Source organism: Scyliorhinus canicula, chromosome 3 (assembly GCF_902713615.1).
Source record: "Scyliorhinus canicula chromosome 3, sScyCan1.1, whole genome shotgun sequence".
NCBI classification, from domain to species: Eukaryota; Metazoa; Chordata; class Chondrichthyes; order Carcharhiniformes; family Scyliorhinidae; genus Scyliorhinus; species Scyliorhinus canicula.
This window is the reverse complement of record NC_052148.1, coordinates 218,538,111-218,610,199: the sequence shown is the minus strand read 5'-3', so window position 1 is coordinate 218,610,199 and position 72,089 is coordinate 218,538,111. Positions and strand designations below refer to the sequence as shown.

The 72,089-nt window shown below is 47.2% G+C and overlaps 1 protein-coding gene across 3 annotated transcripts; it reads right to left on the bottom strand.

Moving 5' to 3' along the window:
- Window positions 1–20,266: 20,266 nt before the first annotated feature.
- fam241a (family with sequence similarity 241 member A) lies at window positions 20,267–60,012 on the bottom strand. 3 transcript variants are annotated; one of them, XM_038792168.1, is made up of 3 exons: window positions 44,284–44,314; window positions 43,280–43,359; window positions 20,267–21,060 (listed from the first exon to the last, which is right to left on the bottom strand). In XM_038792168.1, the coding sequence occupies exons 1-3, from the start codon at window positions 44,297–44,299 to the stop codon at window positions 20,827–20,829; spliced, it is 330 nt and encodes a 109-aa protein (XP_038648096.1). In that variant the 5' UTR covers window positions 44,300–44,314; the 3' UTR covers window positions 20,267–20,826. The 3 variants fall into 3 exon arrangements, 2 of the variants coding, with proteins under 2 accessions (XP_038648096.1, XP_038648097.1); XM_038792169.1 differs by lacking the exons at window positions 43,280–43,359; window positions 44,284–44,314 and adding an exon at window positions 59,779–60,012; XR_005460072.1 differs by lacking the exons at window positions 43,280–43,359; window positions 44,284–44,314 and adding an exon at window positions 57,285–57,554 and having other exon boundaries at window positions 20,930–21,060.
- Between the last annotated feature and the right edge of the window lie 12,077 nt (window positions 60,013–72,089).

The following is a 72,089-nucleotide window of genomic DNA, read 5'->3' as shown; positions in this document are numbered from 1 at the left end:
ACTCTCCATCTTGATAAAAAATTATCTCATGTTATGGTCGCTCATCCCCAAGGAATCTTGTACAACTAGATTGCCAATGATTCCTTTCTCATTGCACAATACCCAGTCTAGGATGACCTATTCTCTAGCTGGTTCCTCAGCATATTGGTCCATAAAACTATGCCATATACACTCCAGGAATTCCTCCTCTATGGAATTGCTTATTTTTCTTTATTCTTTCATGGGATGTGGGCATCGCAGGCAAGGCCAACATTTGTTGCCCATCCCTAATTGTCCTCGAACAGAATGGCATTTTTTAAGAGTCAACTATATTGCTGTGGATCTGGAGTCACACGGAGGTTGGACCAGGTAAAGACGGCAGATTTCCTTCCAGAAGGGACATTAGTGATTGTGACTAATTTTATTTGCCCAATCTGTATGCAGATTAAAATCACCCACAGATGTTCCTTTACCACTTGCATCTCTAATTTAGAGTGTAATGCCATTCCCAACATCACCATTACACCATATACAACCCCTACTAATGTGTTTTACCGCTTGATGTTTCTCAGCTCTACGTGTACAGATTCCACATAGTCAGAGCTAATAATCTTCCTCACTATTGCTTTAACTTCCTCTTTAACCAGCAATGCCAAGCTGCCACCTTCTCCTTTTTTCCTGTCCTTCCTAAATACTGAATACACCTGAATGTTCAGTTCCTATTCCTGGTCAAGCTGCAACCTTGTCTCTGTAATCCCAACTATATCATACCCATGTTCATCTATTTGGATGATTAATTCATCCACGTTGTTGCAAATGCTCCGCCGTTAAGGCACAAAGTCTTTAGGCTTGTCTTTTTAAGATTACTTGTCCCATTCCCACTATTTTTTTTACAGTGGCCCTGTTTGAATCTGGCCCTTGGTTTCTCTGCCTATCACTTTTCTTATTCCCATTTCTGTCTTTTGTTTTTGTCCTTGATTCCCCCTCTGTGCATAGGTTCCCATTCCACTGCCATTTTAGTTTAAACATTCACCAGCCACTCTAGCAAATATTCCCCCTCGGACATCAGACACCGGTTCTGCCCAGGTGTAAACCATCCATTTGTACTGGTCCCACCTCCCCGAGAACCAGTTCCAAATCCCCAAGGGTCTGAAAAGCTACCCCTCACACTATCTCTTCAGCAGCATATTCATCTAAAATATCCTGCTATTTCTACTCTGACTAGCACGTGGCACTGGTAGTAATCCTGAGATCACTACCTTTGAGGTCTAATTTCTCAACTTTTTTGCTAACTCCCTATACAGTAGTCCCCCGTTATACCGCGCTCCGCAATACTGCGGTTCGCGATATACCGCGGGGGGGCTTATGGACCCCAACTGTCAGTTGTGTCAATTTCAGCGGCCGGCTCACTTTGATCCGGAGAGGGAAGCTGCTCTCACTGAAGCAATCAGCCGGCCGCTGAAATTGACACTGCCCACTGCTCTCTCCCTCCAATCCAACTTTTAAGTTTTAATGTTTCTGATTGGAGAGAGAGAGCAGCGGGCAGTGTCAATTTCAGCGGCCGGCTGATTGCTTCAGTGAGAGAGCAGCTTCCCTCTCTGGATCAAAGTGAGCCGGCCGCTGAAATTGACACTGCCGGCTGCTCTCTCCCTCCAATCAGAAACATTAAAACTTAAAAGTTGGATTGGAGGGAGAGAGCAGCGGGCAGTGTCAATTTCAGCGGCCGGCTGATTGTTTCAGTAAGAGCAGCTTCCCTCTCCGGATCAAAGTGAGCCGGCCGCTGAAATTGACACTGTTTTAATTGGATCCACGATGGGGGTTTTAAATTTATTTTAAAATCTATGCTAGCGCTTCCCATTGTGAGTCTACGGGGGTCTGACCTCTCCCCCCGCCCCCCGTAGACTCACAATGGGAAGCGCTAGCATAGATTTTAAAATAAATTTAAAACCCCCATCATGGATATCCGCGGCTCGGATACAAGGCGGGTGGCTGTCTTGGACCCCAACACCCGCGTTATAAAGGGGGACTACTGTATTCTGCTTGCATTGGAAACCTTACAGCAAAGATTCACTAGATTGGTTCTTGGAATGAGAGGGTTATCCGATGGCGAAGTTAGAGTAAATTGGGGCCATTCTCTCTGTAGTTTAGGAGAATGAGAGGTGAACTCATTGAAACGATTCTGAAGAGGGATAATAGAGGAGACACTGAGAGGTGTGTGGTGAATGTGATTCACACTATATATAGTTGCCAATATCACTCCATGTATATATGCTCGTTATCTACCCGTTGTAAGATCAATGCTGTATATAGTTGCCAATATAACTCCGTGTATATATGTTCACTATCCACCATTGTAAGTGCAGTTGCACTATCCGACCACCAGGGGGAGTCGCTCTGGGAGTACGCAAGAGTTTGTATTGGGCTCCTCCCTTGGCTCCGCCCAGGACTCCTGCCCCTGGGACCGATGTATAAAGATCAGTGCCTTAGAGTTCATCTGAAGTTCAACGACGAATAGGCTGGCTCTGTTGTAAGTGTATTAAAGCCTCTGTTCAGATCCAACTACACGTGTTCGCTGAATTGATGGTTCCATCAAGGTGTTTCCTCTGGCTGAGCAATTTAGAATATGAGGGCACAGCCTCAGGAGAAGGGGTTGATCATTTAAGGCTGAGATGTGGCAAAATTCATTCAGACATATAAATCGACCCAGCGTATCAGATGATTCCATTATATCTGCCCCAAAAATCATGGGTGGGATTCTCCGTAGCCTGACACTGAAATCGTGATTAGTGATCGGGCGGAGAATGGATTCTCCGAAATCGGAGCTGGTGCCGGTTTGAAGCTTGTCCGCCATGCTCCGCCCCCTCCAAATTGGTGTCCATCGTCATGCACGCCACACGCCGTTTCAACGCATTGGTGCATCATCAGCCAGCCCACCCGTGATGTTCTGCCGAGTTCCCGATGGCGCGGGCCACGTGTGGTCCCAGCGGTCAGGAGCCCAGCATGTCCGTCGTGGACTGTGTACAGCGCCGCCACACCTGGCCGGGATCTATGCCGCTGGCCGGAAATGTGGGTCTGTAAGGGCTGGGGGAACTGGTGGGGGTTGGCCAGGGGGTGGACTGTGCGGTCGCGGATGACGGGTTGGGTTTTACGGCACGACTGCTGCAGATCGTCAGCTGTGCGGATGCGTGGCCCAGGACCCGGCTATTCTCCAGCCATTTTTGGCATGGGCGATGGAAGTTTCAGTGGGCGCTGATGCCAGCCCCTCACTGGTACCGCAATCGGTGAGGTTTTCACGTCAATGTTTACGTCGTGGATGACCACACATGCTCGGCTGGAGTCAGCATTTGGTCTCAGGAACAGAGAATCCAGCCCCATGTTTTTAATATAAATAATATGTAAATTGACCCCTTGTATGCAACACTTGTGTTGGCAGTCAACCTCAATTCTTCACCCCACAAAAACATACTTACTAGCACCTTATATCTGGTGTAAGGGATCAAGCAGATGATATGGACTGTGTAGCGAAGAGGCGAAGGGGTTTAAGACACGCCAATATAGAGCAGACCAGATGTGATGAACGACAAAGATGAAGATATTTTGCAATGCTTCAAAGGTCGACTTCAGCAGCCATTTATGGGGTGATACACTCGAGGCATTTGGGCACATAATCGAGGGTGACATTTCAGTGCCATACTGAAGATATATTACGCTGTTAGAGGTGTCATTTTCCAGATTAAATGTTAAACTGAAGCCTCATTTTCCTCTCGCGTGAAAGTCATTGGCCCCATTGACTATTTCGATGAAATGCAGGGAGTTTCAACCAACATTATCAAAACAAATTACCTGATCATTTTTACATTGTTCTGTAGGGATACCGGAATAGACCTCAACATTTGTTAGGATACCGGACATGAACCCCAAACAATTTTTTTAATTTGTAAAATTGTGAGAAAAGGATACTTCACCCCAAGAGTGACGACTCTGACCAAGCGGTTTCTTTTATATTAAAACAAACTTCAATTTAAACAGAGAATTAACGACATTAATACCAAATAAATAGGTTTACCATTATCAGTAAAACAGTTCTTAAACAAAAGGAAAAACTTGAACTGACTATCTATACCTGCTGCTAATTCCAATTAAGCAATCCAATACAGTTCAAATGTCATTTATAAATAAAGTTAACAAAGTAGGTTTACTTTGTTGTGTAGAGACTTTTGGACAGAGCTCCTTTCAAGATCAGATTCAGTACACTTCTGCTCAGCCTAACAGTATTTGACAAAACTGCTGTTCAATGTAAAATCCTTCTGTCTTATCAGATCCTATGGCAAACTGCAAAACTACAAATGGACCTGGCTCCTGCCATTAATTACATCATCTGTATCCCACAAATGTGTCACATGACCTGCTTAGCTAGGAGTAAATACAACCCATCATAAATTATCTACTCTCTAGGGGATCTCCAACAATCATAACAATATCCCATTAGCCATTTATCTATAACCAAGTAAGTGGTTGGAATGAACCGTAACATCACCTTTTATGACTCAATTACAACTTTAGCAGAAATACTGCCTGCATGTATTTTAAAGCAGGGCTTTTAATAACATTACTGCAAAGAACATAAAATATAATATATAACAATTTCTATAATCATCGCCGTTCTTTGTGCAATCTTGCTGTGCACGTTTTCTGTATCACAACAGTGATACAGAAACCACTTCATTGGCTCTAAAGTGTTTTGGCGCATACTGAGATCATGAAAGGCTCGATATAAATACAAACCCTTTATTCTCTGTTGAATTGCAGGCATCCTCAGTGTTGGAAGTATTGAATAAGAACAGCATTGTTACTTGGAATCAGAAAATGTGTCATATGAGTTGACCTCAACAAAGGCTTGTACTTTCACAACTCCAGCTTTTGTTGAATGCTGTTTGAAAAATACAATGAGATAGTATACTGCAAGTGTTAGGCAGCCACCTACCCAATTCCAACTAGATATTAACTGGAACTGCACCCTACATTTACAATTAAAATCCAACCACTAGATCTTGATTCCACTGCGCATCCCATTGGGAGTGAGCATACCTCAGAGATGTCTGCGTGTGTTTCCTCCAGGTGCTCCTGTTTCCTCCCACAGTCCAAAGATGTGCAGGTTAGGTGGATTGACCATGCTAAATTGCCCTTAGTGTCCAAAAAGTTTAGGTGAGGTTACTGGGTTACGGGGATAGGGTGGAGGTGTGGGCTTAGGTAGGGTGCTCTTTCCAAGGGCTGGTGCAGACTCAATGGGCCGAATAGTCTCCTTCTGCACTGTAAGTTCTATGATTCTATGCATGTATTGTGAATATGAGAGGGAGAGGGCATATAGCCATTAAATAAATTCTTTCAAGTGGAGTCACTGTTATTATTGTCATGATCCCCATGGAGGCCAACAAATTAAAAGAACCAAATTTACTGAATGACCCTAACGAAAAACCCAATGGACTAAAATTTCACTTACTGTAACTTTACTTTCACAATTAAATCAAAATTAACAGGTAGATTGTGGTCAATATAAACCATAAATTTCACTTTAAATAGCAGATTTAACCAAGATGGCTCTCACAGGTACACTATTCACATATATGGCACCACGTTCAGCCACAAAGTCCTTCAGAACTCTTGTCTTCCTTAGTTAGAGTTCCAGTTCCTTTTTTCACACAGGATTTAGCTACCAATTCCCCTCTGACAGCTGCTTCGAACCAACCTGAGCCCCATGGACATGGTCTTCACCAAAACTGACAGGTTTTTATTAATCGGACTCTTTAAAATAACTGAAGCATCGACACTAACTTCGCTTTTTTTAGCAATGGTCTGTCAACCAGCCTTCAGGTTCCCTTCTTTAAATAACTCCATTCTCCACAACCTGCTTGCATTGATCTGCACTGCAGAGATCAATTCATGGCTCTGTCCTTTGCCTGGTTTCGAATGGATTCCATTTCCCTAGCAACCTGAGATCATAGCCCAATTCCCAGGAACCTGGGGAGGCAGTGGCATAGTGGTATTGTCACTGGACTGGTGATACAGAGACCAAGGGTAATATTCTGAGGGCCTGTGTTAGAATTCCACCACAGAAAATGGTAGAATTTGAATCTAACAAATATCTGGAAGTAAAAGCCTAATGATGGCCATTAAACCATTGTCAATGTGGTAAAAAAACCCAGCTGGTTGCTGGTTCACTAATGCCCTTTAGGGCAGGCATTTTCAAAGTGGGGGTCACTACCCGCAGGTGAGTCACGGGCGGGTGTCGGAAGGGTTGTGGAGCAGTCCATTGCAGCATTGCCGATCGCGAGAATTCACGTTGAACAGCCACAGCAGCCGGCTTTTAACAAAGTCGGCTGCGAGCGCCTTTGAAAATGATGGCTGCGACCAGCTAAAAAAATGAGGGCACACCACACATGTGTGCCCGTTCATCAGTGCACACGTGGCCCGGGAGTGTTGAGAAGTGAACTCGAGGTCAAAGTGCAATCGCATCATGGCAACTGCTAACTACGTGGTGATCACCAATGATGAACAAGGCGATGACCTCGATCTGTTTTGCATCCTTAAACATTACTGCAATGATCTGGAGAGTATTTATTCCTCATGGTTTAATCATGGACAGAACTGAATGTTAGGCAAGGGAAAACATATGAACGTGATTAGCGGGGCCTCCGCAACGTTCACACACATCTTCTACCCTCTCAAAGAGCTGGCTCATCCTCACCCTTGTGAGGTGTGCTCTATATACCACCTTCAGCTGTATCAGCCCCAACCTCGCGCACGAGGTGGAGCGGTTCACTCTCCGGTGCACCTCACAAAAGAACCCCTCCTGCATACCCTCTCCCAACTCTTCCTCCCACTTTGCTTTGATCCCTTCCAGTGGTGCCTTCTCCTCTTCCAAAATAGCCCCGTAAACCACCGATACTATCCCCTTCTCCAGTCCCCCTGTCGCCAGCACCTCCTTCAGCAATGTGGAAGCCTGCTCCACCGGGAAGATCTGTATTTCCTTCCTGGCTAAATCTCGAACCTGCCTGTATCTAAACATTTCCCCCTGCTCCAGCCCATACTTTGCTCCCAGCTCCTTCAATCCTGCAAACCGACCACCAAGAAACAAATCTCTTAGTGTCTTAATCCCCTTCTCCTCCCATTTCCGCAAATTTCCATCCCACTTCCCTGGCTCAAATCTCTGGTTCCGCCGAATCGGCATTTCCCTTGACCCTGCCCCCAACCTGAAGTGTTGGTGAAACTACCTCCAAATTCTCAATGAAGCTATAATTACCGGACTCCCTGAATATTTCCCCGGGGCCATCAGAAGTGGCGCTGTGGCTAGCGCCTTTAATCCTGATCCTGTGCACAAACTCTCCTCCATTCTGACCAACTGGGAATCAACCCTTCTGACCCAGCTCCGCACCTTCTCCACATTCGCCGCCCAGTATTAATACATCTGGTTTGGAAGACCCAAACCCCCTGCCTGCCTTCCCCTCTGTAGCAGCACCTTTCTAACTCTGGCCACCTTCCCTCCCCATATGAACGAGGTAATCATTCCTTCAATCTCTCTTAAAAAATGCCTTTGGCAGGAGAATCGGCAGGCATTGGAAAATAAACAGAAATCGCGGGGCTATATGTTTTTTGCTGACCTTTTAGATTACATTAAAGCATTGAATCGAAACAGTGACCAGTCAATCCCAATGACGGTGGACTTCATCCACTTGAAGAGTTACTGTAATGATCAGTCGGTGGGGGAGCTACTTAGAGTTTACAAACTAAGGTACGAAATCCACACTTTCCTCCTCAAGAAATTGTCCTCTTTGGCTGATTTGTTCATCACTGTCCCTAGATATGTCCTGTCTCACTGGCAGGACAGACCCAGCAGAGGTGGCGGCACAGTGATATACAGTCAGGACGGAGTTGCCCTGGGTGTCCTCAACATTGACTCCAGACTTCATGCAGTCTTATGACTTCAGGTCAAACATGGGCAAAGAAACCCCCTGCTGATTACCACACACCGTCCACCAGGGATCAACTTTGGTTCAATGAAGAGTGCAGGAAGGCATGTCAGGAGCAATACCAGGCATACTGAAAAATGAGGTGTCAACCTCAACACAGGACTACTTGCATGCCAAACAATATAAGCAGCAAGTGATCAACAGACCTAAGGAACCCCACAACCTACGGATCAGATCGAAGCTTTGTAGTCCTGCAACATCCAGTCGTGAATGGTGGTGGACAATTAAACAATGCACTGAAGGAGGAAGCTCCATAAATATTCTCATTCTCAATAATGGAGGAGCCCAGCACATATGTGCAAAAGACAAGGCTGAGGCATTCGCAACAATCTTCAACCAGAAGTGCTGAGTGGATGATCTATCTTGATCTCCTCTGAGGTCCCCACCATCATAGATTTCAGCCTTCAGCCAATATGGTTCACTCCATGTGATTTCAAGAAATGGCTGAATACTGGATACTGCAAAGACTATGGACTCTGACAATTTTATGGCAATAGTATTGAAGACCTGTACTCCAGAACTTGCTGCGCCCCTAGCCTGGACGTTCCAGTACAGCTACAACACTGGCATCTACCCGGCAATGTGGAAAATTGCCCGGGGTGTCCAGTGCACAAAAAGCAGGACAAATCCAACCCTGCCAATTGCCATCCTATCAGTCTACTCTTAATCATCTGAAGATGGAAGGAGTCATCAACAGTGCTATTAAGCAGCACATACTTAGTAATAATCTGCTGACTGAAGCTCAGTTTGAGTTCCACCAGGGTCACTCACCTTCTGACCACATTACAGCCTTAAAGCATGGACAAAAAAGCTGAACGCCAGAGGTGATGGGATAGTGACTGCACTTCACATCAAGGCAGCATTCGACAGAGTATGGCGTCAGGGAGCCCCAGCAAAACTGGAGTCAATGAGAAATCAGGAGGAAATATCTCCACTAGTTGGAGTCATATCTAGCACATTGCAAGATGGTTGTGATTGTTGGAGGTCAGTCATCTCAGTCCCGGGGCATCACTGCAGTAGTTCCTCAGGGTTTTGTCCTAGGTCCAACCATCTTCAGCTGCTTCATCAAAGACCTTGGGCGGGATTTTCCGACCCCCCGCCGTGTCGGAGAATTGCCGGGGGGGAGGGGGGGCGGCGTGAATCCCGCCCCGCCGCTCCGACGCTGGCTGCCGAATTTGGGACCTGGCTCTGCGGGCGGCCTGCGGAGTCCTCGGGGGGGATCTGGCCCGGGGGGGGGGGGGGGGGGGGCCACGGTGGCCTGGCCAGCGATCGGGGCCCACCGATCTGCGGGTGGGTCTGTGCCGTGGGGGCACTCTTGGCTCTCTTTCGCTCCGCGCCGGCCGCTGTAAAGCTCCGCCAAGGCCGGAGCGGAGAAGAAACCCCCTGCGCCCGTGCAGGAATCACGCCAGCGGTTTTGGGAACATGCGCCACCAGTTGGCGCGGCACCAACCACTCCAGCGCCGGCCTAGCCCCCGAAGGTGCAGAGGATTCCGCACCTTCCGGGCAACCCGACGCCGGAGCGGTTCACACCACCCTTTGGCGTCGGTACGGCCCACCCACCGGATACTGGAGAATCCTGGCCCTTGCTTCCGACATGAGGTCAGATGTGGGGATGTTCGCTGATGAGGCACAATGTTCAGCACAATGTTCAGCAACTCCTCATGGCTCCTCAGAGCTTTTTTGTCCATGCTTTAAGGCTGTAATGTGGTCAGAAGGTGAGTGACCCTGGTGGAACTCAAACTGAGCTTCAGTCAGCAGATTATTACTAAGTATGTGCTGCTTAATAGCAGCCCACAGGCAAATGCAGCAAGAAGACAATATCCAGGCTTGGGTTAAGTGGCAAGTATCATTCGCACCACACAAGTGCCAGGCAATGGCCATCTGCAATAAGAGAAAATCAACCCATTGCCACTTGACATTCAATGGCATTATCATCACTGAATCTCCCACTATCAACATCCTGGGGGTCGATGACCACAAACTGAACTGGAGTAGCCATATAAATACTGTGGCTACAAGAGCAGGTCAGAGGCTAGGAATCCTGCGGCGAGTAACTCACCTCCTGACTCCCCAAAGCATGTCCACCATCTACAAAGCACATGACAGGAATGTGATGGAATACTCTCCTTGCCTGGATAAGAGCAGCTTTTTCAATACCCAAGAAGCTCAACACCATCCAGGACAAAGTAGCCGCTTAATTGTCAACCCTTCCACAAATATTCAAACCCTCCACTACCGATGCACAGTATCATCCAGATATACCGTCTACAAAATACACTGCACAAACACCCCAAGGGTCCTTCGGCAGCACCTTCCAAAGCTATGACCACTACCGTCTAGATGCACAAGGGCAGCAGATACCTGGGAACGTTACCATCTGAAAGCTTCCCTTCAAGTCACGCGCCATCCTGACTTGGGAATATATCGCCGTTCCTTCATTGTTGCTGAATCAAAATCCTGGAACTCCCTACCTAACAGCACTGTGGGTGAACCTACACCACGTGGACTGCAGTGGTTGAAGAAGGCAGCTCGCCACTTCCTTCTCAAGGGCAATTAAGAATGGCCAACAAATGCTGCTCTAGCAAGCGAAACCCACATTTTGTAAAAAATTAATTTTAAAAAATGGAAGAGCTTAGGGGGTGAATTTTGGAGCATAAAGTCTCCACTAACAGGGACTCCAGCTCCAACCCAAGCCACTTATAAAACAAGGCAGGGAACCCATCCAGGCTCCGGGCCTTCTCCGACTGCATCGCCTCCACACAATCCATCATCTCCCCCCCCCCCCCGACTAATCGGGGTCCACAGTCCCTGTACCCTCGCCTCATCCACCTCGGGAACTCCAGCACATCCAAAAATTGCCAGATGCCCTCATCCCCCACTGGGGGCTCCGAACTGTCCAACTTCTGATAAAATGCTTAAACACCCTATTTACCTTCTCCGACAACGCTACCAGCTTGCCCCCCGTCACTCATCCGCCCAATCTCCCTCGCCGTCACCTGCCTCCTCAACTGATGCGCAAGCATCCTGCTCGCCTTTTGTACACTGCCCTCACCCTGCTCAGCTGTCCCACCGCCTCCCCTGTCGACACTAGTCCAAACTCCATTTGGAGCTTCTGCCTCTCCTTCGGCAGCATCTCCTCAGGCACCACTGCATAGCCTCCACCAGCCTCAGCCTCTCTGTCTTCACCCTAGTGGCCCTAATTAAAATAAACTCCCCTCTAACCACTGCCTTCAACGCCTCCCACAATGTAGCTGCCGTGACCTCTCCCCTCCTATTTGGCTTCACATAGTTCCAGATAACCACTCCTATCCTCTCACATACTCCTTATCAGCTAATACCCCACATCCAACCTCCACCGTGGCCTCTAGGAGCCATCCCCTCTACCCGCAAATCCACCCAGTGTGGCACGTGGTCCGACACCACAATCGCTCCCAACCACCCCCGCCAGCAGTGCCTTGTCCAGGACAAAAAAAATCCATCCAGGATTACCCCTTGTGGACATATAAGTACAAAAATTCGTCGCCCTCGGCCTCTCAAACCGCCATGTATCTGCCGCCCCCATTCGCTCCACAAACCCCAGCAACTCATTTGCCTTTGCTGGAACCCTCATAGACCTGGGGTATGACTTGTTCAGCCTCGGATTCAACAGTTCTCCCCATGATCAGCTGGTGCTTGTCCGAATTGGTCTTCTGAGGCCTCCCGACTCTGCTGCCGGAACGTGACTGTCACAAACTCCGCCAACTGTTCCGTGGACCACTGAGCGGGATAGGACGCCACAGAGCTCCCCCCCCCATCTTTCATTCTATTGCACTCCTCAGAAGTTCATGGTTTGACTGTTGCCCCATTACACTCCTTGTTTGACAGGGCAGAGACATGCACACCCAAAGGAGATTCTTAGTTGTATCTGTTCTTGTACTTTGTATCAGCAAACAACCCCTCCCCAACCCCGGTGATCGGGTAACAAGGACCAAACAATCCCGCCTCAAGCAGGAGCCACCAAATGTGTGACCACTCACTCCATGGCCACCACCGGAAGTCTCACTTTAGAATCCTAACGTCACCTCAGGAGCTCCAGATTCCAAGGTGACACGCCACTCAGTTTCACTCTTCCTTTTATTCTCTCAGCCCTACTCTCGATTTTTCTCACCCTCTTTCATCCTCCCCGTTCCGTTCCTAACGGGTGGGGCAGACTGGTTAGCAGAAATGTAGATAGTAGCCTGACAAATTGGGGCAGCAGGGTAGCATGGTGGTTAGCATAAATGCTTCACAGCTCCAGGGTCCCAGGTTCGATTCCCGGCTGGGTCACTGTCTGTGTGGAGTCTGCACGTCCTCCCCCTGTGTGCGTGGGTTTCCTCCGGGTGCTCCGGTTTCCTCCCACAGTCCAAAGATGTGCGGGTTAGGTGGATTGGACATGCTAAATTGCCCGTAGTGTCCTAATAAAAGTAAGGTTAGGGGGGGTTGTTGGGTTACGGGTATAGGGTGGATACGTGGGTTTGAGTAGGGTGATCATGGCTCGGCACAACATTGAGGGCCGAAGGGCCTGTTCTGTGCTGTACTGTTCTATGTTCTATGTTCTAAATCAGGTGAATAAATGTGTTTGACAGTGCTTTTTAAAAATAAAATTGAGAGGATCAAGTTTAATTTTTGCTTTGCCTGAATAATATTATAGGAAGAATGGGAGTGAAGGAATCCCGAGGCAGAAAACCTTTAGAAACTAGATGGTTGCACTGTAAACCCACAGATATGCCTGACTTGGTTGTACAGTAACGTGGCACATAATTCCCTAGGTGGAGCAAATTCACAGCACTTGGCTTTGGCAACTTACAAAGTAACTACATTTTAAAATAATATGAATTTATCAGACTTCAAGAACACCTTTCATTCACTGAATAAGATGTTACTTATTTTATAAGAAATCACAAACTACGATATATTTGGGTGGAGTAGCCTTGTGGTTTTGCCATTGAACGTCCACCCAACATGGCAGTTTGGGAACTGAATGCAATGTTTATCTGGTAGCTTGTTGACTGACAAAAGGAGAATTTAGTTTGAAAACTGCTATTTTAATCACTGTAGGTTCTCTGAAAGAGAGGGAGGTTACAATAGAACATAAACAGATCAACTGAATGGACAAAGCTTCAGCAGATGACGTTCAATGTGGGATTTCCCTGATATTTTCATGACAACAAACAGCTGGAAGCTGCAAATAAAGCTCTTTTTACCCAGTAGTAATCCCCCCGCACCCATCTCCCCCCAACTGCCCTGGAGCCAAGACGTCACCCTATATTTTTATAACGTGTTTTTTTTTATCAGCATGGCTAATTTATAAAATCTTTAAAACTTGTCAAAGGCTTTACAACCCTTGCTGACTATGACACAAATACTAGGAGCTTCCTGGTTTACAAAAAGCTACAATCATTATCTCTGAAGACCCCTTCCAATTAAGGGGTAATTTAGCAACACTGCACATCTTTGGATTGTGGGGGTCAGACCCATGCAGACACGCGGAGCATGTACAAACACCAACCCCCCTCCCAGCCAAATGGGAGAGCCAGCGGCTGGATTCTCCATTCTGGAGAATAAGTGTTGGTGCCGTCGTGAAAACTGTGGAGTTTCACGATGGCGAAATCGGGTCCACAAGTGAAGCTATTCAGACACTCCAAAGGGGCTAGCATGGGCATCACGGGGAATGCCACACTCTGGAAGTGGAATGGCGGCGGATTTGCTAGTTCCGTGATTGCCACACAGCTGCAGCCACACTTAAGGGATTCTCCCCCTCCCACACACAAGCATTGCAGCCACCATGGCCACAAAGAGAGCAGCAGCACACTTCCTCGATGCTGAACTGGAGATCTTCCTTGACTCCATGCAGGAGAGACGGCTGGTGCTCTACTCCGGCCCGTTAGCGAGGTCCTCAGGCGCCACCATTCGCCATGCCTGGGCGAGCTGCCGTCTGCGAAGTTGCCTGAACTGACATTGCAGAATAAAACTGTACGACCTCCGCAGGGCGGCCAGGGTGAGTAGGCAGTGATGTGACCCTGGCACCAATCCCCCTAACCCCCCCACACACATGTGACGCGGATTCCCCCTCCGGGGGACGGCCGGACCCCCACCCTGCCCCACATGCCAGCACCCAAGCCAGCTGCAATGGCCGGGTGCCCTGGCCACTGATGCCATCATCTACCCAACCCCTGGGCTGCATGCACCGGACTGCCTAATAGTGCTGATGTTTGTGTTCCCCCCACCCCCACCCCAAGGACAATGCCGCACAAAACCGCTGGGAGCGGGAGAAGACCGGAGGGGGACCACCACACCAGTGTCCCCTCACCGTGCCCGAGCAAAGGGCACTGGACGTGGTCCGCGGCCCGGAGGAGAGGGAGGACCCGTTGGCGGCGCATGACAAAATGAGACCCCCTGCTTAGTTGCGGATCCTCATGACACGTGTGCCCACCCCACTCCCCTCACCTCAGCCCTCCCCACATCACGACTTGGCCCCGTCTGGCTGTCTAACCATACATGCCGTCTTGTGTCTTACAGGACCTGCCGGTGATGAGGCCGCCCCAGCCAGTGACAGAGCCGGTGCCCCCCCCCCCCCCCCCCGGATGGCAGAGCACCGATGGGGAGAGCAGCCAGAACACCAGCCCTCTGCCCGAGACCCAGGATACCCCGGAGTTCAGGTCAGAGGAGGACCCTGACTTTCCGTCACTGCTGTCTCCAACACCTTCCACCATCTCAGTGTGGTGGCACAGTTGTAGAGTGATGTGTTGCAGTCCCAGATGGAGTTGGGCCACTCCCTGTGCTCCAAAGCCGCTAACGTCACACCCTTGTCGTTACCAGAGTGGGGCTCCAGGACTGGCTGCGCCAGGTGGCGGGGGTGGGGTCCAGGGGGATGGCTCCGCTCACACCCCCATCCCATGGAGAATCCTGGGGCCATTGGGCACCCTGGGGAGGAGGAGGTGATGGGGGGCTGTGCCGGTGGCTCCCACCGGGGGGGGGGTGCTGGAACAACCCACACCTTGGCAGACTCCCCCTATCCTGTCCCTAGTGAAGCTGGTGGACAGCAGGCAGAACAGGGCGGCCCCACACCACCCGGGACGCCCGAGGAGCGGCTGGGCCCATCCAGGCCGGGCCGCCCCAGGAGACGTACGCCAATGGGGACACTCGTCGCAGGGCAGGAGTCACAGCAGGCCGCCTCCACTCCTGCTGTACCATCTGGGGAACCACAAAGGCGCAGTGGTAAGGCCATAAAGTTCGACACCAGTTAAGTTGGCACGGGTGCAGGGCACAGCTTAGTTATAGGGGCGAGGTCACAGACTGTATATATTTGTTCACAATAAACACATGTCCACACCGTTCGAACCTGCCTCTGTGCGTGGGGCGGTGAGTGCTGGCCACTGGGAGTGGGGGGTGGGTACGGCTGAGGCCCTGTGGGTGCACCGTGTAAACCCACCCCGACCGTCCTCAGCACCCCCTCCCCAACTATTCAACAAGGCCATGTGATGGACTGGCCAGCTCACATGCAGCGATCGCCCAGGTGTAGGGTGCAACTGTTGGCATGTGTCAGACATTGTCAAACGATGTGGAGCATGGAGCTCATCGCAGAGAGGGCTGTCAGCATTCTCCATCCCATGGACCAGACTTGCTGTCACTGCCAACCCAGTGCACCTGCCAGTAGGGCCGCGGTTATATATGACAGAGGGGGTGTGTATGCGTTGGTCCGGTGGTGTGGGAGGTGAGGGTGTTGGCAGCGCCTGCCCTAGGGTTGCTGGCGCCCCGGGCAAGCTGAACTTCGGCGCCCTTCGGGGGGGGAGGGGGCCGGGGGGGGAGGCCAGAGGGGGGGGGAGGCGGGACCGGGGGGGGGGGGAGGGGCAGAGGGGGGCCCGAGGGGGGGAGGGCCGGAGTGACCACCGGCAAGCCTGGATCCATCCGCCATGTTTGTGCGGGGCGGCCTGAGGGAGGGCGGCCACCGCGCATGCGCTGGTTGGCACCGGCCCAACTGCGCATGCGCGGGACCCGCACTTCTTGATGGCGCCCCCTAGCACATGGCGCCCCGGGTGACTGCCCGAGTTGCTGGTACCTTGAGCCGGCCCTGGGTGTTGGGTAGTATGGGAACTGAAGGGATGTGGTATGGTGGTGTCCGTGCCCCTGGCCAGCAACCCCCCCCCCCCCCCCCCCCCAAGTCTGTGAAACGTGCTTCGATGAGTGTGTCCCGTGCGCTGGCCCTGGCGACGGAGTTGTGCGGCCAGGCCCCATGTCCCGCTCATCGTCCCCCTCCCCATCATCCTCCACAACTGACGAGGCCTACCCTTCCTCCTCCAGCACATCGCCCCTCTGCTGGGCTATATTGTGGAGGACGCAGCAGACCATCACGATGCAGGTAACCCTCCTGGCCTCGTACTGGAGGGCCCCTCCAGAGCGGTCCAGGAACCTGAAGCGCATTTTCAGGATCCCGAAGCACCTCTCAACCACACCCCTGCTCGCACAATGGGCATCATTGTACCCGGTCCCTGCATTGATCTGTGGCCTCCATACAGGCGTCATCAGCTACGACTGCAACAGGTAACCCCTGTCGCCCAGCAACCAGCCCCGCAGCCGGGGGAGGGTGTTCCTTGAACATGTCGGGGTTCACAGATAGTGCCAATATGAACGAGTGTGTACACTGCCCGGGAATCAGGCGCAGACGTGCATAATGAGCATCTGATGGTCACAGACCACGTGAATGTTCGTGTAGCGGTACCCCTTTTGGTTGTTGTACAACGGCCTCTTATCCGCGGTGGCCGTAGGTCAACATGCACCCCGTTGATTGCCCCCTGACACGGGACATCCCGGCGATGGCAGCGAAGCCCGCAGCTGGGAACCCTGGTGGGTGCAGTCCACAGGGTAGTCGCTGTACCAGGCCACCAGGGCATACAGGGTGTCAGTGAATGCATGGATGCACCTGTGCACCGATGCCTGGGAGATGCCGGACAAGTCGGCACTCGGCGACTGGAACGAACCCGTTGTGTAAAAGTTCAGTGCCACTGTCACCTTGATGGCCACAAGGACCGGGTGTCCTCCCCCATACCCATGCGGTGCCAGGTGTTCCATCATGTGGCAGATACGTTGCACTGTCTCCCTGCTCATCCGAAGTCTCCGTCTGCATGCCCGGTCCGGAAGGTCCTCAAAGGACATGCGGCTGTGGTAAACCCATGTCTTCATCCGGCGCCTCCTTGGCAACTTCTCCTCCTCCTCTTTGGCCTGTTAGGTGGATAGCCCTCCAGCCTGAGTGACTGCCACCTGCCCCTCTGCAGCCCGCTCCTCTGCTACAGCCTCCGCCTCCTCTCTGAGCCGCCCCCCGCTCACACTGCCACAGGGCTGCATGCAGGGCAGCGGCCATCGCCACGGAGGCCAACATCGCTGGTTGATGCCCAAAAGCCATAATTCTTTGCAGGGCTTGAAAGACAAACAAGTAATCCTGGCACATACACCCGTGGCCAACCAGGTGCCATGGGATAAACTATGGCCCCGGTTTCCAATGCACGCCCCAAGCGTGCATGCTCCCCACCCCAGACGGTGCCACTGGTCCTGGTGCCCAACCATGCTGCCAGGAGCACCGTCGTATGGCACTGCCCTCACTGGGGGCTGCCTTCGGCATTGCCCTGGGTGGTCTCCCAATGGGTGCTGCCTGTTGGGTGGGGTGGGGCACCCATATGCCTGATTTCACTGCGTGCACCCAGGGTCCAGGGTGGGTAACCAGCAGGATGGCTGCCATAATGGCGGTCCATGCTTGGGCACCACCACTGTCCTGTTGGGGGCACCCCAGCTGCTCAACCTGCGCCCCCCCAGCGCAGCCAGTGTATGAGCCAGAAGCCCGTGGTCCCCCCCCCCCCACACCACCTCCTACCTCCTCTCTCAGCCAGCACGCTCGGATCACGATTTTTTTATACATTAGAAACAAGCTGTGGGAAAATCGGCCCATCCGAGGCGCTGAATCGCTGAGGCCCCAGAGAATCGGTGGTCAGGACCTATGATGTACTGTACTTCCAAGCTGCATAGCAAGCGACGCAATTTTGTCATTTTTGCGGGGCCGGAGAATGCAGATTCGTGATTTCGGTGTCATCTGATGGAGATTCCCAGTTATCCTGCCTTTTTTAGAGCTGCAAAGGTATTCTGTCATCTCCCATCAAACAAGCAGTAGTAGGACCAGAGCCCCTTCCAGGTATAAATTGTACCTATACCATTGTGGATGTCACCTCTTCTGAAAAAGTGGATGATCCAGTCTTCAACCTACCGACTCAGTGAGTCCATCATTGGGCTTTGATTCTGAACGCAGGTGAAACAACAATTCTAATTTTTGCTGTGGGCTTTGCCCTTTACCATTTTGTCCTCGAGCCTATGAACGAAAAGGAGGCCACGTAGTGACCCTCCTCACATTTGAGTGTGTGAAAATAAATTCATTCTTTTAGTTCATCCTATCTCAAGCTTGCTATGGATCACACGAAAACGGAGAGGTTGGGGAAAATACACCACCAAAAAAAGGGGGGAGAAAAACCAAAAAACACCTTGGACAGGATTCACCGCCGGCATCCCACTCATGCCCACGGATTTTTCGACAGCATGGGGTGGCCTCAATAGGAAACCCCATTGGCCAGCTGCCAGGATGGAGCTGCGCCATGCTAAAAAAAGAGATCTGGCGGGATGGAGAATCCGACCCCTTTTGTTTACACATGGGTGATGAGGGGAAAAAATCAGGGCTGCTCAAATTAAACCTCCCTCCTTTCTATATCACTAACCCAGAAACAGTCACTGAGGCGCCAAGTGATGTGGAGTCATTTTTTTGCCACTGTTGAGAAAGTAGCAGGGCAGTTAAACAGCAGTCAGCTATCTGGACATTTTTAATTCAAGGCTTACTGTGAGATAGAGCTAAAGAGGGGTCCTCCATACTAACTCCTGAAGCATGCATGGATTATGATATCAAGACTGCCATCCTAAGTGTTAGTCTCAGAGGCATAATCGCCAGCAATTCTGGAACACTTGTACACAGTATACATAAACCTACATAGAGTCCCAACAACTGAAGCAAAGTGTGTTGAACCGATGGACAAGGCTCCCAAAAATTTAATGCATGCACAGGGGGTTGCACAAACTGATATTATTGGAGAATTCAAAAATTGCATACTCTCCAACCTGAAGATGTCAACCTTCACCACCGGGTAACAGCAGGCAGCCACAATCTCACCCATAAGCCTTGGAAATTGATTAATGCTCAATGTCTAAACCATCAGAGAAATCTGGTGGGATGCAGAGTAACCAGGATGGGTATAGCCAAGAAAGGTTTTGAGGCTTAAAATATTCCTCAATGGGTCTGCATTAACCAGTGTAGAATGAAGGGAAACCAGAAGGTGGCCACTGACAAACAGCAGGGGGGGGGGGGGGGGGGTGGAAAAGAGAGAAGCAGATGGAATCTCAATGGAGTAAGTCATGGGAGCAGACAGGCCACAGGAAACAAAGTTTGTTGCAAACAACTCAAAGTAGCAATGTTTAAGTGAAACAATGTTAAGCGAGTTGCCTAGGTGGGGACTTACGATAGAGGCTCAAACAGAAACTGATTCAATTAAATTAAGCCATACAAATTCTGAAGCCATTTTAGATTAAGTCTGCCAATTTGGAATATAGCAAAAAAAAAAATCTGCACAAATAAAAGCCCCAGGTTCTTGTAATCATGTTCCTTCAAATGTGAATTTCTTTATCTTGCAGAAAATACACATATCAAAAGAGTTTCAAAATAACTTAATTCTGAAGTGCACTTATCGTCCTGAAAAAGGAAATTAGATCAACATTTGGGTATAACTTCATAAACCAGGAGGGATCATACTTGCCAATTAAACAAAAGAAAAGGAAATGCAGGAGGATACTTTTAAACAATAGGGTGACAATAATGTGGAACTAGCAAGGGTAGTGAAAGAATACATCTGAATAGGGTTCGAGAAGGAATTAGAGGGATTCTGGTCAGCAAATGGGATTTTTTAAAAAATGTAAGGGAATATTGTGCTAGGATGGGTGAATTGGACCAAATATCTTTGCTTGTTATCAAACCATTTTTGTTAAGATTTTCCAATACATAAACAGCCACATTTATTACAACAACACTTTCTTACGTGCTATCTTCCCTCCCTACAGATTTCTCTCCTTCTTGCAATGCTGCTAATAAAGTGGGCTGTTTTCCTTAGAAAGAGGAAAAATTGAAGGAAAAATAAATCATGGTGTACTGTGGACAGTGGTGAACTTTAAATTTACAAAATATTTTGTTTTATTTTATATATCCAAGTATTGTAAAGCAGAATAGAGTGTTGATGAAATCAAAACTAACAAGAGAGAAAACACATTTCAACTGATAATTGCTGCGGAGAATGATGCAAAGATAAACCTGACACTTGGCAAACAGTTGAGTAAAAATAACTTTACAACAAATAACAAGACTTTAACTCGAATAACAAGGCAACTACTTCTCCTACTCCATGCCCTGAGCTTTTCTGAACAAAAGATCTTTCCACCTCTTATCTCATGCTCAAAGATTAAATACGTTCAATAAAAATACTATATTTCAGCCAAAGCCTTGTAAATATTGTATACATATATACAGTACAATAATTTTTTGCAAAGGGGATTATAAAAGCTTAAAAATATGGTAAATTGCAATACTTTAAAATTTACGTATATGGCATTTTACATTATTGTATATATTTATAAATATATACATACACAATACAAATTTTGAACATTATTACAGAACATATACAAGGTACAAAACTGAATTTAATGTACATTCTTTTGAAGCCTTTTATTCTTGGATGAAAATAATAACGAGGCAGAGAGCTCCTACTAAACTTAAAGCTTGTAAACCAAGGAAGCCCAACATGACCCAAAAGAACACCATCACGACTGGCTCAACAACACGGGTCCCGAAATGCATCCTCGAGAAGCCTATACTGAGCAGACATTTGTTGAGCTCCCCAAAGAGTGTCCCCATTTTCTTGCAGTCATCAATGGCAGTTTCTTCCTCTTCAACTGGAATCTGTCAAAGAAGAAAAAAAATACTTACAATTCATCCACGTACACAGGCGTTGGGAAGCCTATTTATCCATGTACTCATTGTTTGCCCACACTTATGTTATAAAATAGTGCCGTTCAGCTATGATGCTTTTCTAACAGATATTGTTGGAGAAACATCAGATTTTAATTCTTCAATACCAGCAATAGGTATTGAAGTAATGTGTACAATTTTATAGTCAGGAGAATCTACTATTCTTTGGGACGTGGAGATCCGTAGGAGAGCAATGTGGCAGGTGGGACGGAAGATGGAAATAAAATCCAATACTGGGTTAATTAATAAAACAAGTTCAAAGGATCAGTTGTCACAGTGAAGTAATAATGAACATTGCAAATCTATCAAAGTCATGAAATGCTGGAAACAGGTGGCAGAATTTCAGACTGAAAAAGAAAAGCTTATGCTAAAAAGTATGATCCTTCAATTCTCATTCTTGATTCTGATTTTTATGGTTTTCTAAATATGAATTCTTTGACCTTGGACAGCATGTTTTGATGTGGATGGCACTTGACATCCTTTGATGAAACATCTTCCTCATCTTCAGTTTTTGGATTGCATCCTTTAAAACAGTACCAATCCGATAGGTAAATATTTTGCCTGCTTCGTATTTAACATGTTAATTGTTATTTAAAAACAAACAAGAATGAAAGGTTTATTGGGAAAGGACAATGATATGGAAATTTATCACCACCCCAACAACAGGTTAAGTGTCAGGCAAACTCTAGACCTGGCTACAACTAGTCACAAAAGGCATAGTGATTCATAACATTGATGAGACTCCAGCTACATGCGGGTGAAGGGCTACTTAACATTCAACGGTTGTGACTTCATGCTGTAATCCTAACTTAAAAAAAGACAGTGGGAGTCTTGCATTTCTGCAGGCTGGCAGCAGATCACAATGGGAGGCACCGATTAACAAATGGAAGTTTTAAAATTATTTCTTGTCTTCTGTTGGAAATTAGTGTGCCAGGTTGAGGAGTGCTCCACTTACTGGCCCCGGTAAGGGCTTTCTTTCCAGCAATAAACCCCATCCTCTCCCCCACAGATCTCCTTCAGACCACTCCTCCCACTGATCATTCCACAGAGACCCTACTGCAACGTCCTGCTGCCAACGTTCTGCTCCCTGTTCCGACTGACCAGGTACTAGATCTGCTCTTTTAATGAGGCACTGTTATTAAGATAGTTTGGGCTAACAAGTCCCTGGATTCTCCAGATCAGTCATTTTTAGGGTTGGCGTGTACTGTTCCAGTCTCCATATTAAATTTAGGACCAGTGGGAGATTGAGGGCAAAGTACATTCTCACAAATTGATTAAATATTAATGCTTATAAAGAAATACACAGAGCACTTGTAGAATAACGAATTGTAGAAGATTCCAAGCTGGGCTGCAACAAAGCTATGAAACAATTTAAGCAGGACGACAGGATTTTAAATTCAAGGCATGCGATAACCAGGAGCAATATATGTCAGTGAGCCGAGTGATCGGGAGCAGGACTTGGTGCAATTTGGAGTGGGACAACAGAGTTTGTACAAGTGGAGGAGGCCAGCAGTAGAATAAAGTCGGAAAGTGAAAAACCATGGATAAGGATTTTGGCAGCAGATCGGTTGAGGTAGTGGCAGAGGCGGGTATGTTCCAGAGGTGCAAGCAGGCCATTTGTTGGGAACTCTCTCCCTCGAGGACCTTTCTTCAAGCCAACACCAATTTAACTTTGGTCTTCCTTCTAATCGTCAGGATCTACCGGTCTTGTTCTGCCTGAAAAGCAGCACAGCGCGACCGGTAGATGCCCGGAGTTCCCACTATCAGGATCTACCCGGCTTGCCATGCCTCAAGGTCTAACGTGATCTCGCGAGATGCCACAATGTGAATTTTGCCCTTGTGTGAGTGGGATCACTTTCTGACAAATCTACATGTTAGAGTGGGACAGCTCATCTTGTTTCTAATGTGTTCCACAGGTCTAACAAAGGCGTGGGATCTAACTCCTGCACCTTGGAGGCATCCAAGCAAGTGCCATTCAGTGCTGGTCTCCACAACGGGGACCAGATGGAACAACACTAGAGGGTCTCCCGGGCTTTGGAGGCAACCAGGTGCGCATGCCCTCTGGGCAGGGTGGTACCCTGGCATTGCCAATGCCATATAGGCACCAGCCTAGCACCGCCAAGTTAAGCGGAGCTCCTCAGTGTAGAAAACAAGGCTGAGTTCAGTTGTGTTGGAGAGTTCCCCAGATAGGCGTTCAATAGCGGAGTGTTTCTCAGCGCCTAGAAACACCCGGCTAATCTCAAGTGCTATGGAACCCTGTCCCCATTCGGGTTCCTCGTGCCCAATGTGTACTTCCTGGTCTAGGTATCTATTTTTATCTGGTAATACCCCAATGAAGTGCCTTGGATTTTGTGCTAAAATCACGAGTAATTATTTTGATGCAGTACAAATTGCCTGTTTATTTCATTCCTCGAATTCAACAGAATTTATTCAAATTAAAAACTGTACATTGCACATGGAAACCTACAAATGACTATATTTTGATCTGAAGTAGTTAAACAGTTGGCAGTAAAACATTCTGGCAGCAATTACAATGCTGCGAAGTGTTGCTGTAGGGAAAACCCAGTGCAGCATTGTAAAGCTGTGTTAAACGTGTATCAACAAATTCAATAAACAAGAACACAGTGAAACACAAAAGGATGCATTTTGCACAAAGATGTACTAAGAGTGCAATATTACTAATTTCCCAATAACACAAAATCAGAATGCTTAATAGTCTGATAGTACATGTTGTCCATTGATATTCAGGATGCAATATTTAAAAGAAAGACTCATTATCTCCCCAAATGTCAGGCAGGAATGGTTTTAATATCAGTAGCATGATGCTGTTGAAATGAGATTTCACTGACATCCAATTATAGAGTGGGCATTAGTTACAAATAATTAATGACATGAATCCATTTCTTTAAATACAAAAAGAGAAATTTTAGACAAGGAACGCAATTCTCCAGAAAGATTTCAAGTATGGTAGCGAGTGGGAATTGCAGCGAGCTTCCTGCGCTTGACCTTGCGAAGCCGGCAACACAATTCAATGTTAGTTGGTCCACTTAAGGCAGGGGTGGGCAAACTACGGCCCGCGGGCCGCATGCGGCCCGCCAAAGGTATTTCTGCGGCCCACCAAGTCATTAAAAAAAAAAAAAAAAAAAAAAAAAATTAATTTTTTTTTTATTATTTAAAAATATTTTTTTTTTTTTTTTAAGGTTAATGGGGGGGGGGGTCTTTTGGGTTACTTACTGGTATAGGGTGGATACGTTGACTTGAGTAGGGTGATCATTGCTCGGCACAACGTCGAGGGCCGAAGGGCCTGTTCTGTGCTGTACTGTTCTATGTTCTATATGAGGCGCCCAGAATCATAACCGGGTGAAGTAATTATTTTACTTAATATACTATGCGGCCCTTTGTGAATTGTGAATTTCTGAATGTGGCCCTTGCACGGAAAAGTTTGCCCACCCCTGACTTAAGGCCTCACTGGCTTCACGTTGCAAATGAAGGCGCGCCAGCTAATTCGCTGGGACCGAACTTGCCAGCCCACCCGCTAACAAGGTCGAGCAGGGACAGCACGGTGGTGCAGTGGTTAGCATTGCTGCCTCACTGCGCCGAGGTCCCAGGTTCGATCCTGGCTCTGTGTCGAGTTTGCACATTCTCCCAGTGTTGGCATGGGTTTTGCCCCCATAACCCAAAGATGTGCAGGTAAGTGGATTGGCCATGCTAAATGTCCTGTTCTCCCGCGAGTCCCAGAAAGTGAGCTACAGGGCAGCCAGTGCTGCCTGGGATGAAGTAGATTCGATTTGTTTATTGTCACGTGTACCAAGGTACAGTGAAAAGTATTTTTCTGCAAGCAGCTCAACAGATCATTCAGTACATGGGAAGAAAAGGGAATTAAACAAAATTCAAGAAAATACATAATAGGGCAACACAAGATATACAATGTAACTACATAAGCATTGGCATCGGATGAAGCATACAGGGTGTAGTGTTAATGAGGTCAGTCAATAAGAGGGTCATTTAGGAGTCTGGTGACAGTGGGGAAGAAGCCAGCTCGGGAAAGTGCAACTAGGAGGACTGACCTCCAGTGCCACAAGATGATCAACGGTCTGCACCCAGCAGCACAGGTGAGTTAACACCCCCGTCCCCGCAAACATCCATCTTCCCCCTAATCCATCCTTCCCCCTCCACCAATGCAAACTGCACTGGTGGCTAATGATGATGCCCTCGGTGTCCCACAATCGCTGGGAGAGGGCCCACACTGGAAGAGGGTGCCACACATAAGAATCCTCATGACCTTCAAGGGAGAGGCCCTGGGCGTAGCCGAGGAGAGGGCGGTCACCAAAGCAGAGGTCAGCTCATGCCACAGAGGTGAGGACGATCCACATGGACCCACCCGGATGGACTGTCAAACAAGAGTTGTTAATGCCACATCTCCCGTGCCCCGCCCCACTGACCCTCAGGTCTTCCAGCCGACACCACAGACACATCCGGGGAGGTCCCCTCCACTGCCCCCACGAGACCACCTTGGACAAGAGCTCCGAGGATGCCACAATCGACGCATCACAGCTGTCATCTCCACCTTCCACCTGTGCAGATATACACAGTTCAATGGGCAACATTAGTGGACAGGCGTCTGGGGCACAATCTGGTGAGCACCACACAGTCGCTAATGCACATCAGGTAGAGGCAGGAAAGCCCAAGTGAGACATCAGTTGGAGGGTTGCTGGGAGCAGCTGGGACATTCACAGAGGGAGATGTCAGCAACACTCCAGCAGGTCCATAGCCAATTGGAGGAGTCCCAGAGGCTACAGATGCAGTATATAGCGCCAAATGTGTGGCAGAGGCTAATACTGCTAAAGGACTTAAATGGTGATTATTGGTTTCTCGCTATGCTACAGTGGGATCCAAATTTCACCTACAGGAGTGGGCCGGTTGCATCGCCAATGGTTTGGCGCCCAGCTCGGTTTTCGATTTTTGCCTCTCCCGCTATTCACCGACCTCGTTTTGCTTGAGCAAGAATGCAACGAGGCCAGAGAATTGCGCCCAAAGCATTTACACGCGAGTATCCCATTTATTAATTTCACGATAAGGCGACATGGTGGCACAGTCACTGCTGCCTGACGGTGCTGAAGACCCGGGTTCGATCCAGGCATGTCTGTGTGGAGTTTGCACATTCTTACCGTATCTGCATGGGTCTCTCCCTCACAATCCAAAGATGTGCAGGGAAGGTGAATTGGCCATGCTAAATTGTCCCTTAATTGGGGAAAAAATAATTGGGTACTCTAAATTTAAGTTCAATATTGTCACTATATTGAACCAATGTTTTATCACCTCCTAATGACATGGCTTTACTGTATTAATGCATTGATTAGCAGGGGCAGCTTCTTTTTTCCCCATGTTATATACTTCGCCCAATTAATGAAAAAATGAAAATCAAAATTGCTTATTCTCACGAGTATGCTTCAATGAAGTTACTGTGAAAAGCCCCTAGTCGCCACATTCCGGCACCTGCTCGGGGCGGCTGGTACGGGAATGGAACGGTGCTGCTGGCCTGCCTTGGTCTGCTTTCAAAGCCAGCGATTTAGCCCAGTGCACTAAACCAGCCCCTGTAATGTTGTGAAAACAAACCATTTTCTTCAGTCTCCCACCACAAACTTAAATCCTTCACCATTGACTTGTTCCCCCACTGACATGATTCCCCCATCATCTATTTCTTTTCCTAACCCTGATCTTTCAACTCTGTAACCATCTCCATCACAAAAGACCCATTACTTGTATCTCCGCTCCACTCCAAAATTAGATTGAATATCACATTACAATGATCACCTTGAAACTTGACCTTTGCCTCCCCACCCACTTCTCCACCATCTATACCACTTCTCCACCATCCATAAAATTCCTGTCTCTTCCAGATGTTGCTATCTCACACCAAGTTTACTCGACAACACCCCTCCCACCCTTGCTGATCTATAGTGACTGCCAGTTTCCCAGTATCTTAAGAAATATTCTTGTCCATGTCTCAGTCTCTTCAGCGCCTTAACTCTCACCACCCCCATGTCGACAATTCCCTCTTACTTTATACCCCCCGCTCCTCCCCAGGCCACCCGCAAATCCACCCAACGCGGTGCGTGGCTGGAAACCACAACCGCCGAATACTCCCGAGACGGCCACCCCTGCCAGCAACGTCTTATCCAACACAAAAAAATCAATCCGGCAGTACACCTGGTGCACGAGAGAAATATGAAAACTCCTTCGCCCTCAGCCTCCCAAACCTCCACGTGCCCATACCCACCCTCACCCCCTCTCTGCAAACACTCCACAATCCCCAACTGCTTCGCTATTGCCGACACCCTCGATGACTTGGGACTCGACCAGTCCAAGCTCGGATCTCAGATAGTGTTAATCACCCCCCATTATCAACTGATCCGAGTCAAAGTTTGGGATTTTCACGAACACCTGCCTCAAAAATCCACATCATCGCAATTTGGGGCAAATTTGCCAGAACTACCGGCATCCCCTCCAACCTCCCACTAACCATCACGTATCTCTTCTCCCTCCCCCTCCCCAGATCAGCCACAATGCTCCCCTGTGGAAATGCTACCTGTTTACTAACCAACACCGCTACCCCCGTAGTCTTCATACCCAGCCACGAATGAAACACCTGCCTCACCCAACCCTTTCTCAGCCTCACCTGGTCCCACAATTTCAGGCAAGTCTCCTGCAAAAAGCCACATCCACCTAAAATGAGAGACACATGTGGACATTTAACTGGCCCATTCAATCTCTTCATGATACACACTACAACCGATCCCTTCCCAACTGCACCACACCAATGTCAGCAACCCTCCTCCCATTAATCCTTTCTCTCCCCTGGCAACCCCCCACTTCACTTCTGTTAACCTGCCTGCCCAGCTAGCATACTGGTGCCCACCCAAGGCCTCCAACTACCCTTCCTCCCTCCAGTACACCACCCCGCCCCCTAACCATCGACCCCCTAAAAAGAGTAACTAAAGGCACATTCAACATCACTGCTCCCCTGGAAGAACCTGTCTAGAAAACCCACCACCGAACACTTTAGAAAGCACACAAATCTCCACCAAAGTTCAATGTCCTCACACTCAGGGCAGCACGGTGGCCTAGTGGTTAGCACAACCGCCTCACGGCGCTGAGGTCCCAGGTTCGATCCCGGCTCTGGGTCACTGTTCGTGTGGAGTTTGCACGTTCTCCCCGTGTCTGCGTGGGTTTCGCCCCCACAACCCAAAAATGTGCAGAGTAGGTGGATTGGCCACGCTAAATTGCCCCTTAATTGGAAAAAATAATTGGCTAATCTAAATATATAAAAAAAAAGTCCTCACACTCCACTGTCCCTCATATTTCATTGCCTCCTCTGGCATGTTGAAATAAAGCTCTATTTCTGGAAAGTCGCCCACAGGCGGGCCGGGCATAATACCCTAAACTTCACCCATTTTTCAAAGAGCACAGTAAGAAGTCTTACAACACCAGGTTAAAGTCCAACAGGTTTGTTTCAAACACTAGCTTTCGGAGCACTGCTCCTTCCTCGGGTGAATGAAGAGGTATGTTCCAGAAACATTTATATAGACAAATACAAAGATGCCAGACAATGCTTAGAATGCGAGCATTTGCAGGTAATTAAGTCTTTACAGATCCAGAGAGGGCACCCTTAATCCGATTAAACCTGGCCTCCCCTTAGCCAGTTCTGCATCCAGGTCCTAATACACCTTCTCTTCCCAGGTACATGTCTTGGTCAGCCTCGCCCATCAAAGGATCCCATCGCCGTCGGTGGCTTGCCCACCTCAGTGCCCTGTGCACTCGGTTCACCTCCAGAGTCTGATCGAAGGCCCCTCCATCAGTTTCTCCAGCACCCTTGCCACATACATAGTGGCCTCTGCACTTTCATTGGCTTCAGGCATCCAGACAATCCTTAAATTTTGCCTCCAGGAGTGATTCTCCAGATCCTCCACCTTCTCACTCGGCCTTTTCTGGCTCTCCCACATCATACCCAGCACTGCCACCTAGGTCAGCTGCTCCTCATGCTGCCCACTTTCCGGATCGCCAGACCCTGGGACTCCAGCCTTTGCTCAATCTCTTGATCCCAGACCTCAGCGGTTCCACCACCTTGACTAGGTCTTCCAGGCCTCTTTCCACTGTTGCCAAAACCTATTGCTTAGGAACTCTACCAACTGCTCCCTCGGCCATTGGGCAGGCAGCACGCCCCCTTTATCCTCTGCCATCTTTACCTGTGGTGTACCACGAACACTGTCCTGTTCCTTCTTCCTTGCACCACTCCTTGTCCGCGAATCCATCCACCAACCATACCAGAGGAGCATTACCTTCCCCCGGCACTCCTGTACCTTTTGCCCTCAAATGCTATGCTCTTTGGACAGGAAAGTCCAAAAAGTTCCACCTCGAGTGGGAGCCACCAAACGTGCAACCCCTCACTCTATGGCCACCACCAGATGTTGGAAACACATCACACCGTATAGGACAGCTACTGTGACAATTGAGAAGCGGAGTCAAATTTTTGCAACTCATGGTCTACCGGTTGTTTCAGATAACAATGAACATAACGGCACTACATTTACAAGTGAGTTGCTTCAAGAATTCATGCAAAAGAATGGCATTGCGCCATTTCTTCTGGTTTTGAATGGTTAGGCGGGGCAAGTTGTTCAAACACTGAAATAGGAATTGAAGAGAATGGCAGGTGATAACAGAGCACAAAACTTTTATTCCAGTATCGTATCACAACACAATCCTAGTATCATATCACAACACAATCCGCAACCATGGGCGGGATTCTCCGACCCCCCGCCAGGTCAGAGAATCGCCGGGGGCCGGCGTGAATCCCTCCCCTGCCGTCTCCCGAAGTCTCCGGCACCAGAGATTCGGCGGGGGCGGGAATCGTGCAAGGCCCGTCGAAGAGTTGTTCACAGACACCAAGACCATACTTATATATGTTATGACTCAAGTTTCAGAGTCAACAACTGTCAAGGCAGAAAGCGAACGCTGCGATGGGAGTTCACCAGGAAGTTGTTCCAAGTTTGCCAGTTTATACTGCTGGGTAGTGGGAGAGGAACGTTTAAGATTCTCAATCTGCCTCTCCAGATCAACTGTTACAAGATTCACCGTATTGCATAGGTCACAACCCAATTGCAAAGCTCTTAACAGACTTTTGTATGGATAAGATTGTTAAATTTCAGTCCCCCATCTGGATAGAAATACAAAGGGGAGCAGTGTGACAATAGGGTTCTCATCAGCCTCTCTCTTAGGTAATGATTTTACTGACATTTGTTGAGAGCTGAGCATGTGTGGGCTTTGGTAGGTATTTCAGTCTGCAAAGTGGTGACCTGTTTTACTAGTGTTCCTGTTTTCATCGTTTTTACTGCTACTTCTGATTTGTTAAACTTTGTTATTTACTTATTTAAAGAAGTTCCTTCTTCTAAACAATGCATCAGACTACCTTCTTTGTGGTCTCACGTTACCACACTGTTTATCATTGATGCTGAACAATTTCTACTTTACCACCATGCTAAATTGGCAGTGCAAATGTGGAGTCAGGGCCTGAGGCGCTGCTGCAGTGAAGTGTGGCAAAATGTTGTGGATCACACGGAATGAAAATCCAGTTTGGTGTCATTGTTGATTGCACAGCTTGAAGTGTTGACCCTCTCCCCCGGTTGAAAAGAGCCAGGATATAACCATTCCCTCCCTCAATTTCTAATTATTAGGATACAGCTCTACAACTGTATGCAAGTAGCAACATCGATAAAGCTTCCAACACCGTAAAACATCCCAAGGTGTTTAACAGGTACATATGAAACAAAATTTGACACTGAGCCACAAAGGAATAATGGCCAGATGGACAAACGTTTGGTCAAAGAGATGGGTTTTAAGGATCATCATAACAAGGACCAAAAAATAAGGTAGAGGCGGATGAATTTAGGGAAGAAATTCCAGAGCTTAAGGCAGCAGAAGACACAGCCACCAATGGTGCAGTGATTAAATTGGGAAAGTCGAATTAGTGCTCACGTTGCCAATTCTGTACAGTACCTATCCCAGCCAGTTTCTTCCAAATAGCTGAAAAGTTACTTCCGTTGAAAATATATATTTGAAGTTTTTTTGAGTATACTTCTATACATACAAGTCAATAGATTGTAAATCGTGCAATTGGGCAGTCAGTGCCACAGATGAGATTTTAAGACTAAGCAGCTGTGTTTGACAGTGAGAAAAAAAAGATCATTTTGAAAATCAGCAGTAAAGTCTGTGGCATGAACACCGATTTTGAAATTCAATGCTTCCACTTGTGTTTTCATGTCACCCCCCCCCCCTCCCGCAACCCATACAAATTAACTATTGGAACTGTTGACCAAGCAAAGGAGAACAGGTGTTTTAGGCAAACAAAGACTTGGCCCAGAATAGTTAGGTTATATTACTGAATAATTGGTTTAAAAAAAAGTAAAGAGACAATAGAGAAAGAGAATAATAGGAAAATGACCAAATGAGCTGAGCATATTTTTTAAAAAAAAAATGTTTCCAAATAGAAGTCTGCTACAAGTCACCAGTTACATCATTGCAACATTAAACAGGATTTATTTCTGTGCAAATGTATGAATTAATGATCTTTAAAGGTGACTCTGATGTCTGCAATGCTGACAGTGAGTGTGCACAATAGTTTTTTTGCGGTTTGGATTCAGTGCAACCAGAAGCAGTGCTCAGAGCTTGCAGCATACTGATCATTTTTTTTTGCCATGAACATTTCTGGTCACAATGCAGAAATGTAATACTTCTGCAATCTTGTTTCAGGTTTGCTTGGCATGAGTGAAAACAAAAGTGGGACGACTTCAGTTCTCATCCATTAACCTGACATCAGGGTTCATGTGAAAACCTGAGAATTAATCATTTCAGGCATGTGCAGTAATCATATGAGTATTTTATTTATTCCAAAATTAGTTTTAACTCAGTCCTTTACCTTTACCTATGCAATGTAGAATGTCAAAATTACATTTTTTATAAAAAAACTTCAGCGCAACCTATTGTTCCCTCCACAATGCTCACAAAAAAAGGTCAATATAACCTACCTCTGACATCTATCTCCTCTCCTCTCAATTCAAAGCTATGTCCCCTCGTACTGGACATCACCATCCGAGGAAAAAGGCTCTCAATGTCCACCCTATCTAATCCTCTGATCATCTTGTATGCCTCAATTAAGTCACCTTGAAACCTTCTTCTCTCTAACGAAAACAGCCTCAAGTCCTTCAGCCTTTCCTCGTAAGATCCTCCGTCCATACCAGGCAACATCCTTGTAAATCTCCTCTGTACCCTTTCCAATGCTTCCACATCCTTCCTATAATGCGGCGACCAGAACTGCACGCAATACTCCAAATGCGGCCGCACCAGAGTTTTGTACAACTGGAACGTGACCTCATGGCTCCGAAACTCAATTCCTCTACCAATAAAAACTAACGCACCGTACGCCTTCTTAACAACCCTCTCACCCTGGGTGGCAACTTTCAGGGATCTATGGACAGGGACACAGATCTCTCTGCTCGTCCACACTACCAAGAATCTTACCACTCGCCCAGTACTCGGTCTTCCTGTTATTCCTTCCAAAATGAATCACCTCTCACTTTTCTGCATTAAACCCCATTTGCCACCTGTCAGCTCAGTTCTGCAGCTTATCTATGTCCCTCTGTAACATCCTTCTGCACTGTCCACAACTCCACCGACTTTAGTGTCATCTGCAAATTTACTCACCCATCCTTCTACACCCTCCTCCAGGTCATTTATAAAAATGACAAAACAGCAGGGGCCCCAAAACAGATCCGTGTGGTACACCAGTCTGAACATTTCCCCATCAACCACCACCCACTGTCTATCAACTAGCCAATTTCTGATCCAAACTGCTAAATCACCCCGAATCCCATGCCTCTGTATTTTCTGCAATAGCCTACCGTGGGCAACCTTATCAAACGCTTTACTGAAATCCATATACACCACATCAACTGCTTTACCCTCATCCACCTGTTTGGTCACCTTCTCAAAGAACTCAATAAGGTTTGTGAGGCACGACCTACCCTTCACAAAACCGTGTTGACTATCTAATCAAATTATTCCTTTCCAGATGATTATACATCCTATCTCTTATAAACCTTTCCAAGACTTTGCCCACAACAGAAGTCAGGCTCACTGGTCTATAGTTACCGGGGTTATCTCTACTCCCCTTCTTGAACAAGGGGACAACATTTGCTATCCTCCAGTCTTCTGGCACTAGTCCTGTCGACAAAGATGACTTAAAGATCAAAGCCAAAGGTTCAGAAATCTCCTCCCTAGCTTCCCAGAGAATCCTAGGATAAATCCCATCCGGCCCAGGTGACTTATCTATTTTCACACTTTCCAGAATCGCTAACACCTCCTCCATATGAACCTCAAGCTCTTCTAGTCTAGTAGCCTGTATCTCCGTATTCTCCTTGACAACACTGTCTTTTTCCTGTGTGAATACAGATGAAAAATACTCATTTAGCACCTCTCCTATCTCCTCGGCCTCCACGCACAACTTCCCACTACTGTCCTTGACTGGCCCTACTCTTACCCTAGTCATTCTTTTATTCCTGACATACCTATAGAAAGCTTTTGGGTTATCCTTGATCCTACCAACCAAAGACTTCTCATGTCCTCTCCTGGCTCGTCTTAGCTCTCTCTTTAGAGCCTTCCTAGCTAACTTGTAACTCTCAAGCGCCCTAACTGAACCATCATCTCTCATCTTTACATAAGCCTCCTTCTTCCTCTTGATAAGTGTTTCAACTGCTTTAGTAAACTTGGAAAAATCAGGTACTGGAAATAAAGTTTCAAAGTGTAAAAAAAAGTGCCAGCTGCGACCGGCATGTACACTGACGCCACGCACCCTGTATGTCTGTGCTTTGGTCGCAAAATCATGGAAGAGAGATTTCTCCGTTTTGTAGCTGCCTGCAAGCAAGCAACAGGACTGCGTGAAGAACTGAAGATGGATTATTTTGTAATAAGAAAGAGAGGGCCAAAGACATAAACAGGTCAGGATGCCACAACGGAGTCTGCTGGAGAGATCTTCTCAGCAGAGTCCACAGGAGGACAAACGTGGTGGTGTGAGCTGCATACAAAGCCCCAGGGTCTCTGGTGGACAACTCAGTAAGAAACTGGGAGCAAAGCAGTATAAAGATTATATCTTGGAGGTGTGGCTTCAATTGTGCCAATGCAAATCAGGATGCAAAGCCCATGTGTGTCATATGCAGGGAAGTACTGGCAACTGAAAGCTTAAAACCCCTCAAATATTCAAAGGCATTTGAAGAATAAGCATGGCGAGTTAGAGGACAAATCTCTTGATTTTGTTTTCAATGGATGCAGTGAGAACTTATCAGCTGAAGTCCTTAGTAGAAATGTAACATTGAATGATGAACCAAGTGAGATTGTGAGATCCAAGCAGGCTCACCTGTCGCATTAAAAGGTTAGCAATAATGGTGTATCGCGAACGTTGGCCAGCATGGGTCACGAGAAAAAAGTTAACACACTTCTGCAGAACACCCACTTAAAAACTTGCTTGACAAAATTACTGATCTACAGCAAACAAAAACTATGAACAAAAAAAAATTAAAAATTATATTAAAAGTCTGTCATCTTCACACCTCTTACAGCACCATGGAATAAGTTATTTTCCCTACAAAGACTGGATTCAGTAGCAATGCCAAGAGCTTGATGCAACTAAGTCAATTAACAGTCCGTGGAGGGTTTTGATCAGTGGCGGACTGGGTCTAAAAATATTGGTTGCCAGGAGACAAAGGCGGCCCACCCACAACTACAATGCTATCATTTAATTTTCATAACGAATAAATAAAATTTTCAAAAAATACATATGGAAAAAAGGGTACAATTAAAATTTGTGGAAAAAATGTGTATTTCTTAGTAATTACAGTGTATATGTACTGTACATTTTACTGGCAGTAGATACCAAATGTAAATACAGAATGTTATTTATTTTTTTAAATGTTAATTGGTTGATATTTTTAAATAGTTTACTGCACAATTTACACATTAACAGATAGCTCAAAAGCACAATAGAGCATTGCATGCAGTCCACTATATTAAGAGCAATCGTTTGAGTTCGCTAGATGATTGTGAGAATCTGCCAATAATTGCTTCTGCATCCAATTCATCTAACAATTCCTTTCTAATGGATAGCAACAGGATTCCAAATTCTCCTCAGACAGCGAATTTCTTAACCTTGTCTTTATGATCTTTAGCTTTGAAAATGTCCTCTCACATTGGACTTGAGTAACTGATAGTGTGCAGATGACAGATGACTTTATAAAGTTCATAAAAGGTTATCATATGCCTTGTCATGAAGTCTGTTGGATGCCAGTAATTTTAGTACACACGATGGGCAAGTGCTGCAAATTTTACAATTGTTGCAACTGGAATCCATATTCTCACCACCATTAAGCAATAGCTTTAATACATCTAAGTTTGAAGCAAAAAAACCAATTCCAATTTTACTTGATCTTTGCTGATTTGTGGAAACAGCTTAATAATACCTTCCAATGCTTCATCTTCAAGGCCCTTCTCTGCAATAGTTTTAAACTTTGCTGGGTCCAAGCAGGACAAATCTTTATACAACTGTGTTGTACAAAGCGTGATTCTAGTGACTGGACAATGCGATCCATTATTAGGTTAAACACATTTACTCGAAAATCAGCTAGAGAATCTGAGGAATTTCTTTCATCATCAATGAGCTCATCTGCCATTCTTTTCTTCTTCCTCTGCCTCTTAACTGGCAATGCTGTGTCCAATGCATCAATTTCCAATGTTTGATTTTCATCCATGTTCATCTGTGAAATCCTGTCATTACATTTATTTACAAATTCCAAAGCCTTGCTGTGAACGTTATCAAATGTTCTTGTCTGTTCCTTCAACTTTGTTGTAGCTGAATCTACCAAACTCAATGCAGTAAACATATCTAAACCACTTGTCTGTAGATAACTTGATAACAGGGTTGTAGTTTCAAATATATACACAAGTAAGTAAATGCTGTCAATTTGGTTTCAAGCTGGTTTCAAGCTTTAGAAAACTTTGAAGTAAAACATTTGCTTCATGTTTTGTTTTTGCATCAAACTTTTCTGAATCTTGTATCATTGATAAGCATGTCAATAGATTTACGAAAGTACTGGCAGCGGCATCATCAAAACGTCCAAATATAGTTGTTGCTGCATTGGATTTTCCTGACCATCTGATCTCACCAATTAGCTTTAATCGTTTCATTTTTTCTTGTCCTAGATGTTTTCCAACAACTTCTATCCATACAGCCATTCTTTTGTATGACGCTTTCACAAACGTTGCTATATTCTGGAGCAAATTGAAAAAAGAAACTGCAGGCACACATTTTGTTGTTTCAGTTATCACCAAATTCAAGACATGGGCATAGCACCATATATGAACATGTTGATCAGCCACATCTTTTGATCAACAGAGAGAAGAAAATCCCCTGGAAGCAAGGGTTGGAAATTGGAAACCCAGTTTTCCTGAAGTTACTTCAGATCCAAAATTGGGATTAACATTCAAGAAGGAGGAAAAATAAGCAAGCTATGCTTTAATGTTTTTCAAACTAGAGGAAAAACAGAGTTAGAATGGATATGCTGGGCAGATTTGAAAATTAAATAGCAAGTAAAAATGGGGATTCCGACAGGCCAAAAGAATATTAATCTTTTAATTTATGCTGAATGCTTCTATTTTTGTAGTTAACATTGTAGAAATAAACTTACTCCAAACTTTCTGCACTTTATTACTGGGATTTGATTGGTTTTGGCATCACATTGCATGAACTGAATATCCAAGAAGATTGTAATTTTGCTGGACCTACCAGGAGTACAGAGTTCCTATTTCATTCTGCAATTCTTTACCACTCAGTTTTACTTCAGGTTTAGATTTTAACCCCATGTCTCCCTGTCTGCATTGGTGGTTCAGCGATAGACGTCTCGCCTGCTACACCAGAGTCCCGGGTTCAATTTCCAGTCAATGCCAGGCAAATTCTTTTCACAGTGGCATGGTGATTAGCACTGCTGCCTCACAGCGTCAAGAATCCGGGTTTGATTACGACCTCCGGTGACTGTGGAGTTTTTACAATCTCATGTCTGCGCAGGGTTCCTCTGGGTGCTCCGCTTTCCTCCCATAGGCGAAAGATGTGCAGGTCAGGTGGATTGGCCATGATGAAATTGCCCCCAAGTGTCCAAAGGTTGGGTGGGGTTATGGGGATAGGGCAGGAGAAAAGGCTTTGATAGGGTGCTGTTTTAAAGGGTGGGTGCAGACTGGATGGGCCGAATGGTCTCCTTCCGCAGTGTAGGAATTCTATAATTCTAATGTACTATAAGACCATAAGACATAGGAGTGGAAGTAAGGCCATTCGGCCCATCGGGTCCACTCCGCCATTCAATCATGGCTGATGGGCATTTCAACTCCACCTACCAGCATTCTCCCCATAGCCCTTAATTCCTCGCGACATCAAGAATTTATCTATCTCTGCCTTGAAGCCATTTAGCGTCCCGGCCTCCACTGCACTCCGCGGCAATTAATTCCACAGGCCCACCACTCTCTGGCTGAAGAAATGTCTCCGCATTTCTGTTCTGAATTTACCCCCTCTAATTCGAAGGCTGTGCCCACGGGTCCTCGTCTCCTCGCCTAACGGAAACAGTTTCTTTGCGTCCACCCTTTCTAAGCCATGTATTATCTTGTAAGTTTCTATTAGATCTCCCCTTAACCTTCTAAACTCCAATGAATACAATCCCAGGATCCTCAGCCGTTCATCATATGTTAGACCCGCCATTCCAGGGATCATCCGTGTGAATCTCCGCTGGACACGCTCCAGTGCCAGTATGTCCTTCCTGAGATGTGGGGCCCAAAACTGGACACAGTACTCCAAATGGGGCCTAACCAGAGCCTTATAAAGGCTCAGTAGCACTTCGCTGCTTTTATATTCCAATCCTCTTGAGATAGATGACAACATTGCATTCGCTTTCTTAATCACAGATTCAACCTGCATGTTTACCTTTAGGGAATCCTCGACTAGCACTCCCAGATCCCTTTGTACTTTGGCATTATGAATTTTCTCACCGTTTAGAAAGTAGTCTATGCTTGGATTCTTTTTTCCAAAGTGCAAGACCTCACATTTTCTCACATTGAATTGCATCAGCCATTTCCTGCACCACTCTCCCAAACTGTCTAGATCCTTCTGCAGCCTCCCCACTTCCTCAGCACTACCTGCCTGACCACCTAACTTCGTATCATCGGCAAACTTTGCTAGAATGCCCCCAGTCCCTTCATCCAGATCATTAATATATATGGTGAACAGCTGCGGCCCCAACACTGAACCCTGTGGGACACCGCTGGTCACCGGCTGCCATTCCGAAAAAGAACCTTTTATCCCAACTCTCTGCCTTCTGTCAGACAGCCAATCCTCAACCCATGCCAGTAGCTCACCTCGAACACCATGGGCCCTGTGATTGTTACAAGTTCCGCCCTCCCTTATACCTATAGCTTTTCCAACGAGAAGCTTTTAGTGTTTGACCCAAATTCTCCCTAATTTAAAAAAAACTTTTTGCTGGTTTCTATAACTTTCCCAATCTTCTGTCCAACCACTAATCTTCACAGCATTGTCCACCTTATCTTCCAATTTTACACTTTCCTCAACTTCCTTTGTTAGCCATGGACACTGCAGCCTTTTGTAGAGTCTTTCTTCCTCAATGAAATGTATCTTTTGAGAGTTTATGAAAGATGTCCCTAAATGTTTGCCACTTCACTGTCCAAATGTTTAACATATTTTTGCAGTCGTCTTAATCTCATCAAAGGCAATTACACAGCAAGACACTAATTATGAATCCCCATTTTTCATTCAAACTTCATGTTAACTGCTACGTTTCGATCACTCTTGCCAAGAGGACCCTTTAATATTATGAGGTCCTTAATGAATCTTGTCCAACATGCATTACCAGGTCAAGAAGGTCTGGTCCCTGGTACATTACAGACCATATTGTTCCAAAAGACTGTCCAAATACACTGAACCCATCCTCAAGGCTACTATTTTCATTTTGCACCTACTCTCAAACTGTGTAACCGATCAACATCAGGATTTTCCAAACTTTGAGCTGCAGTGGTCTCCCAAAAACATCAGGGAACTCCAAATATTCTCGAAATGTCAACACCCTTTTTTGCCACAAAATAGGTGAGGACACAGAAATCAAATGGAAGCAAGCCATTTCTAGCTATAATCGATGCATATATTAATCTGGTGCAAATTAAAGAGTTCTGATTAAAATTATATGTCATTTGTAATTTTTAATGCGAAGAATGATGCTGGGAAGCCGATTCTAATAATGGACATGCCCACATCTTTCGGTCTCACCATAAGACGCAGGAGCACAAGTAGCCCACTCGCTGCTCTGCCATTTAATGTGATCGTGACTGATTGGATACAAGCCTGAACTCCACTTACCCACCTTGTCCCCATACTGATGAAAAATCTGCCTCTTCCAGTCTTGAACATACTTAACGACCCGGTCTCTACAGTTCTCTACAGTAATGAATTGAATAGATTCATCACCCTCAAATTCCTTCTCATCTCAACAAGCAACCCTTCCTCTTTGATTATGCCCTCTCCCACAAGGGGAAACATCCACTCAGCATCTACCCAGAGAAGCATCCTGGGAATCCTGTATTTCTCAATAAGGTCACCCCTCATTCTTCTAAACTCCAATGAGTATAGGCCCAATCTTCTCAACCTCTCCTCATTAGAAAATTCTTCCCTCCCCAGGATCAGTGACACCCTCCTCCTCTCCATTCCAGAGTCCCGAAAGCACCCCCCTCTTCCCGAGGCTCAAACCCCAGCCACCGTTCCAGAGGTCCAAAGAGCAGTGCCCCCTCCCCCCCACCGTAGACCACAAGGAGCCACGACTCGCTGCCACCACCATCTTGCCGAGCCGGCTCCTGCCAGCTCCTTCCTCACTTGGGTCTCTGTTGGCCATAGACTATTCTGCCCAGCAACAGCGAGATGGATTAAATCAAACCTGCTAATCAGAGCAACCTCGTAGAGCACTGGTTGTGGATAGGCTGCTCATCTGCATCTGGTGCTCCAAGAGGCCTTGCTCCAAGAGGCCCATTTGGTTTCTCCAATTCTTTTTTCCCGTTCGAACAGCATTTTCCAGTCATGTGGCATCTGTCAGCTTTATGGACCCCCTTAGTGAGCCCTTCACAGACCCCTGGGATCAGGCAGTTTAGGAATCCCTGATTGACATCATTCATCATCCGCACTATTCAGCTGCTATAGCCATCATCGTTAGAGCCAGTGGTCAGGATATTCCTCTGATGTATTTATTATTCAGACATTTAGCAGCCACTTGAATCCAAGATAACTTCCCATCTCACTTACAAATTAGTCATCCAAAATGTAGTCATTATCCAAAATTAAAAACTATCAAGTTTGGGTACGGGTTTTGTGAACAGAGATTTGAGGGATATGGATTGTTTGGAGATGCAATGCCTGATTAAGGATCGTCAGCCGCCCTAGCCCATCCACATATTCTAGAACATCCTATCCTGATTCTCCCAAGTACACTTCATTGAACCTTCTGCAGTATATCAATGCTGCATTAAAGAGAGGGGCTAGAAAATCAATTCATTTTGTGCCACAATCTAGATCATGTTGATTTCTCAGGAGCTGCCAGTTACCAGAACAGAATTCCTCACGGTGGGTGCAATTTATCAGTCACATTGCGCCTAATGTGGGACGTGACAAGGCCGGTAAATCTCGAGGGGCCACGCCTCGCGGGATCTAATGAGATCTTGCAAGGCATTGCGATCGTGATCCCGCCCATTGAGGTTGGGATCCAGATTTGCATATTCGAGTGAGTAGACTTGAATATGTTTATGCCGGATCTAACACCCAACACTTTAAGGGCAATTTTGGACACTAAGGGCAATTTATCATGGCCAATCCACCTAACTTGCATGGTAGCATTGTGGATAGCACAATCGCTTCACAGCTCCAGGGTCCCAGGTTCGATTCCGGCTTGGGTCACTGTCTGTGCGGAGTCTGCACATCCTCCCTGTGTGTGCGTGGGTTTCCTCCGGGTGCTTCGGTTTCCTCCCACAGTCCAAAGATGTGCAGGTTAGGTGGATTGATAAATTGCCCTCAAGTGTCCAAAATTGCCCTTAGTGTTGGGTGGGGTTACTGGGTTATGGGGATAGGGTGGAGGTGTTGACCTTAGGTAGGGTGCTCTTTCCAGGAGTCGGTGCAGACTCGATGGGCCGAATGGCCTCCTTCTGCACTGTAAATTCTATTCTATGATCTAAAAGGATCGAACGGCGAGACCGAGGGGGTGCCATTTAGTACTGGGTACTAGTATTGGGCCCGGGGTGCCCTGCCCCTATGAGTTGGGGTATTGAGGCAGGGGGGGTGGGGGCGTTTAAGAAATCAGGGTGCCATTTTTAAGCAAGCTCGTTAGTGCAGGAAGTGAGCCCCACGTGTGGACTCAGCAGGGCTTTCCTCACCGAGACCCAGAAATGAAGCAGCGACTGTTTTAATAGCAGGGACATTTTCGGAGCTGCCAGCGCCAGGAAACACCCGCTTAAATGCACCCAACACGGAATGCGGTTTCATTTCTGTTAAATAGCACCCGGTGTCAACAAGGAAATCTGCAAAACTGCACAGGTAGAATCCGAAGGTGGTGTCTGCATCACTTCAAAATTCTGGGTGCCCAATGTTAAAAAAAATTCAAAATCCATCCCGAGCATTGCTTTACAAAGTTAAAATAACTCACCGAAATATAGTCAAATACATTGAAGAGAGATCCTAATACTAGATCAATTTTGATGAGAATAGCTAGTTGGAAACTTTCAGAATATGAAGGGGCAAGGACAGGCAGTGTAATAGTCTCTGGAAAGAGGAGGTACACCCACAGTGCTGTTAGAAAGGGAGTTCCAGAATTTTTAACCCAGCAACAGTGAAGGACATAATCCAAGTCAGGATAGAGTATAACGTGGAGGGGGTTATGTTCCCATGCATCTGATACTATTCTTCTTCTTGGTGGTCGTGGTCACCGGTTTGTATGGTGCCATTAAAAGGAACCTTGGAGGGTTGTGCAGATCCCCTTAGTTATGGTACACACTGCTGCCATTGTAAGTTAGTCATGGAGGGAGTGAAAGTTCAAGGTGGTGGATGAGGTGCCAATCAAGTGGACTGCTTTGTCCTGGATGGGGTCAAGCTTGTTGCGTTCTTGAGGGATTACACTCATCCAGTCACTTGGAGAGTATTTCATAACACTCTTGACTTGCGTCTTGTAGATAGTGGATGGGCTGAGAGTTAGGAGGTAGGTTACTTGCCGCAGAATTCCCAACTTTTAATCTGCCATATAGCCATAGTATTTATACAGTTGGTCCAGTTCATTTCTGGTCAATGATAACCTCCCAGGGTATTGATAGAGGGGGGATTCAGCTATAGTACTATTGGTGAATGTCAAGGAGAGGTGGTCTCTCTTGTTGAAGATGGTCATTGCCTGCCACTTGTGGCAAAAATGTTACTGCTCACTTATCAGCCCAAGCCTCAATGTTAACCAGGTTTCTTTGCATAGTATAGAGAATGGTGCAGACCAATGTGCAATCATCAGCAAACATCCCCATTTCTGACCTCATGGAGAGAAGGTCATTGATGAAGCAGCTGAAGATGATTAGGCCAAGTGCGCTATCCCGAGGAACTTTCAGTCATGTCGAAGGCCGAGATGATTGGCCTCCAACAACCTTAATCCTTTGTGCCAGTGGAATTTCTCACCCCTACCACCCTTAATTCCCATGGATTTAAATTTTTCTACAGCTCCTTGATGCCACATGTTGTCTCAATGTCAAGGGCAGTCACTCCCACCTCTGGAATTCAGCCCTTGTCCATGTTTGGCCAAAATCATTAAGGAGCTTCCAGCTGAGTGGCTCTAGCAGAACCAACCGAGCACTGGTGAGCAGACTGTTGCCAAGTGCCACTTGACATTACTGTTGGCCATTTCTTCCATCAACTTTGATATTGGTTAACAGTGGACTAATGCAGAGATAATTGAATTTGTCCTTTTTCTTTACGAACACTAAATACCTGGACAATTTTCCACATAGTCAGGTAGATGCCAGTGTTGTAACTGGATTGGAATAGCTTGGCGCGGGATGTGGCTAGATCTGGAAGACAAAGTAGAGCCAGATGTTATGAGGAGCCATAGCCTTCTCTGCATCCATGTGCATACATAAAGAAAACGGGAATAGAATTATATGGTGCAAAGTTGGAAGTATAATTAGAGTGGGAGGAGGCTCATGTGGAGTCACTCAAATATATTACTGCACAAGGCGTACAGCAACATTGAAATGGAGTCCTGCAATGTAAAACTCTTCAAGGCTAGTGTCATCTGTGTCAATGCCTAAATGAGTGAACTGCTGCTAGCAGTGGGTAGTGCGTAAAGCTCACTTTGATGGAAAGTTATACAATGTTTGATTTAGTATTAATTTTCTAAGTTTTCCATGATCACACAAGTAAAAGTAAAATATCACCATTGCTGATGGCATCCATGGATAAGGTGAGGGGAGAGGAAGTTAGGAAACCTGCGTTAAAGATTGACCCTACTAATTCCCACCCATCTTATACTCATGCTTATGGTCAGACTGCAATATGGGCTTAAGAAGCTGCTGCAGCAAACAGATGAAATCTTCATTTTAATAATTTGATGTACATTTGGATTTTAATATTAGCAGATGTGCTGTTTACTATGATTGTCATCAGCAATATATCAGGTGCCAGGTTAAGCCATAGGAAATAGATGTTGACACTGCCGAGCTGACAGTTGGCATTTAAAAAGGGGGGACTTGCTGGATTTCCAGAATATCGAAAAGCATCATTTCTCATTTTGCATGTGCCACATAATTTTCACTCTTTTAAAAAAAAAACCCTGAAAATGTACGTTGAGAAAACAGAACCTCAGCCAAGATCACGACAAAAGAATTAAAAAATATTCCCGTGAGGGCTTTCACAATCAGCGAGAGACAAGAATCACGGGGCATCAGTTCAGAGCCATCTCGTTCACTTATGTGAAGGAAATCGGTCATCCTTACCTGGTCTGGCCCACATGTGACTCCTGACCAATAGCAATGTGCTTGATTCTCAAATGCCCTCCGATATCTGGAGCTCTATTCAACCACTACAAAGACAAAAACAGGAATGGAACTGAACGGACCACCTGGCATCAACCTAGGCACTGAAAACTACAACGACAACGGCAAACTCAGCCCTGGTTGACCCTGCAAAGTCCTCCTCACTAACATCTGGAGGCTTTTGCCAAAGTTGGGAGAGCTGTCTCACAGACAGTCAAGTGACAGTCTAACATTGTCAGTAAGGTATGATTCTGTGCGTATGACTATGTCCCAGGCAGCACTATCACCATTCCTGGGTATGTCCTGTCTCACCAGCAGGACAGGCCAGCAGAGGTGGCGACACAGTGGTATACAGTCAGGGAAGAATTGCCCTTGGAGTCCTCAGCATCACCTCTGGACCGCATGAAGTCTCATGGCTGCAGGTTAAACATGGGCAAGGAAAGCTCCTGCTGATTATCATGTACCGCTGACCATCATCTGAGGAATCAGTACTCCTCCATGTTGAACCTCACCTGGAGGAAGCACGGAGGGTGCATGGGCGCAGAATATACTCTGGGTGGGGGGCTTCAATGTCCATCACCAAGAGTGGCTCGGTAGCACCACCACACAGCGAGCTGGCCGTGTCCTAAAGGACATAGATGCTGGAGTGGAACTGCAGCAGGTGAAGAGAAAAACATACTTGACCTCATCCTCACCAACCTGCCTGCATGCATGCGTCCATGGCGGTATCAGTAGAAGAGACAACTAAGTGAGCCGAGCTAATGGGATAGACTGCGAACAGATCTAGCAACGTACGACTGGGCATCCATGAGACGCTGTAGGTCATCGGCAGCAGAACTACTCAAACCACAATCTGCAGCCTCATGGCCTGGCATACCCCCACTCTACCATTACCAAGATAGGGGATCAACCCTGGTTCAAAGAAGAGTGCAGGACAGCATGCCAGGACTAACACGAAGGTGTCAACCGGGTGAAGCTACAACACAAAAGACTACTTGTGTGCCAAACTGCACAAGCAGAAAATAATAGAGCTAAGCGATTCCACAATGAACACATCAGATGCAAGCTCTGTAGTCCTGCCACATCCATCCATGAATGGTGGTGGCAATTAAACAACTCACTGGAGGAAGAGGTTCTACAAATATCCCCATCCTCAATGATGGAGGAGTCCAACACACATATGCAAAAGACAAGGCTGAGGCATTTGCAACAATCTTCCGCTAGAACTGCAGAGTGGATGGTCCATCCCGGTCTCCTCCAGAGGTCCCCAGCATCAGAGATGTCAGTCTTCAGCCAATACTATTCACTCCGCGGGATAGCAAGTAACGGATGAAGGCACTGGATACCGCAACGGCTATGGGCCCTGATAATATTCCAGAAACAATACTAAAGACTTCTGCTCCAGAACGTGCCGCACCCCCAGCCAAGTTATTCCAGTACAGTTACAACACTGGCATCTACCCAGCAATGTGGAAAATTGCCCAGACATCTCCTGTACACAAGAAAATACAACCTAGCCAACTACCGCCCCATCAGTCTGCTTTCCTTCAGCTGTGATGGAAGGAGTAATCAACAGTGCACTCAAGCAGCACTTACTCAGTAGTAACCTGATCATGGGTTCCACCAGGGTCACTCAGCTCCTGACCTCATTACAGCCTTGGTTCAAACATGGACAAGCTGAACGCCAGAGGTGAGGCGAGAGTGACAGCCCTTGACATCAAGGCAGCATTTCAGAGTATGGCATCAAGCAGCCCTAGCTAAACTGGAGTTTATGGGAATCAGAGGGAAAACGCTCCACTAGTTGGAGTCATACCTGGCACAAAGGAAAATAGTTGTGGTGGTTGGAGGTCAATCATTTCAGCTCCAGGACATCACTGCAGAAGTTCCTCAGGGTAGTGTCCTAGGCCCAACCATCTTCAATTGCTTCATCAATAAGGTCAGAAGTGGGGATGTTCTTAGATGACTGCACAATGTTCAGCACCATTCGTGATTCCTCAGATAATGAAGCAGTCCATGTCCAAATTCAGCAAGACCTGGACAATATTCAGGCTTGGGCTGACAAGTAGCAAGTTCAATTTGCACCACACAAGTGCCAGGCAACAGCCATCTCCTACAAGAGAGGATCTAACCATTGTCCCATGACATTCAATGGCATTATCAATGCTGAATCCCCCACAATGAACATCCTAGGGGGTTCCATTGATCAAAAACTGAACTGGACTAGCCATATTAATACGGTGGCTACCAGGGCACACAACCCTGACTCCGCAAAGCCTGTCCACCATCTACAAAGGCACAAGTCAGGAGTGTAATGGAATATTCTCCATTGGCCTGGATGAGTGCAGCTCCAACAACATTCAAAGCTCGACACCATCCAGGACAAAGCAGCCCACTTGATTGCTCCCCCTTCTGATTGCTCCCTCTTCCACAGCCATTGTGTACCATCTAAAAGATGAACTGCAGTAACTCACTAAGGTTCCTTAGGCAGCACCTTCCAAACCTACGACCACTACCATCTAGAAGGACAAGAACAACAGTTACCTGGGAGCCCAACCACCTGGAGATTCCCCTCCAAGTCACTCACCACCCAGACTTGGAAATATATCGCTATTCCTTCACTGTTGCTGGCGCAAAATCCTGGAACTTCCTCTCCAACAGCACTCTGGGTGTGCTTACACCCCAGGGACTACAGCGGTTCAAGAAGGCAGCTCACCATCACCTTCTGAAGGGCAATAAATGCTGGCCGAATCAATGATGCCCACATCCCGTAAAAACTCAACAAGCATGACTCCGGGCTCCTGCTGTTATTTTAATTCTCTGCTTTTGTCTCGCGCCGTTATTTCTATCCTTGGTCTACTGCACTATTCCGGTGAAGCTCAACATAAGCTTGAGGAACAACACCTCTGCCGGGATTCTCCGCTGGTGAGATTCTCTGTTATGCCTGCGCCTGGGGGTTTCCCCGACGGCGTAGGGCTGCCTCACAATGGGAAACCCCATCGACTGCCTGGAGTAAAGGAGAATCCCACCAGCCGGTTGAGGCAGAAATGTGGCCCGGCAGGGCAGAGAACCCCGCCCCTCATCTTTCAATTAGACGCTTTACAACTTTCAGGACGCACCACGAGAGCTCAATTTCAGACCATAATCTTTGCCCCATTTCGCTTCCTTCCTTTGCTCCTTTTGATTTTTCTCTTATTTTTGCTTTCAGTCAACAGCACACCCGCTCTAGACAAATTTTGCTTCCTTTCTGGCTCCGTAGCCATTCCCTCTGGTCTTGGAAGCCCTCTTCTGACAGTCACCCTATCCCAGTTGTTCTTGTCCCACTCACCCCTTGCTTACATTTCTAACTTTTCTCAGTTTTGATCAAAGATCTCAGACGCGACACGTTAATGGTTGTTTTACTCTCACGCTCCACAGCTTCTGTCTGACCAGCTGAGTACTTCCAGCATTTTCTGTATTTATTTCAGATTTCCAGTATCTGGAGTATTTTGCTTTTCCACAAGGGAATATTATTTGTTGTCCTTGTCCTCTCCAAGGTTACTTTATCACTCCAGTAAATATAAAGCAGCACGAGTCGTAAAAGCAAACTGCTCAGGTCACCAAACACAAGAGCATATCTACATCACAGCTAAAGCACACCTGAAGGTGGAAACTCCCACAAGGTTTGGTGTTATATTTACAACCACATAAATTGGATGGATTCATTTCTCTTCCTTTTTAATAAGGCAATTTGGACTTCTGTTGCAAAAACCAAATTTACCTTGTCATCAGGAAGTACAGGTCCCAGAATGTCTCTGGAGGTTCTGTGCATGCACATCCTGCCATTTGTGGAAATAAAAATGGTGCGAATTTGGGATCATGTGATAGAGGAGGGAAGTACCATATTGTAGAAAAGCCCAGACAGGGAACTGGGAGAGGGGCCCCAAGTAGTAAAAGTGCTGAAGTTGTCAGACTGAACTACGGAGGGGTCAGGAGAACCCTGCAGATGGAAGGTGAGTGATTCCGTGCTGCGAGGGAAAATGTAACCCTTTGGAGCTGTGTCCCGTTCAGAGCAGCTGAAGGGCAAAGGTTGTGCTTGTGACTTGGTGCTAGAGTGCAAACTTGGGAATCCAGAGAAACAAAGTCTTGGGAGCCAAGACTGAAACCCAAGGAGACGAGTCTGACATTGGAGGCAAATGCAAATGTTAGGTCTTTGAAGGTGTAAACTGGAATCCCTCAAAGGAGACAGGGAACCAATAGGATTAGTTGACTCCGTTTTTACTGACATCTGGGTGGGTTGCTGAGAAATCCGTGGGACCGGTCTTTGCTAGTTAATGTGTAACGTGGTGTTAATTCACATGTACCTCATATTTATTCTAATGTTTAGAGTATAAGATAGATATTGTAAATAGTTTTATCTTTCTGACCCTGCGTAGTAAGTGGACTTTATTTGTTCAAAAACCAAGGACCTATGTAAGTTTATACTCTTTGTAAGAGTCTTGGATTTCAAATGTTACCTACTTTAAGCAAAGAAAAAAGTAACTGGATCGTAACAAAAGCGGCCACGCGGTCCAGGATCATATCACAGTATTAAATGTAACAATTAACCTTGCAATGCATGATACCACTCAGCATCTCATCTGTTGCTACTACAGACACAATGAAAAGAAAGAAATTACATTAAAATCCATTTTAACACAGCATCCTGACAGAAGTCCAGAAGACTTCCAGAAGAAGTCCAGGGGAATCTATGTGTATTGAATTTTTCCTAACTAAATTTTCAGAATTCTATATTCACGAGAGCAACATTGTTATACTCTTCCTAACATCTCCTGCTTGACATATGTGAAAGTACTGATTGTTTGACCCAGATTCTGCTCATCTGCAGTCTATGCATCCATAGTGGTCTGTACTAATGCTAACTGCTAGTACAGGAAAAATACCACCAGTTCAATAACAAAAAAACATATCTTCCAAGAAGCCAGGACTCCAGAGATATAATTTAAATTGATTGAATATATAAAGCATCCAATGTCAATTTGGCTGGCTTGCTTGTGCTCTCACCTTCAAGCTGTTGGTTTGTTTCTTCAAGCCCTACTCCAGGATTCAGTACATAACCTAGGCTAGAACTTAATTATTCCACTAAGGGACTGTTCTACTGTCCAAGATGGCATTTTTCTGAGATAAGGTCAGAGCCTGTTCCAGTGGCTCAGGCTCATGTGCAAGAACTCATGGTATTACTCAATGAGCAAGGATTTCTTTCCCAACAATCAGTTACCATCACAAAAATAAAATCCATTGGTCATGCAGCTTGGTTTATGCAATCTGACTGTGCATAAATTGCTGGCACATTTTTTTCATGTCACAATAATTGCATGAGGGAATCTAATTCTTATGCTTTAAGACATGCAGTAAGCCTTTGCAGGGTACAAAACCTTATTTTCTGCCTCCTTTGTTTCTTTAACATCTTTCCAAGAAATGAAGACGTGTAGAAGAACTGCTCCAAGATCTGTGTGAGCTCTAGACTAATGGCTTTAAACATTCATTCAGTCAAACAGGAGAAGTACCTGACTTAGCGTGAAGAGCTTTATTATATTAACAAAAAGCAACTTGTGAATGCCCTATAATTCCATTTCTCTCTGGTCTATTTTTATTTCATTAAATTTTAATATTACAATACTGTTTCCCAATCTAAATACTGTTTTCCAATCTATCTTATTGTATCATCCTGAGACCATTGCTGAAAGAAAATCTATTAAATCGAAATTTCCAGCTTTCTAATGTGTGAATGTTCACTTTGGAGTTGGCGGAGTGTTTAAGAGGACAGAAAAAGATTTTCATTGGCCGAGAACCAACTGTAAAGAATATTTTTCCCTGCCAGATGAAGGTTCTGATCAGAAAATGCATTATTTAATATGTTCAAGAATAACATTCCAAGTGAGAATCTGTTGAAAGATGCACGATTGGAAAAAATATTTGATGAAATGTAGAAACCTTTCCATGGGTCTTCTCTTTCTCCGCTGTCATAACGCGAGGAGGAAACCTGAAATTCTGGAAATATACCAGTGATATTTTTTGTCTCTTTGAAATGTTGATAACAAGACGTTTTTTTTCTAATTCACTACAATAGCATCACACCTGCAGTCAGGTCCAGAAGATCACTCGGGTAATGAATGGTTGTTTGGGAAGTTTAATTTTAATTCAAAGGTAAAACGGTATTTTCCTCTGTGCTGGGCTCACTGCTCGATGATTGATTACCTTTTTTGGAAAGAAAGGGAGTTCTGATTATTGAATCAGGTTGCCAGTGACGTGCATTAAAGGATTATTTTGATATGTCAAAAACAATTGCTGCAATGTGGCGAGGCCACATGTGGAATATTGTGTGCAGTTTTGGTCTTCTTATCGGAGGAAAGATGTTCTTGCTGTAGAGGGAGTGCAGCAAACATTTACCAGACTGATTCCTGGGATAGGATGGAAGCACGAGGAGATATTGAGTTGGTTAGGATTGCATTCACTGGACTTCAGAAGAATGGGGTGGGGGGGATCTCATAGAAATTAAAATTTTAACAGGACTTGACAGGGTAGATGCAAGAAGGATATTTCTGATGGTGGGAGTGTCCAGAACCAGTTGAGGATATGGGATGGGCCATTTAGAACAGAGGAGAAATTTCTTCACCTAGAGAGAGTGGTGAGCCTGCGGACTTCATTATCACAGGAAGTAGTTGAGGACAAAACATCTTATGTTGTCACAAAGCAGTTAGACGTAGCACTTGGGAAGAAGGGGATCAAAGGATATGGGGGGGTGCAATGTTCTCGTCAGATGACCAATTTACATTACAAGAACACTTGCAGCTAAAGCTATAAACGATTTATTAACATTAGCTGTTTATCTATCAACTATATACAAAACAACAGATGAATAACAGTATTAACATGCACAAGCAACCCCTCTTCCAGCTCTCCAGTCAGTCTGAGGGCACCCAACTCTAACATTAACTTATATACTAATGAGACTCTTCGTGGTCAGACAGCAAATTACACTCATCCATGATATCACCATTGCTGCCGGGGGGGGGGGGGTGAGAATTTTGAAACCAAGATGATGTTACTTAATCAAGAGCCAACAAAAGGTCAGCAAGCACACGAGGTGATGGGGAAAAGGACTTGCCTTGAATTAATACATGGATTGACAATAAAAACCTTAAACTTTGACTAACTGAAAAATAATTTCAATGCTATTTATACAGTTCTGTCCCTAGACTTGAATGCTTTCAACACTTTTTTAAATTTGGGGTTATTCATATTTCAAATGAAACAATCAACTTCTTACAGACCCAGAGAGACTGAAAGCAGTAGCATTTGCTTAGGATGCAATTGTGGTTTCATGAGGGGATACCGAGCAAAACTCACTTGGTTTTATCTCATAATTAGGTCAAGTTGGGGCCAACTTTGTTGCCCCAGTTCCTGGGCATGAGAAACGGGAAATAAAGACAAATTTTTGAAACTGCCAGTTTTCTTTTCATGCATGGCGTGCAACTCCAATGGGACAGTTGAAGGAAGCTTGCACTTGAAACAGATTGGGGTTTTGTTGTCATATCTGAAAAGTTTGTGCGATGAATTGCCCATAAAAGGCTCGAGGAAAATTAGAACTCATGGAATATGAATTTGGCTGAGTGACAGGAATGGTTGCGTTTCAGACAGGAGGGAAACAGGAGGTACCCCAGGGTTCGTTATTTGGACCACTGCTGTCCTTGATAATATAGTGATGACCTTGTCTTCGGTGTTCAGGGTGCAATTTCAAAACTTGAGGATGACCCAAAACTTGTGAATTATGAGAATAGTGTTAAATGTCAATAGGGCATAGAGCAGTTGATGGAACAGACAGACAAGTGGCAGATGAAATTTAAGCAACAGAAATGAGAAGCAATTCATTTTGGTCAGAAGAGTGAGGAGAGACAATCTGTGATACAATTCAAGTGGGTACAGGAGCTGAGAGACCTAAGCAAATAGTACGGGCTGTGATTAAGTGCAGGCTGCAATTAAAGGTTACGTAGAATTGAACGAAAACGGGGAGATGTCGACAGCCACTTTTTGGGAAGTGCTAAAAGCGGTTGTCAGAGGGGAGATTCTCGTTCAAGGCACATGTGGATAGGGAAAGGAATATGAACGGCAATGAGCTAGATAGCGGAGGTAGATAGGGAGTATTCGAGGGTGCCCACCATGGAGGGACTGGTGAGGAGGATAGAAATTAGAGGGGCAATTTGATAGGCTGACAATGGGGAGAGCGGTGGGTCAGCTGCTTAGGGCAGGAGGGGTGCAGTATGAACACGGGGAGTAGGCGAGTTGAAAGTCAGCGTATCAGCTACGGAGGCAGGCCGCATCCAGGAAAATATTGAAGATACAGACTGGGGCAGGGGATGTTGGGTTGGAGAAGATAAGCAAGGCGTTTAGGGATTATTATAAAGAGCTGTACAGGGCAGACCCGGGGGTGAAGAGGGGGACATGGGACAGTTCTTAGATGAACTGGAGTTTCCACAGTTGGAGGAGAAGAGGCAGTCTCTAGAGGAGCCCCTGAGGCTGAGGGAGATGTTGGACAGTATAAGGGGTATGAAGGCAGGGAAGGCCCTGGGGCCAGATGGCTACCCGGCAGAATTTTATAAGGATGTCATGATGGACCTGGCACAACATCTCTTGGGGAGTTTAGTGAGGCATTGGAGAAGGGGGAGCTGCCAGAGATGATGGTGCAGGCAATAATCACATTAATACCAAAAAAGGGGAAGGACCTGTTGGAATGCAGCTGTTATTTGTGGCACCAAAGGTGAGTCTGTGGACCAATGACATTGGTTCACGGAAGTTTGAACTACACAGGGGAACAAGGCATGGGTGCCCACTATCGCTGCTGCTGTTTGCCCTGGCTATAGAGCGTCAGGCAATGGCTCGGAGGGGGTCGGCAGAGTGACGAGGGATTATGAGCATCGGATGTTGCTATATGCGGACAACCTATTGTATGTTTCGGACCTGTTGGAGAGCATGGAGAGGATCATGGGCTTGTTGGGGAAGTTTGGGGTGTTCTCAGGATACAAGTTAAATGTGGGAAAAGCGAAGCGTTCCCGGTGAATGAGTTGGGTCGGCGAGCCAATTAAGTGGAGATGCCATTTAAGGTGGTCAGAGACAGGTTTAGATACCTGGGGATTCAGGTAGCGAGGAAATGGACGATGCTACACAAATGGAATTTCACAAAACTGGTGGAGGAGGATAGGGAGAATCTAAAGAGGTGGGGCAAGCTGCACTTGAATTTGGCAGGGAGGGTCCAAGTGGTGAAGATGAACATTCTGCCGAGGTTCCTGTTCGTATTCCAAACACTACCGATCTTTATACTGAAGGCTTCCTTTCAAAAACTAAACACAATTATTTTGGACTTTATATGGGCTGGGAAGGTGCGAAGGGACTCTATTACAAAGCCAGCAGGGAGGGTTGACATTGCCAAACCTGCTACATTACGATTGGGAGGCGAACGTGGGAAGGCAAAGGGGTAGAATGGGTTGGGATGGAGGAGGAATCCTGTAGGGGGTCCAGCTTAAGGGCTTATGGTGATGGTGGCATTGCCAATGGTGCCAAGCAAATACTCTGAGTCCTGTGGTGCAGTCCATGGTGAAGATCTGGAACCAGATGATGAGGCACTTCAGGATTGAGAGGATATCGGTGTTAACACCGTTGTGTGAAAACCACGGTTTTGAGCTGGGGGGGGGGGGGGTAAGAGATGGCATGTATAGGAAGTGGAGAGAAGTGGGGCTGTGAGGTATTTGTAAGGGTTTGCAGGTATAGATGAATTGAAGAAGGTAGAGCTTACGAGAGGAAGTGAGTTTGCAGGCAAGGGACTTTGCGTTGAAGGTTTGGAAAGGGTCCCCCAGGTACACCCTGCTGGAGCGACTGTTGCTTCCAGATGTGGAAGGGGAGGGCAGGATCAAAGATATATGGAGGTGGCTGGGAGAACAGGGAGGTGAGCACGTGGAGACGATTAAGGAAAAATGGAAAGGGGAGCTGGGAAGGGGAGATAAACTGGAGAGTATGGCGTGAGGCACTACGAAGGGGAAATGCGATCTCCTCGTGCGCAAGGATGAGCCTGATACAATTCATGGTAGCACACAGGGTACATATATGATACGGGCAAGAATGAGTGGGCTCATTCAGGGGGAGACAGGCGACTGTGAGCAGGGATCAGCGAATGATGCTCACGAGTTCTGGGGCTGCAAAAAAGTTGGAGAGATTCTGGGTGGGAGTGTTTGCGGTGCTAGCAAGGATAGTAGGGGAGGAGATTGAGGCGGACCCTTCGGCAGTGATATCACCGAAGCCGGAGCTGATGGAGGGAAGGAAGGCCAATGTTGCAGCCTTCGCCTCTCTGATTGGGCCGGCAATTAGTTTTATTGGAGTGGCGGTCAGCAACGTCACCGGGGGAAGCAGCATGGCTGGGGGAACTTATGTGACTTTCTTCGGCTGAAAAAGATCAAATACGAGTCAGAGGAGGTTTCGAGACAAGGTGGGGGATGTTTGTGACCATGTTTGAGGAGTTGTTCGTCATGGGGGCTGGGGGGGGGGGTGGAAAATTTGTATAAACTGTACAGTTGTGTTGGAAAGTTTATTTCCTGAATGGTTTGTGTTGTAACTTTTTATATAGGTTTTGAATAAAATACAATTTTATTTATAGGCAAATCATTGAATAGCGCAGGGCAGGTTGAGAAAGCCGTTAGTAAAGCACGTGGGATCCTGGGCTTAAAAGGAACACAAAAGCAAGGACGTTATGAAAAACTTGTTGAAAACACTGTTTGGCCTCAACTGGACTAGTATGTCCAATCCAGGGAGAACACAAAGGCTTCAGAGAGGATGCAGAACAGGTTCACGAGAAAGGTTTCAGGTACAAGGAACTGCAGTTACTTGGATAGACTGGAGAAGCTAGGGGCTTTCCCCCCTGAAGGTGGTGGTTTAGAAGAGATTTAAGTAGAGGTGTTCAAAATCATGAGGGGTCATCACTAAATACAGAGGGAGAAACTGGAAGGATGAAGAACCAGACAGCACTGACTGAAGGTTATTGACAAAAGAACCAAAGGCAATAGGAGGAAAAATTATTTTACCCGAGTGGTCAGAATCTGGAATGCACTGCCTGAGTGTATGGTAGAGGCAGGTTCATTTTGGGCTTACAAAAAAAATAAAAACAATTGGATAATTACTCAAAAGAAAATGCAGGGGTATGTGCCTAGCAGAGAGCCAGAACAGATAATAGGCTGTATAGCCACCTTCTGTGCTGTAAAGAATCCATAATTCTAAGTGGGTGTATCCACCCTATACCAATTAAAAAGCAAGCAAAATTAACAATAGAGCACTGAGGAGTTGAGGTAAATCTATTTAACAGGGCCAATTCTTGTAGCAATTTTGAAGTCATTTCCGACCACTGTTTATGTTCCTTTATGTCCTCTTTTTTTCCCTGGCACTTAATTTGCCTGCCTTTAGGATGACTATTTTGGTTGAAAATCACCTCACCCAAGTTTTTGATAGAAGTAAGGGATCAAGGAAGGGATGTATGAGAGGGTCTCTGTACCCTCCTGTCAGTGCCTGTACAACCATATGAAGACAGTGGAGAACTGACCTCAATGACACGCACACACGCACGCACGCACGCACGCACGCACGCACGCACGCACGCACGCACGCACGCACGCACGCGCGCACGCGCGCACGCGCGCACGCACGCACGCACGCACGCACGCACGCACGCACGCACGCACGCACGCACGCACGCACACACACACACACGCACACACACACACACGCACACACACACACACGCACACACACACACACACACACACACACACGGTTCCAAGTTTGCTGACGACACAACCATAGTGGGCTGTGGATCTCGAATAGCGACGAGTCAGAATACAGGAGAGAGATAGAGAACCTAGTGGAGTGGTGCAGCAGCAACAATCTCTCCCTCAATACCAGCAAAACGGAAGAGCTGGTCATTGACTTCAGAAAGCAAAGTATTGTACACACCCCTGTCAGCATCAACGGGGCCAAGGTGGAGATGGTTAGCAGTTTCAAATTCCTAGGGGTGCACATCTCATAAAATCCATCCTGGTCCACCAACGTCAACGCTACCACAAGAAAGCACAACAGCGCCTATACTTCCTCAGGAAACTAAGGAAATTCGGCATGTCCACATTAACTCTTACCAACTTTTACAGATGCACCATAGAAAGCATCTTCTCTGGCTGCATCACAGCCTGCAATGGCAACTGCTCGCCCCAGGACCGCAAGAAACGTCAGTGAGTCGTGAACACAGCCCAGCCCATCACACTAACCTACCTCCCATCCATTGACTCCATCTATACCTCCCGCTGCCTGGGGAAAGCAGGCAGCATAATTAAAGACCCCTCCCACCTGGCTGACTCACTCTTCCAACTTCTTCCATCGGGCAGAAGATACAGAAGTCTGAGAACACGCACAAAAAAAACCAGACTCAAAAACAGCTTCTTTCCCGCTGTTACCAGACTCAAACGATCCCATTATGGACTGACATCATTAACACTACACCCTTGTATTCTTCACCCGATGCCGGTGTTTATGTAGTTACATTGTGTACCTTGTGTTGCCCTATTATGTATTTTCTTTACTTAATGTTCTGTCGAGCTGCTTGCAGAAAAATACTTTTCACTGTACCTCGGTACACGTGACAATAAACAAATCCAATCAAAAAATGAATGAACTCCCCAAAGAATCTCCTTAATCAAAACAAAGTTGCATTAGCCCAAGCCTTTACAATGGTCAACTTCTCCTGCTCCTCAGGCTCCTAAAAGCTTTGTTGTCTTTCAAACCAGGATTATTTTAAACATGACTGCATCAGTCAGACTCTGACCCGGGCTTTTAACCCTTACTTCACCAAATAATTATACTACAATATCTGAAATGTCTACATTCATCAGACTTACACACAATATTGCACTTAACTGGCAGCAGCTGTGGGCAAGTCACTTCATGGGATCCAGGTCAGCAGTATAGAACTTGGTCACATGCCGCTAATACGTACTGCAGGACTGGCACAACCAGTGACAGAACCAGTTCCTTGTAGCCTCAAGTTGCATTTCCTGTCCCTTCAATAGTGGCTGCTTCATAATCCCCAGCCTTTGACCTGTTAATCAGTTGAAATGCCTTTCCAAAGCTTCAATTTAACTGGGTCTGACAAGTCTATTGTCAGCCTTGCTTCAGCTTACTGACGAGGCGAGGCCTGGGCCATTTTAATTCCTTGCTCTCATTTAATCATATTAAGTCCTATTGCCACCCGAATCCGATGTCAGCAACATTTGGCTGGCAGACAAGAGTTGGGCAAGTGTGGCAGGAGCTGTGGGAACAGTCTCAAATAATGTTCAGCAGTGATGGGGATGTCAGCGATTGTATTTAAGAGAAGGAAAGCCCCGAGCCATGGTTTACTTTGCGAACCACACCTGCTCCACCTAACACATTTAAAAAAAACTTAATGACCTTTTTGGCCCTCCTTTGGGACTTGCTGTTCCTTTGTGCCTTGTGCTACACATGGGGTCAGCACTAAAACGCAGCTGTCAACAATCAGGGTCTAAATGGTATAATCAGATCCTGACTTCTGTACTTTGAAGAAGCCCATGGCTGCTTGATGCAAGAGCCTCACTGGCTGCCAGAATATGCATGTTAAATGCAATGTAACACCAGCCAAGATTAGGGGAGTAGGTCACTGCACCAATATTGACATCTTGCATGCTTAATTTATCGGTAAGGGTCTTTAAAAATCAAGGGATGAAAGGCTTTCAGAAATTTTGCCTCCCCTCGCCTTCTTTTCAATTGGTCCCATTCCTTTAAACTGCACCAGCAGATGAATGTTTTGGAAGCAATAGAAAAACCCAAACATTTCCCAGATGTGAATATGCAGAGAAAGGGCAGGTATAAAATAGAAAGAAAAAAATCCTCAACAGGAAATGCATTCTGTGATTTCTGAGGAATATTTAAAATCCTCTACAGGTTATAGAGTTAAAGGCTATTCCAGGATTTGCACTGACTGATGACAGGTGTTACTCATTGAATGTCAGTTTCTGTCTTGTATTGGGACATTAATTTTAATACTATCTTGAGGCATAAGATTCAAATGGCATCACCAATCTAAAATTTGCACTCAAACCAGATTGGCTCCCCTTTTGACCTTAATTCCAGACCCCTTTTCCACACCAAGCAAGAAACCAGAAAATCTATGAAAAGCAAGCCCAAAACAAAGCAATTAACTTAGGGTTCCTGTCACTGGTTAGGTTAGCAGAAATCAACTGTTTTTCCTCGTCTTACGCACAAAGAAAGCCAATTGGAGCAATTGCATCATTCTTTGACATCATTGTCATTCTTTGCAAAGAGCCATCAGACTCGAAACGTTGGCTCTTTTCTCTCCCTACAGATGCTGCCAGACTTGCTGAGATTTTCCAGCATTTTCCCTTTCGTAATTGCATCATTAATCCGGACTGATCTGTGGAGAGGAAATGGACCTAACGTTACGAGTCTGAATGACTCTTATGTTTTTGTTCCCGTCAGTTTGGATCTGGTAGGTTCCTTGTCTGGAGACCATGAAGAGTTGTTTTTTTGAACAAGATCTCCGCATTGACTTGGTTTAAAAAAAACCTTGACTGCGATCCAGGGGACCAATTGTAAGATCTTTCAGGTCTGTAAGCCCTGTAACACCACACCCACTGCACCATCAAGAGCAGCATTGTTACTCAATGATCGAGTTAGTTAAATTAACAGGATTGCTACATTGTGCACCTGATGCTTCTTCTGGTGTCTGATTTTCAAGCTCAGTCATTTTTTTTGTTACAACGGATTTGAATGCAAGCAAAACATGACTGGAGACAGGGTACTCCAGCATTTCCAGAAATGCAGTCTCAAGGAATGACCGTACAGCATCCTCACACATTAAACACTGAGCCGAGATCAATTCCGTTCAACATTTTTAAAAAAAGGAGCGAAACTACAAGTCCCAGGGCGCAGTGCATTCCCTGCCCACCTCCCCTTCCCCCCCGCTTGGCTCTGCCAGTGCTATGCTCTCCCAATTTAAAGCAGTCAACACATATTTGTGCGCCGGTTCTGCCTTTCGCATTGGGTTTGGCAGCTTTATACACTATAAACTCACAGCGTAACGATATTGCTTTAAAAAGCGGGCAAACAGCCAAACTAACCACTGAAACATGTAACACATTCCTCTGGTTTCCTGACCTTCCTCCCCCTCCCCTTTAATTTTGTTGTAAAAAAAAAGAGGAAGTAATACAGATTCAAACTGATTTGACTGGCAACTCATTTTTTTATTTTTGAGCCATTCTCCTCCTCACGCGAAAAAATAAAGTTCAATCAAACCAGCCCGCTGACAGGAATCGGGGACTAAGCCGGCAAGCATGTGCCTGAGTGGGGAAGGTTTACCTGTGGGCTTCTGCCGTTCCTCTTGCTGCCAATGAGGCCATTCTGGCTGGCCTGGCCGCCACGCTGTTCCATAGGGGCCCGGCTGGCGTACTGCTGGAGTTGAGTGTATCAGTCTGTCTGTCTGTCACTGTATCACTCACACTCTCTTGTATCAATCTCTGTCTGCCCTGCTCACAACCCGCCCCGCGCGTACACCGCGCTGGCTCCTTTTCAGAATGCACGGCCCGTGCCCTCAGTGATGTCACCTCGCGAGTGGGCGGTTCCTCCGCAACCGCAGTGACTGACAGCTGGATAGGGGAGGGAGTGGAATGGCGCACACACACACCAGCTTTCACCATCTCCTCATTCCACCTTCCAGTCAAGGACTCCTTTCAGATGGAATAGCCCCCTTGCTTCTTCTACTCCTTTCAACACACCCCAGCATCCTCACCAGAGCCAATTCCTCCAGCATCTTAACCATGGCCCGGGCACAGCACCCGCATGCCAAGGGGTTGTCTCCCCAAAGCAGAGCCTCTTTCCACACCTTCAGGATGGCATCCGACCTCAAAGAGAGCAGGGGGAAATGTTTTAAGGACGTTCCGAAGGCCGCATTGAAAAGGGGGCAAATTGGCATTGGTGGGTGGGAGGAACTTTCCACCAACTGAACCATGTGGCGGCCTGTCATCCAACAAGCTGCAACACAGTCGGGAACTGACTACATAAAGTCTACGAAGGAGAAGACACGAGGGGAAGGATAGAGAGCAGAATCTTGGCTTGAGAAATACCTCCCCTCCCTCCTCAGGACAACTCCTGTTCCCTCAATCCAGTAGCTCGAGAATTGGCCTGTTGAGTCACCTGAGGGCACACAAGTCATGAAACCTGGCTGATGTCATCCTCGATTCGAGGTGATGACTGCTGCTCAGGTTGCGAACTCCTCTACATTGAGGAGGTCAAGCTCAGATTCAGTGATAGCTTTGCACAACACCTCCATTCAGACTGCCAACATGACCCCTCAATGTCTGGTCGCCTGTCATTTGAATTTTCTGCTCCGCTCCCACTCCAACCCCTCAGTCCCCAGCTTTCTTTATTTTTCCAATGGAGATCAAAGCAGATTTGAGGTGCAGCAACTCATCTTTCAATTAGGCACTTTGCAACCATCTGGTTCCAACGTTGAGATCAATCATGTCAGATTGTAACCCCCGACCTCCAGTTCTTCGAATGGCAGTTTTTGGTTATGATTCTGCTTTTCCCATTTCCACGTCCTCCAGACACACCTTTTGCTTTGCCATTTTCCCATTGCCACATTCTAAGGTATGAGAATAAATAGATGGGATAGTAAGTTGCAATGAGGAAATAAGAAATTTGCAAATGCGTAAAGATAGGTTAGACGAGTGGACCAATGGAGTTTGACATGGATAAAGGTGAGGTTGTCCATTTTGGTTGGAAAAGTGGAAGGACAATTTATTATCTACATGGAGAGAAACTTGACAGTGCTTTGCTGCAGAGGGTATCCTCGTGCATGAATCCCAGAAAACTAGCATGCAGGTACAGCAGGAAATAAGGAAGGCAAATGGAATTTTGGCCTTTACAGCTAAAAGAATTGAGTATAAAAGTAGGGAAGTGTTGCTGCAACTATACAAGGCATTGGTGAGACTGCACCTGGAGTACTGTGTTCAGTTTTGGCCCCCTTATTTGAGGAGGGATGTAGTTGCATTAGAGGAAGTACAGAAGAGGTTCACTAGATTGATTTCAGATATGAGGGGTTTGTCTTATGAAGAAAGATTGAGCAGTATATGCCTATACTCTCTCGAGTTTAGAAGAATGAGAGGCGATCTAATTGAGATATTTAAGATGATAAAAGGTATTGACAAAGTAGACATGGTGCGGATGCTTTCCCCTGTGGGGCAATCTAGAACAAGAGATCATAGTTTTAGGATTAAGAGTAGCAGATTTAAAATGGAGATGAGGAGAAATTACTTCCCTCAAAGGGTTGTGAATCTGTGGTATTTGCTATTCCAGAGTACAGGTGGATGCTGGGACATTGAATCAATTTAAGGAGAGGATAGACAGATTTTTAATTAATAATGGGTTGAAGAGTTATGGAGAATGGGCAGGAAAGTGGAGTTGAGGCACTGATGGGATCAATCATGGTCGTATTCAATGGCGGAGCAGGCTGAAGGGGTTGAATTGGCTACTCCTGTTCCTAGTTCTTATGTTCTTTTGCTTTGCACCATCATCCATTAATCATTTCATCTCTTTTGCTTTCCACCCTATCGAGGAATTTCCTTTATTGTTTTCTTCCTCTCCTGCCCACGTTCCCTACCTCTGTAATTGCTTAAACCTGTTACATGTGTTCCAGTTCTGCATATCCAACATTGAAATATGTTGCTTTTGTACAAGGCAGCACAGTGGCACAGTGGTTAGCACTGCTGCCTCACAGCACCAGGGACCCGGAATCGATTCTGGCCTTGGGTGACTGTGTGGAGTGTGCACGTTCTCCCGGTGTCTATATGATCCGCATTCCATCGGGTCTTTGTCCTTTTTGGGTATCAGTGAGATTGGGCCTGTGCTAGTGTAGGAGGCAAAGTGCCCCTTGTCAGCAAATCCGTGAACATGTCCCTTAGGTGTGGGGCCAGGGCTGGCGCAAAAGTTTTATAAAAGTCCACCGGGAACCTGTCGAGTCCCGGTGCCTTCCCCGCCTGCATGGAGCTGATGCTGTCCATGATTTCTCCCAGATCTGTTGGTGCTTCCAGCTCCCCCCTGTCTGTCTTCCCCAATGACTGGTAGTTCTTTTTTTATAGAACAGTACAGCACAGAACAGGCCCTTCGGCCCTCGATGTTGTGCCGAGCAATGATCACCCTACTTAAACCCATGTAACCCGTATACCCGTAACCCAACAATCCCCCCATTAACCTTACACTACGGGCAATTTAGCATGGCCAATCCACCTAACCCGCACATCTTTGGACTGTGGGAGGAAACCGGAGCACCCGGAGGAAACCCACGCACACACGGGGAGGACGTGCAGACTCCACACAGACAGTGACCCAGCCGGGAATCGAACCTGGGACCCTGGAGCTGTGAAGCATTGATGCTAACCACCATGCTACCGTGAGGCCCCAATCCATCCGTCAAGGAATTGTTTCTTCCCCGCGTCCCCGTCGGGGGGCTCTGAGGTATACAGGGCGAAATTCTCCCAAAACGGGAGAAATCGTAAAACTGCCGTAAAACCCGGGCGGGTTTTACGGCAGCGCGCCCCTTCCCGACGGGGGACCGATTCTGGTCCCCCGTCGGGGCTAGCAGCCCGACGTCGGAGGCTCCGACAAGTCGGGCTTAACGAAAATTGTTAAGCCCGCTTGCCGGAGTTAGCGCCGGCTGACGCGTCATATGACGTCAGCCGCGCATGCGCAGGTGGGAAGACTCCACCCGCGCATGCGCGGGTGACGTCATCGCGTTTTTGCGCGAAACCCGCGCATGCGCGGGCCGGGTTGCCCCTCAGCCGCCCCGCGTATTGATACTGCGGGGCGGCGGAAGGACAAATAGTGCGCGGGCATCGGGCACCGATCGCGGGCCCATGGCACCCTTGGCACGGCCGTGGTACTGCCGTGCCAATCGGTGCCATGGTTATTTTTTGCGAGTTTGTCACGACGTTTTTACGAACGGCAGGACCAGGTGTGTTTGCCGTTCGTAAAAAGGTCGTAAAGGGCTGGGACTTCGGCCCTTCTAACAGCTGAGAATTGCTGCCGGCCGTAAAAAAACGGCGGCAGCGATTCTTGTCGGGATTTCGGCGGGGGGGGGGGGGAGAATAGCGGGAGGGCGTCAAAAAAGTCGGGAAGGCCCTCCCCCTATTCTCCCACCCGTCGTGGGGGGGGGGAGAATTTCGCCCCATGTCCTCGGTCGAAGGTCTTTAATGTCTAATTGACCTCTTTTGGTTCTGCTACCAGTCTGCCTCTGCTGTTCCTTACCTGCGCTATTTCTCTCGTGGCTGCCTGTTTTCTCAGCTGGTGAGCCAGTAGGGGGCCAGCCTTGTCCCCCTTTTTCCTAGAATGTCCCCCATGTCTGGCGGAGTTGGTGCAGTGCAGTGCAGTGGATAGCAGGTTAAAGTCCATTTGCAGATTTTCCCTCTCCATCAGCAGCTCTATGGTCGAGGCCTCGGAGTACTTTCTGTCGACTTCCAGAATGGAGTCAACCAGCTGCTGCCTGGCCGCCTTCTCTTCCCTATGTCTGCACGCCTTGTAGGGTATAATCTCTATTCACGGCCTTCAGTGCATCCCAAAATGTGGAGGGTGAGACCTCCCCGTTGTTATTAACGTGATCGCCTATGGCCCGCTATGTTTTTTGGCTATGTTACCGGCAGCACGGTAGCATGGTGGTTAGCATCAATGCTTCACAGCTCCAGGGTCCCAGGTTCGATTTCCGGCTGGGGCACTGTCTGTGCGGAGTCTGCACGTCCTCCCCGTGTGTGCGTGGGTTTCCTCCGGGTGCTCCGGTTTCCTCCCACAGTCCAAAGATGTGCGGGTTAGGTGGATTGGCCAGGCTAAATTGCCCTTAGTGTCCTAAAAAATAATGTTAATGGGGGTTGTTGGGTTACTGGTATAGGGTGGATACGTGGGCTTGAGTAGGGTGATCATTGCTCGGCACAACATTGAGGGCCGAAGGGCCTGTTCTGTGCTGTACTGTTCTAAGACCTTGTCGGCCAGGAAGTCCATGTCCAGCCTCCATGTGGGGCGCTGAGCACGGCCGTCTCCAACCTCACATCCACGTAATGTGGTGCGTGGTTGGAGATGATTGCGGAGTATTCCGCTCCTATAGTTCCTGGGAGTACTGATTTCCCACAGCAAAGAAGTTGATGTGGGTGTACACCTTGTGCACCTGCGAAAGAACAAGAACTCCTTTTCTCCCGGGCGTAGGAACCTCCATGGGTTCACCGCTCCCATCTGCTCCATGAATATTCCCAGCTCCCTAGCCATGCCTGTCTTTCCCCCCATTCTGGGGTTTGATTGATCGGTCAGTGGGTCCCGTATGCAGTTAAAGTTGCCCCCACCCCACAATCAGTCGGTGTGTGTCGATGTTGGGGTTTTCCGTCATGGTCTTTTTAATAAATTCTGTGTCATCCCACGACATGCGGACAACCTCTTGCTTTATATCTCGGACCCTCTGGGAGGCATTGGGGGAATTATGAATATTCTAGAGGAGTTTACAGTTTTTCCGGATATAGGTTAAACGCGGGGAAGAGTGAGGGCTTCCCGATCGATGCCAGGGGGCAGGAGAGGAGGTTGGTTGAGCTGCCATTTAAGGTGGTGGGGGTAAGATTCAGATACATTGGCATCCAGGTGGCACAGGTATGGGAACAACTACACAAATTGTATCCTGCACGGTTGGCGGAACAGATGAGGGGGTTTTCAAGAGGTGGGATGTGCTGCCGCTATCACAGGCAGGGCGGGTTCAGACAGTGAAAATGACGGTACTGCCGAGGCTCCTATTTGTTTTTCAGAACCTCCTAATCTTCATCCCAAAATCATCTTTCAGGAAAGTTAATTCTCTGATCTCAGGGTTTGTGTGGGCGGGGAAATCCCCACGGGTAAAGAAGGTGTTGTTGAAAGGGGGATGCGGGGGGTGGTTGTGAGTGGGCTTTGTCAAATATAATGAATTATTACTGGGCAATGCTGCTATGCTGAGGAAGTGAGTAGTGGGGGAGGGTTCGGCGTGGGAGCGGTTGGAGGAGGCTTTGTGCAGGAGCACGAGCATAGGGGCACTGTTGATGGCGCATTAGCCATTCTCGTCGGCCAGGTACTCCAGTGGTGATGGCGGCCCTGTGGGTGTGGGGACAGTAGCGGCAGCATGTAAGGTTGGAAGGGGCCTTGGTGTGCGCATCAATTTGCAGTAACCATAGATTTGTACCGGGGGGGGGGGTGCGGTTAGATGCGGGGATTCGGGGGTGGTGATGGGCAGGGATTCAGTGGTTTGGGGACCTGTTTGTGGGGGGGCAGCTTTTCGAGTTTAGAGGAATTGGAGGTGTATGAGCGGCCCAGCGGGAATGGGTTCCAGTACTTACAGGTGCGGGATTATGTAAGGAAGCAGGTGCCATCTTTTCCCGATCTGCCTCCTCCGGGACTACAGGATAAGGTGATATGGAAAGCAAGAGTTGGCGAGGGTAGGGTGTCTGAGATTTGCAAGGAGCTAATGGGCTGGGAGTGAGCCCCGATAGGAGAAGTCAAACAGAAGTGGGAGGAGGAGCTGAGGGGGTGGAAATGGAGGCTGGGCTGTAGGAGGAGGCTCTGATTAGGGTGAATGCATGTTCAATGCGTGCTAAGCTTAACCTTATTCAGTTTAATAGGGCGCATATGACGGTGGCAAGGATGGGAAGTTTCTTTGAGGTGGTGGAGGATAGGTGTGGGTGGTGCGCGGGGACGCCTGCAAACTATATTCACATGTTTAGGGCATGTCCGAAGCTGAACAGGTTCTGGCAGGGGTTTGCGGACGTAATGTCCGAGGTGCTGAAGGTGAAGATGGCCCCGAGTCCAAACCTTTTGGCCTTTGCCTCCCTAGCAGCCTCCTCCTCAGCCCAGCCTCCATTTCCACCCCCTCAGCTCCTCCTCCCACTTCTGTTTGACTTCTCCTATCGGGGCTCACTCCCAGCCCATTAATTTAAAGCCCTATCTACAGTCTGAGATATGTGATTTGCCAGGACTTTGGTCCCAGCATGATTCAGATGAAGATCACCTCATCGAAACAGGTCCCCTCTTCCCCAGTACTGGTGCCAGGATCCCTCTTCCCCAGTACTGGTGCCAATGTCCCATGAATTCAAACCCATTTCTTCCACACCAATCTTTGAGCCACGCATTTACTTCCTTAATCTTTTTGTCCCTGTGTCAATTAGCTTGTGGCTCAGTATCCAGAGATCATTACCATTTTAGTTCTGCTTTTTAATTTAGCTCCTAGCTATTCATACTCATTTAGCAGAACCTTGTTCTACCTATGTCATTGGTACCTATGTGGACCATGACAACTGGATCTTTACCCTCCCACTCCTCTGCAGACCAGATGTGATATCTCGAACCCTAGAACCAGACAGGTAATGCAGCCAGGAATCTCGATCCTGGTCACAGAGAACAGTGTCAATGCCCCTAACTATACTGTCTCCAATTTCAACTACATTTCTTACTCTCCCCCTACTTGAACAGCTCCTTGTACCACGTTGCTGCGGTCAGTTTGCTCAAACCTGCTGCAGTCCCCGTTCCCGTCCACAGGGAGCACGAATCTCAAACCGGTTGGACAGGGACAAGGGCTGAGACTCCTGTGACGCTACCTCTTGGATCCCTCTATCTGCCTCAATGACACCCTCCTGACCCTGACCACTGGCCGAATTCATGTTGGTTAATCTAAGGGGTGTGAGTGTCTCCTGAAACACAACGGGCTGGATTCCCCGCTGTCAGGATTCTGCGTTGCGCCGGCAGCCCAGGGATTTCCCGACGGCGCAGGGCTCCCCACAATGGGAAACCCCATTGGCCGGATGGTGAGGCGGAGAATCCAGGGGGCACGCCACACCAGAAATCTGGGGCTGGATTCTCCAATGCTGGGGCTATGTTCCCACGCGGGTGTGGGAGCGGTGGTGTTTTACACCAGTGTGATGAATGGTATCGGTAACTGCTGTAACTGTACCTTGCCTTTAATACATTGGCCCTTTAAGACCGGGCTTGGAACCCTGGGGGACTCCGCCTCTGGCTCCGCCCCCAGGAAACGGTATATAAGATGATGCTCACTGGGCAGCAGGCTGTGAGCACACTTCTCGGCAGCTGTCCGGTTCTCTGATGATTAAACCCTTTGAATTACCAATCTTCTCTCCCGTGTCGTAATTGAGGGTATCTCAGCCAGGAAACCTGGCGCAAAACGGCCACCGATTCCTTGTTTTGCTGGAGGCTAGCAGGGAAGCAGCGTAGAGCACCCGGCTCTAGCTACAGATACACCCCGGAGAATTGCCGGGTCCGTGGGTGGCCGCACATGCCCACAACAACGGTCTACTGCGGCTGCGCCGTGCTTTATGGTGGATGCAGCATGCGGACCCGGCCCGTGAAATAGTCCCCCCCTTCGGCCGGCCCGCGTGTCCCGGACTGCCCCACCAAGTGCACCCAGCCCTGAATATGCCCCCCCTGCCCACGGATCGGTCCTCCCCCCGACTGTGGCGGTTCTGGACTGAGTCTGCCGGGTTCCCGATGGATGAGACCACACATGTCCCACGCCGTTGGGAACTCGGCCGATCAGGGGCGAAGTATTGGGGGGCAGGCCTCAGGCAATGGCCTCAGGCCGTCGATACGTAATGTGGCGTACTCCTAGAGTACGCCGCTTTGGAGAGGCGGAGCATCGTAAAAGCAGGAATTTGGATTCTCCGGCCATTCACCGAAGACGATTTTGGCGTAGACAACCGGAGAATCCAGCCCCTGGTGCGGATGGACGGAGAATCCCACCCAGTGTCTAGGTACCTTCCCCACTCCCTGATGTATTGCAGCATCTGAAGCTGATGCAAAGTGAAGGAACAGTGAGAGATAGAGGGTGGTGGCGTGGATTGGTTTTCTGTTTCTTTGTTCATGGGGGGGAGTGGGGTGGAGGAGGGGGGAATGCTGATGTGATTGGAGTTTGACTGGCGCAGTTGGTTCAGGGAGGATACCGTAGACTTCTTGAGGAGGCCCCGAGGGTGCGCGATGCATTTACCTGGCAGAGCTGGTTAAAGAAGGGCTGTGGCTGATCAGAGAGAGGGTTGATGGGGTGCCCCCCTGATCCGATTGACTATGTGGACGGTTCAGGGATTAAATGGGCCAATTAAGAGGTCTCGCGTTTTTGTGCATTTAACGAGTTTGAAGGTGGACGTGGTGTTTCTTCAGGAGATGCATGTGAAGGTGGGGTCCAAGCGAGCTTCAGGAAGGGCTGGTTAGGGCAGGTATTCCATTTGGGGTTGGAGGGGTGGTAGTGTTTTTTTTTTTACAAATTTAGAGCACCCAATTAATTTTTAATATGGTGCTAACCCTAAATTGGACCAGTCCAGTCCCAGGTCCCTGAAGGTGTTGACCATTTCAAAGGAGCTGCTGGGGCTTGTGGAACACAAAGGAGGGCAGACCCACGTTGGTTTGAGAAGTCATCGGCGAAGGGATTTTCGTACTTCTTGCACATCTTCCGGATGTACTCCTGGATTGATTTTGTTTATCCTAGTCAAGGTGCTGTTGGTGGGGATAGTTGAATCGGAGTATTCAGCGATTATGGTATCTGACCATGCGCCGCATTAGGTGGAATTGCGGAAGGCAAAGCGGAGTTCCCAAACGCCGCAGCGAAGGCTGGATGTGGGATTATTGGCAGATAAGGAGGTTTGCGGCTAGATAGAGGTGGCTATCCAGAACAATGTGGAGCAGAATAAGACGGGGAGGTTTCCACCTCCACTTTGTGGGAAATGCTGAAGACGGTGGTCAGGGAGGAGTTTATCTCAATCCGGGTGCACAATGAGTGGGTGGAGAGGTTGAGGTTGGTGGAGGTCATTCTCCGGGTTGACTGCAAGTATTCAGCAGCACTTGAGAATGCGCTGTTGAAGGAGAGACAGAAGTTTGAACTTACGTCCATGGGAAAGATGGTGGGGAAACTATGCAGGGCCAGGGGGGTAGTTTATGAATCTAGGGAGAAAGCCAGCAGGATGCTTGTACGTCAGCTGAGGAGGCAGGAGGCGGCGAGGGAAATTGGGTGGATGAGAGATGGCAGGGGTATGGTGGTAACGGAGCTGGAGGAGGTAAATGGGGTTAATGAGGCCTTTTACTGGAAATTGCATTCTCAGAGCCTCAAGTAGGGGATAAGGCACGAGGTGGTTTTTGGATGGGCTGGAGTTCCCAAGGGTAGTGGAGGCGAAGGTGCAGGGATTGGGGGTCCCGATTTGGGTTGCACTGGGGGACGAGGCAGGCATGCCACTCTCCCCGCTGTTCTTTGCCCTAGTGATTGAATTGCTGGTGATGGCGGTTAGGGTCTCGAGGGGATGGAGGGGTATTGAGCGGGGAGGGATGATGAAGCACCGAATTTTTTTGTATGCGGATGTTCTCCCAATGTATATTTTGCACCCAGTATGGAGCTTCGACAGGATTGTTGTGATTTTGGGTGAGTTTATTCTCTTTTCGGAGTATAAATTCAACATGGGGCAAAGTAGATATTCCCAATTAATGCCAGGGGACATGGAAGACGTTTGGGGGAGGCTGCTGCTTCAGCTTGTAGGGGCGAGTTTTAATTATCTCGGGATAATCAGCTGCATAAATTGAATTTGGCACGGTTGGTGGGAGGAATGAAGATGAAATTTAAGAGGTGGAATGTTCTGCCATTGCCTTTGGCTGATCGGGTCCAGACGGTAAAGATGACAGTGTTGCCGAAGATTTTGTTTGTGTCTCAGAACCTCCCTGTCTTTGTGCCCAAATCCTTTTTTAGGAAGGTTAATGGGGTGATTTTGAGGTTCATTTGGGTGGGTAAGGCTGCGCAGGTTGGGAGGGTGTTCTTGTAAAGGGATCAACAGGATTGGGTGGGTGGGGGAATTAGCGTTGCCGAACTTTCAAAACTATTATTGGGCAGCAAAACATTGGAATTGTTAGGAAATGGGCAATGGAGGAATGGTCGGCGTAGGGGTGGATGGAGGTGACCTCGTGTAAAGGGACCAGTTTGAGGGTAACTATTTCTGGTGCCCCTTCCATTCTCGCCGGCCAGATACTCCACAAGCCCGATATTTTTAAAAAAGAATCTTGCTATCAAGAAACACACGGCTGGGGAACTGCAGAATCCCACCCCCTATCTCTCTTGGTACATCTAGACCATCTAACTCTCCCTATCTCTGTTACCAATTCCAATCTCTACAACGCTCCCCATCAATCTAACATTTTCCTACCCCTAGAACCTTCCAGTTCTCTTTACGATCCACTAAACCTTCGCCCCTTCCGATCTGAGTTTGTCATTCAGAGGCTACATCCTATATCCTGCAGCTCCTACATCCCTTCTTATCTCTGTAACATCCTCCAGTCCCAAAACTATCCCTATTTCTCTGACCTCATTAAGAGGTATAACCATTGTAATAATCTACAGCTCCTGCAATCCCTACAAGCTCCGGAATACCCGTTAGCTCAATTCTGAGATCGCCCATAATATCTTAGCAATCTCCTCCCGACGCAACAACCCTACAGCCCCTGCAATCCTCCCTTAACACTGTACCCTCCTCCAGCCCTTCCAACCTTCCCTATCTCCTGGAAAATCCTCTATTCCCTCACAATGCACACAGTCTTCCCAGCCTCTAAAAATACTCACTATTGCTGTATCGGCTCAATTGCCTCCAAATGCTCCCTTTGTCTGAAAAACCCAATAGATAGTAACTGTCTTGAGTCCCTTAATACCACCCCATTTCTGTAAACTTTTCCCAACTGTACACATCCCCCTGTCTTTGTAACATCCTCCAGCCCCTACAATGCTCTCTATCTGTAGTTTCCTCCCATCCCTACAATGCTTCCTATCTTTGAAACCTCCTATAGATGTTACACCCCAACTGAACTTTCAAACTTCATACAGCCCCGCCAACCTTCCCTATCTCTATAATAGTTCCCTCCCCTACAGTAAAGTAAGTAAGTCGTAATAGTTTCAGATGTCCATAGGCTGCTTTGCCCTTTGAGGTGCAGGTGATGATTTAACCCGAGGATCACCATACCTCTGGTGAGGGGCAACATTGAGAAGGAGGGACCTTCATGAATAACCCCTCATCCCCTACAGTCATCCCTATGTCTCTGGCATCTGCTATCCATACAGGTTTCCCTATCTGTGTAAAAAATCTTTTAGCCCCGACGACCCTCCCTGTCTCTGTAACCTTGTCTATTCCTACAATACTCCTGAATTCTATAACCTCCTCCAGTCCCTGTGCCCCTCCCTATCTCTGTTACCTCCGCGGTTCTCCTGTTCTGTTCTTCTCCTACTCCACATCCTTAAATCTATCTAATCCCAGGCCAGTAACTTACCAATTTTCAGTAAAGTCACCTTATCAAATACCTCGCTGTCAATTTTGAACACACCAGTGTCTCGGCTACTTCCTTCTTCACTGTGACTTGGACACCAAGTCCTGTGGGAAAGGCAGTGAGTGGAGCATTCACAAAGTCTGAGTCTGTGAGCGGAGTAGTGACATTGGGCCAGACTTTGAGCAGAGCGGGCACTGAAACAGAGGCCATGAGGGAGCGGACGCTATGGTGTGAGCAGAGTGTTCTGTTCACAGCGCCTGAGGCCTTGAGTCTTTCTCCCACACTCACTCTCTCTCCCTCTCTTTCTCACTCTCTTTCTCATT

Coding starts and splice junctions, on each gene's coding strand:
- fam241a (XM_038792168.1), bottom strand. Junction 21,061..43,279: donor CTATGTGGAAAATTGTCCAG/GTATTTAGTGTT, acceptor CTTCTTTGACAG/ATTCCAGTTGAAGAGGAAGA.